The 70,034-nt window shown below is 38.3% G+C and overlaps 1 protein-coding gene and 1 long non-coding RNA gene across 2 annotated transcripts; both read right to left on the reverse strand.

Annotated features, from left to right (window-relative positions):
- Positions 1–40,596: 40,596 nt before the first annotated feature.
- On the reverse strand, positions 40,597–42,883 carry LOC311294396. The gene is made up of 3 exons (XR_014628053.1): positions 42,482–42,883; positions 41,826–41,890; positions 40,597–41,577 (listed from the first exon to the last, which is right to left on the reverse strand). It is a non-coding gene; the product is annotated as an uncharacterized lncRNA (long non-coding RNA).
- Positions 42,884–43,000: 117 nt separating this feature from the next.
- tars1 (threonyl-tRNA synthetase 1) lies at positions 43,001–59,183 on the reverse strand. The gene is made up of 19 exons (XM_084415237.1): positions 59,005–59,183; positions 58,623–58,688; positions 58,015–58,205; positions 55,613–55,736; positions 54,857–54,978; positions 54,071–54,188; positions 53,902–53,966; positions 53,309–53,387; positions 53,019–53,165; positions 51,670–51,768; positions 51,207–51,373; positions 50,876–51,038; positions 48,132–48,269; positions 47,301–47,378; positions 47,110–47,210; positions 46,268–46,372; positions 46,103–46,175; positions 45,882–45,996; positions 43,001–43,493 (listed from the first exon to the last, which is right to left on the reverse strand). Exons 1-19 carry the CDS (start codon positions 59,059–59,061, stop codon positions 43,345–43,347), a joined length of 2,157 nt encoding a protein of 718 aa, XP_084271363.1. The 5' UTR covers positions 59,062–59,183; the 3' UTR covers positions 43,001–43,344.
- Between the last annotated feature and the right edge of the window lie 10,851 nt (positions 59,184–70,034).

Here is a 70,034-nt window from a genome sequence, read left to right on the forward strand (position 1 = left end):
TGAACCGCCCCCGGGAGCACAAGTGTATTTCTTAGTCAACCGACGAGGGAAAAGTCCGCTGTGCGCGGGTGCAAAATAGGAATGATTCATGCGTCGGTGTACAAAGTCAGTTGCGCTGGGTGCACGATAGGGCCCTAGATGTTTTGCTATAAATTACGGACATGGCATCTAAGGACTATTTCTCATTTTTCTCAGTTATTTTGCTTTATTTCCAGATTCAGTCATAGGCTTGTTCTTACGTACTAGAGCACGTACGCACATGCGCACTCTTCAAAAACTGTGCTTTAAAGGTGCTGTATGTAGGATCCAGCGGCCTCTAGCGGTGATGTTTCAGATTGCAACAACAGCGCTCGTGCTCGTGAAAAGCAATAAAGTTACAACTGTAGTCTTTCACATCAGATAACGTTAGCAAATGGTCGGCGTTAGCTGGCGAACTAACGATGTCTAACTTGAGCCAACTAAAGCACAAAATCACAATATATTTTACATGCTTTGAACTTAGTATTGTTAGCTTACCTGTCCAAAAGGATGAAAGCCAACTCAGGGTCTGTTTTTATACCTAAAACAAAGCGGAGGTCTCTCCATAATTCAAACGCTCTGCCAATGTTGATCCGTGTTTTCGTCCTTTTTTTTTTTTTTTTTTTTTTTCCTTTTTTTTTGGAGTTTGTGTTGGAGTCTGTGTTGTGCTGGAGGCAGGTCGTTTTTTGGTGTTATCAGACTCCATGTCGTTAGCTGCAGTGCCGTCGCAATAGACTGTACAGATGGTGGACAACCAGAATGAGACTTTTACCGCCGCCGTTCCCGCGGCGGCAAAATTGGGATGTGTATTTGCTGCCTTTTACCGCTGAGTGGCGCTGTAATCACAGACTTTGAAAAGTGTCAGTTTATTCTCTTTATGACGTAATCTGCCGCGGCAGTAATCTGAGCTGAGAGGCCACAGATAAATTCAAGATAAATATTGTGGTTAAACGAATTCAAATTCATTAAATTTAAACAAAGTAGACACGTTAAAAGTGTGTGCCCAGTTTTTCTATAATTTAGAAAGGCTATGTCAATAGGTTACTTGTCATTTACTTACATAAAATTAAAACATTTTCAGGACTTGCAGTTACTAACCGATGTTAGTCGGTTTAAGCATTCTTTGTTATATTCAGAATTAAATAGGCTTACATGTTGTTATGATTATCAATTGAATTATTTAATAAATAATCAACCACAATGCCTATTACTGCCGCAGCAAAAATAAACCAGTCGAATTTCAAAGTCGAAGCGAAATGACTATACCGGGTGCCGCAAGTGACAGGGCAAAACAGCAGCAACTGCGGCATTTTAAAAGGTAAGTTTCCTATCTGTTTATTTAAAAAAAAAATTTGAAAAAAATAAATAAACATGGCGCAAGATCTTGTAAAAAAAAAAAAAAATTTTCATTATTTGAACAAAAATGAGACTGATTGAATATGTAAAAATATAAGGCTATTTAGACGGTAGCTCTGTGGTCAATGCATTAACAATAGCCTCTCGGAGCTTCAAACGATCTGAGATCGAATCTCAGTGTAGCTGACAGTGTTTATGTTTTTCCGTTCTTGGTGCGTAAAAATGCATCTGTTTATTAAAGTCAATCGTCTTGTTTAATTATCAATTGTACATTACAACATAAATTTGCAACATTCCAGTTGTGCCGCTGCAAAGACGACACATCTGATGAAGGAAGACTGTCAGCCGATTGCACCAGAAAATGAAGATGATGAAGCTCGTCTTTAATCTGCTAAATTATTTTTTTTGTGTGTGTGAATCATTCACGAGATTGAGATGACTGACAGTGATACCCGGCCATAGCAACGGAAGACATTTTTCAAAACAGATCGAACAAATCAGAAAAATACTTTCAATACAGTATTACTTTCAATTAAAAAATAAACAATGAAAATGTCAAAGAAAAAGAAAATTAATTAAGTTTGAAAACCCATCGCACATTTCAAGGTATGAATAAAGTGTCGGGACAGTTTATTTATTTAAACAGGGTTGCATCGATAGAGTTTATTCCCTTTGTGATGCAAAATAAGAAACACAGAATCTTATTCTTGCAACATTTTAAATTTCTATTGTCAAAGAAATTGCAGCTAAATCAAAAAATCAAAACGGTACAAAACGAAAAAAAGTTCAAAGCAACATAAATTAAGAACAGGCGTTTTTCTTTGCCTCTCTCGCGCTGGATATTTTTTTACTAAGTTTGGTCTCCCTCACTGCGCGCGGCGGGTCTTTCTCGAAATTAAGCATTAATAATACAGCTGATAATACTGTATATGTCGCTGTGTGTCATCCACACAAATCACGAAAGAAAAAATCGAAAAAATTTGTTAATTTAATTTGTAGAGGATTTTTTTTTAACTCAAACATTAACACTGAAATAAATGAAACTAAATTATTGTAATTTTTTGGGCACACCACGACGAGTGGCGCTATGCATTGTTCTAAAGCCAGGTTTTATTCTGGCATGTTGAATTAGTGTTGGACAAACGCGGCGGCGCGTTCATTTGAATGAAGAGCGTTTGAGCGAACACACACTGGAACGTTAAGGCCATGTCGCAACGAGTGAATCGTGGCCGAGTGGTTGAACTTACGTTACGATCATATAGATGACACGGGTTCGAATCCCGAACTAACTTGGACTACTGATATTTTTATATTAGCCTATTAATGCGTTTAAACGACAAACAATAAAATCAGAACCAGTATTCTGTTGCGTTCGTGGTTTCAGTGGCAGTAACAAATAGCTTTTGTTCCTTCCAGGGGCGGATCTACTGGGGTGGCACGGGGTGGCAGCTGCCACCCCTAGTAAAGGTCTTGCCACCCCAGCTGCCACCCCATTGATGTCAGCCAGGCCGGCTGAAAATAAGACGGCATTTACGGTAAAAACCTTTGTTTCCTGGGCGCCCCTAAACGCATCATCACTTGAGTAGAAAATACTTAACGTCCCTGATTCAAACGTGCAGAGCGGCGTTCGCTCAGTCTGGCTCACACACAGCGAGTCTGCTGCGGTGCGGTGGCCCTGCAACCCGACTGGAGAGACTGAGCTGCACCAGAGCCTCTGAAGGTGAAGTGAGTTTCCCCAGGTGTAGTTTAAACACACGTTTAACTTAAAGTTACTTTTGTATTGAATGTATTGTATGCTAAAGACGATTCAGCATCAGCAAAAACAGCGAGTCAATTACGTTAGCCAAAATCAGCGGTCAAATCGCTCCCTCGTGATTTGTAAGATAATAATAATAAAAAAAAAAATATAAAATATTGTTTGTGTTTACTGATGGTCGCCGTTACGTTACAACACACCGTGTCAGTTAGGAGATCGATCATTTGATTAGCTAAGCAGTCCTATTAATTTCAGTTCCTCTCAGATATCACAGCAATGAAACCAGGTTACAACTGGGGAAATAACAAATACAATAGGATTAGTCTAAACATAGCCTAACTGGTGTGTGCATGTGATCTGTCTGATTTTATATTTGTTATTGAGGACAGAACTAAACATTTAAATGGTTACACTTTCTGTGATATTAAACAAATTTTATTTTAGATTTAGATTTTGGCTTCCAATGATTATAAAAAATAATATATTTGTGGTATAGCTGCATTCTGTCTAGCGCAACTTCCTTCCCTTCACAGCGGTGCGCTGTCATCTCCCTAAAACCCAAACATAACATCACAATTTGCATGATCGGTGATTGTTGTAAAATGTAGTCTATACTGTTGCCAAACTGCGGGACGCGTTTGATAATAAAAGGCTATTAAAAGTACCAAAATTGACGCAATAGACGCTGTTCCAAATGCGGCGCGCGCTCCAAAACACAGCGCAACGAGAAGTAACGTATATTTTGGGCTTCGTGTGCACATCTAAACGATCAAATATGTCAAAATGGCTGTCTTGGAGATTCACTTAAACAGTTTATTCACTTAAATACAGTTTATGTCTTAAATGGGCGTTAATAGTTGGGAGAAAATATGATGCGTAATAATGATTAGATCTGCATTTGGTCTTAAAGAGGCAGCAGTCTAATAAACCTGCGGACGATTGCTCCATTAATGTGAATCAAACAACAAAAGGCAAAGAGAAAATCAGTCGCAGCTCTTGAATGAATAATTTTGGCTTTTATAACTTTAATCTATCTATGAATGCAGTGCTATTTTAAATCTGACTTTATTAGATGTCTTTTTAGCCCATATTACTCCTGAACAGTAATGTCAGTAGACATTACTGAAATTAAAGCACTGGGTATATAATTTGTATATTTGTTTAATTGTATACTTTTTTTGTTTGACCATATGTTTGTACTTTGTTTTTGGTGTCCTATGTCTTCTGAATATAAAACAGAAAACCCTGCACCCTTCTGCATAACATGCATGTTTTATTTGTTTTGTTAAAGCATTGCTTTTTCTTTTGCTATATATATTTATTTTACATTTCAAAATATAAAGCAATATTAATTGTGTTCTAAATAAGTGGGTGGTCAAAGGCAACAGGTAGGATTTAAAGTGTGACGTCCACGCATGTAGGCTAGATTCCCGGTGGGTCGCGTGCTTTTTGGGCCGATACATCTAATAGACGTTTTTTTTTTTTAAAGGCCCATAAAACTCGTACATCTGTGGCACATTCGTTTTGTTTTGTTTTGCTTAATTGGCGACGCTGGGTTCGTGCCGTTGTTATGCATTGGCCAAAAAAAAAGTCAGCGTTAGGTTTTTTTGACATTATTAATTAAACACGTAGATCAGCGGCCCATTGGTTCTTTTATTGATTGACACTGGGCTTGCCCAATCACATCTTTAATGTGAAGTATAGAAATTAGTACAAAACTAATTATGAAAGTTTTCTTTATTTTTCAGTGCATTTGTTTTGCAATATATGGCGATTACTATCATGGGATTAATATTATAACTATTATTATGTAGGCTAGTAGTGTAATCTAGACTGTTACTGTTACTAAAAAAAGGTTTGAATTTTTCTTTGTTTAATTTGCACACTGAATATGGGTTGGAGCTTTTAATTTTGAACTCTCAAAGTGCACCAGATTGATGAATTCAACATTAAAAAGCACAAAATTTTCTTACGGGGGAGCATGCCCCCGAACCCCCCTAGAGGGGACAGAGGTACACTCAACAGGGAATTCATCACTGTGAAGTATAGTTCACAGATATTATGAAATTACAATTTTGTACTGTCTGTTAACTATCACATTACAAGGCACAGTTATTTATTTCTTTTGTTGTTGTTGTTGTTGTTTTTTTGGGTGGGGGGGAGCAATTCATTTTTGCTGCATACCCCTCTGACACTGGGTGGTTGCGCCACTGAGTATCGGTAAGAGTAGTAATAGGCCTACCGTTAAAACCTTAACGATACCCATACCTATTGGCAGCAATGAATTACAAGTTATGGCCAATTTAACTGTGATTAAATTCAGTATACGTCTGCCATATGTTGCCACCCCTCAAAAATTCCTGCCCCCCTCTCGCCACCCCATAAATATTTTTCTAGATCCGCCCCTGGTTCCTTCAAAGATACAACATGCCTTGCTGAATTCACCTTACAATAAAACGAGGTGGGTCGCGAATTAAAGAGCTCTGTATCTGCTAAATTGAAATTGTGTGTGGAAAACCTTTAAATACAATCAATAAAACTACAATATATAATTTAATAAGATATAGGGCCTACTGTACATAGGCTATGGACTTTTGGAGATTTTGAGATTAATCCTTAAAAGAATTTAGCCTTTGCCTGCTCATCAGGCTGGCTCCGACACTCTCCATATGAAAGACGGAACATTAACACCTCTGTCCTGCACCCCCACGATAAAGCAACTATTGCCTTCTCCAAACCCCCCACAGGCTAGCTGAGTTTGCAAAACAAAACAAAGAGTTTGCAACTCGTTGTGGTGTGCCAAAACACTTAATTATAAACTTAAATATTTCATTCAAAACAATCTCAAAACGCTTTGTGACATTTTGAAAAGCCGTGGATGCATTACTGCCACTGGAACCATGAACGCAACAGAATACTGGTTCTGATTTTATTGTTTGTTGTTTAAACGCATTAATGCATTAATAGGCTAATATAAAAATATCAGTAGTCCAAGTTAGTTCGGGATTCGAACCCGTGTCATCTAAATGATCGTAACGTAAGTTCAACCACTCGGCCACGATTCACTCGTTGCGACATGGCCTAACGTTCCAGTGTGTGTTTGCTCAAACGCTCTTCATTCAAATGAACGCGCCGCCGCGTTTGTCGAACACTAATTCAACATGCCAGAATAAAACCTGGCTTTAGAACAATGCATAGCGCCACTCGTCGTGGTGTGCCAAAAAATTTACAATAATTTAGTTTCATTTATTTCAGTGTTAATGTTTGAGTTAAAAAAATCCTCTACAAATTAAATTAACACAAAGTCGGCTATAAGAGTCCTTTATAGGCTACGTAAAAAAGCAAAGGGCTTACAGTCTTAACATTTAGGCTACTTTGCTTAAATTCGATACATTTATTTTCAGTAGGGCCTAATAAATTTGTAGGGATGTAATTTCAGTATGCTTTACCAACGCTATGTATTCAGTTAAAGTTCCAAGAGGTCTGGTCTCTATATTTCCTTCCCAGCTGACACTAATATGCAAGTGCACAGCAAAATTCTATTCTAAAAAAAAAAAGTCTATAGGCCTACTATACTGTTGTAGCCATTAAATAATCTCATTTAGTATCATATTTGTTAAAATATTATAATGTTATTTTTTTCCATCTATGTTGAATATGAAAAGTGAACAGCACGAGTAAGATAGGATGCATTATATCGAGAGATGGATATGGAGTGGGTCAGACATGATTTTGACCACTTCATTACGTTTTGTTTAGTAGAAAACCTTTCTTTAAAGTGAATTTCGTTTTCTATAAATTGTATCTTAATTTTAATCAATTTTTCATCAACCAATTGCCTGTATTTAAATAAGTAAGAGAAGCAAATATAACAGACACTAATCATGGAGGCGCCCGCGCGGTCACTTGCATTGCACGTCAGCTGGAGCGCATCTCATCCTCCTAACTTAACGAAACTCAGCGTATGCCTCACACAGACATGATAAATACATCACATACACAAAGCTTGAAATGTCTTCAAACGAAATAATTCAAAACGAAAAGAAAAAGGCTACTCTCTGATTATGTCTATATGTGCATTTCTCTCTAGGTGCGTTCACTACAAATATGGCGATCGTCAACTTCATCTTTGCAGTCGACACTGTCAGAAAACACTAGTTTATTGATAAAAATCAATGCACGCATCACCGGATTTACAAATAGGCTACACATCTTGCTTGTTGCACGCACACATTATGTCGAAAAAACGAAATATTATGTTGAAATAACATTATTATTAATAATACATCTTTTAGAATATTTGATTAAATGCTGATTGTTGCGCTTGTTCAATTTAATAAAATTAAAACTTTAATTGTGATAATTAAAATAATTGAAAATTAAATATTTAGTGGCCAAGTTTTGCTAATTTATTATATAGGCTATTTTATGCCTATTGCCTATATTAAGTAGGTCATATTAAGACAAGGCATATATTAGTTATTTTAGCTGTTATGAGAAAAATAAATCTAACGAAATCTAAAATCTAAATCTAATAAATCAAAAAAAAAAAAAAATATATATATATAACGCCAGTTCAACATGCCGGAATAAAACCTGATTTTTGAACAATGCGTAACGCCACTCGGCCTGGTGTGCCAAAACACTACATTTTAAACTTCAATGTTTAATTCAAAACAATCTCAAAACGCGTTGTGACATTTTTTTAAAGCAGTAGCCAAGCCTATATACATTAAGGGCATTGAAACCAGGATCTTAACTAAAACGCGTTCCGAGTAATCTCTCAAAAATTATGCCACACTACTCCATGTATTTTTTTTTTTAAGGACTGCTTTTGAAATCACTATAAATTACTATGCAATTGTATCGCTCACGAGAGCTCTTCATTTATCTAATTCCTCAATAGAATAGTAAAAATATTCCGCGTCATTGCTCCTAATATCGTCTCTATTTTTAACTTTTGATTCTATTTTTTCAGTTCTAAAATTTATTCTATCTTTGGTTCTATTCTGTCGTAGCCTAATAGGCCTATTTATATATATGAAAAATATGCCTATTAGGCTTAGGGTTTTATATTTAACCCACTTACATTTTAAAATGCGGCAATTGCTGCTGTTTTGCACAATGTCCCTTTGCGCCACCTGGCGGTGATTTCGGGAACGACTTTGAAATGCGGCTGGTTTATTTTCGCCGCGGTGATTTCGCCGCGGGGCAGCTGGCGCGGCGGTAATAGGCATTTTGGTTGTCCACCATCTGTAGGTGTGTTCGACATCGGCTGCGGCTGGATGCAACCGATCGGCGAGAGTAGCCGTGTGCAGGCGGGGAGGAGCTGCAAACGGAGACGTGAAGTCGGACACTCTCTGGTTCCCGTAGTGACCGCTCACGTGGTGTTTGCATACTTTGCCACAGCTGCAGTGAAATAAATGAAATATTTGCCAAATAATACACAGATGTTTCAAAGACATTTTCATTCAATACTTTATGTACTGCTTCATACAGTGTCTGTTTGAACAAGAATAAAGTTCAACTATCAATGAAGTGGAGTCTACGTTTTTTAAGCAGTTTTAATTTGATAAACATGACACAATATAACATGACAACGACATAAAAAGAGTGTTTACTGTTATAATAAACTGATTTGAGAGCTTTAGAGGAACTAAAGGTGTTCGAATAAACACGAAACACACGTGATCGTTGTCATGCGGTGAATCCGGCCAATCGTGGAACAGCTGTGTCGTCATCAGCCCACATGCAGCCCAGTGCAGCCGCTCTTGAGAAGCTGCGCTGGCTGAGTTCTCCGGCTACTCTCGAATTGCTCTCGTGGTACTTTGATGGCATACGTCACAGTCACGTGGCGTCGGCGCTGTATCAAGTCGGACAAAATTTCTAACCGGCATGCACTGCTTTAAGTCAGCCGCCGATGGGTCTGCGCAGAGCTGCATGAAGTCGAACAAGCCTTGTATATATAAAACGGAGAGGCTCGGGAGCGCGCATGCACGTCACATCCGGTGGATTTCGCAGAAAATCCGACCCGGAGACTTCACATAAAAATAGGAATACTGGCCTTCAGAGGTAATAGAAAAACGCGAAAAGTGGATCATTGTAATGTGTGATTACAACCCCTTCACAGACGGGCAATAAAAAAAGGATTCATTTTATAAAAAAAGTTACATACAGCACCTTTAAATCTTTTGACAAACTAAAAGAAGTAAATGACATTTATATGTATTCTAAATAAAAGAAATAGATTGTACTGAATGTCAGCTCTAATAGGACAAGGATTTATTGAGGCCACATGTCGTGTAAACAAGAAACTATGCTTCTAACCACAGGTCGAGAGCTTTCGTTCCAACCACACAACTTTGCGATGCTGCATGCGAATGTTCGTTGGAACTATGGTTTCGGGAAACAGACTCGTTGAACTATGCTGATAATGACGAAACTTGCGACCATAGTTGGCTAACAATGCTTTCGGGAAACGCACCCCTGGATGGAAGACCTCTTGGGAAAACTAGGTTGCTGCTGGAAGAGGTGTTAGTGAGACCAGCAGGGGGTGCTCACCCTGTGGCCTGTGTGGGTCCTAATGCCCTAGTGATGTGGACACTATACTGTAACAAGCACTGTTCTTCGGATGAGATGTTAAACTGAGGTCCTGACTCTCTGTGGTCATTAAAAATCCCATGGTAGGGGTGTAACCACGGTGGCCTGACCAAATTCCCTCCATTGGCCCATATCAATCATGGCCTCCTAATAATCCCCATTCTTTTGAATTGGCTCTACCACTCTCTCTCTCTCTCTCTCTCTCTCCTCTCCACCTATAGCTGATGTGTGTTGAGCACACTGTAGATGCTGCACACTGGTGGTGGTTGAGGAGAGACCCCTGACATGATTGTAAAGCGCTTTGTGTGTACAGAAGTACTTTAAAAAAGTGCTATATTAATGCTTCATTCATTCATATAAAAGATTTTCTTGGGGAAAAAAAACCCAGACTAACATTAAATTATGCTGAGAAATTTGCCATTGGCCAAAAATATTTTGTTTTCCTTCACAACAGTTTGCACACTGCAGTTTATATGTTTTTAGCCAAGGAGGTTAATAAAAATGTTTGGTATCTAGCCTTATGAAGCAAGGCATTTATTTTATTAGTTCAATTTCCTCGCTCCCACTTGAATGTGTAACTCTATTTTCAATTTCCGTTACACATTCCAGAGCAGAAGACTCTTCTCATATAGTCTTGGCAAAGTCCCAGGGATCACAGAGAGCAGACACAGTTCTGAGCTTTCCAGACACTGGACTTTTATTAAGGTTTGGGAAAAAGACAGGGAGAAGGAGAGCCATACATGGAACAATGTACAGCAACAATTGATCATGCTGCATTGTTCTGTGAGGGTGAAAGATTACTCCTTTCCCAGACGTGTTACGATGAGGTACTCTGGAATGTGTGTCTTTATCATTTACATTTTGGTATAGACTGGAAGGCTACTGAGGTCAGGTCTTATTTTTACATTTCATTTGATTATTATTGAGGAAGATATGAGGCCTTTCAAAGCTATTGTTGTACAGGTACCCTTTGAAATGAGTAGTCACATCTTCACCAGAGTGATTAAAACCACAACCACTCATTTCCATAAATTCCTCAAGGCAAGCAGCTAGATTTCCATCTACAACGTATAATACAATACATTCCCATGTCCATGTATCATATGCTTGACTCTGCTGTTTAATTTGCTGAGGAACAGACCAGCAGAAATTGCATGTGACGGCCTATTGATGTGTTTTGCTGCGCAACAGAGAAGGTTGCTAGGGCTGATATTACTCAGCAATTCATTTAAAAATGTGCAATGAGTAAAATCAACATCAGACACTGCATGCTTGAGACTGCGCCAGTGCACTGATAGAGAGCATGTTTACAAGAAAATAATATATAAGAGAAGGGGGATGGAGAGAAATCCAGAGTAAAGCATGAGGGGAAAATAAAAAAGAGAGAGGACTGTCTGAGATTGCGCAGCAGAGCAGGGAAGGGCTGTCCCGCTCCACTCCTCTCATTTTTATGGCCAGAAAACCACAGTAAACAAACAGAAAAGCACCATAAACCATTCAGCTAGTAGCATCTCCGCAGTGCCAAACCAGTGGTTTAAAGCGGCTATGCCAAGTAATTCACATGCATACTAGGAGCTGTTATTTAAGCACACTGGGAAACTAGTACTCCTGTCTTCTATACAGGAACTACATACAGCATTGCTCAGACTCCAGTGTTCCAAGCTTCCTCTTTGCTTTTCATCCTCAGTTCATGAACCTCAAAAAAAAAAAAAAAAAAAAAATCCTGTGACTTTTCACGCTCACTGTTATTCTTCTCCAATACCAGCGGAAAATCAAACAAGATTTCTTAATAGGATTAAAATATGTTAAGACATAGTAGAGTTATTGATCTAAATTTGATCTATGCTTAATGTATATCTTAGCTATATTATCCATAATTGAAATAAAATCATTGAATTACAATATTAAGTTAATGTATTGTCACTGGACAAGAAAATGCATTTTCTTCCATATTTTAACATTAAAATGTTTTCAACCACTATGCCTTTCTTTCTAATGTGGAACGCAAATTATATATTTCACAGGATGTGAAAGTGGATGGGGACCAAAAATTGACGCTTTTTTATTCCACGGAAGCAAGTCATATGGGTTTGGAACCACATGAGAGAAATCTGTCCTTTTATTGTTTAAATTTTGCATTTTGGTTTTAGTAGTGTATTATCATCTTTGACAGCAGCTAAATAGCTTGAGTTTTGTGTAGAAATTCATTTATCTTAAAGTATGACCTTAAAATGTCATCCCATGTGAACCATTACAGTTTGTTATAGTCACTAGGACACATTTCAAAATGCTTAGGTTTTCAAAAACTCTTCACACAGATCTCCTAACCAACTTTCAGCTCGACACAGCAGTTAATTTTACATTCAAAATGCAATAAAACTACCAAATCACTTCATACATGTCTCAAATCAACACATTCTTCCATAACACTAGCAAAGGTTGACAGCCAACAAACACACTTTCTCACCCACACCCACAGTGGATATTGCTGCGCACATTGTGATGTTGGCACCCCTCTGGCCCGGGACATCCACTGTGGCTCTCTTCCCAATCCCATTCCTTCCTTGTTGCCGTGTTTTGTCCAGGTTGAAACCCACCTCATCCACAAAGATGAAAATGTGGATGACATTTGCCTGCTTTCCCTGCCTTCAGTCTCCATGACTCTCTAAAATAAATCCACAAGGCAACATAAGAGTATAGGCTATTACAGTAGTATACATTACCTAAAAATTTGTCTTTGTGTGTGTTTGGTTTTGTTCAAAAACAGTTCTGTATTTTATTGTGATCTTACCTGGACATATTGATTCCTGAGTTGCTTGACATCAGAATTCCTCTCAAAAGGCACAGTGTACAACTGCTTCATCCTGACCTGATGATTTTTCAGGACTCTAAAAATAGTTGTAATGCTTACACTGTGAATATTTGCAAAAGTAACGTTGTCTGCCAAGACTCTGTCTCAAATCTCAGTGAGTTTTATGCCATTGTTTCTGACGACCATATCAACAATGGCCGTTTCCTGCACATCAGTGAACAGCCTACCCGTCCACCTGTGTGAGGTAACTGTTGAGTCCTAAGCAGAAATGCAAAACCAATTATACACAAGTGGGTTTGGAGGCTTTGCTCTATTTACTTCTGTAATGTGCAGCTCAGTCAGATGCCCTTGCAGAATACAAGTTACCTGTTGGCTTGCCGGAAAACTCTAACAATAGATGCCACTGTTGAGCGTTGCAGATTTGGCTGCACTCTCAGACCAGCCTCTCTCATTGAGAGACTATGATTTGTTACATGATCAATTACAGTAGCTCTAATCTCATCTGAGACTACAGCTCTTGATCTTCCTCTTATTCTTCTTCCACCTCGCATACGTATTCCTCGCCCCCTCCCAGCCACTCTTCTTCCTCTTTCAGCCACTTCTCTATCTCTGGCTGGGTCCATGTTTACATCACAATACAAAACTATTCTGAAGTTGTCTCCTTTTGTAATGAAATTGAAAATGTAACACCTGTGTAGGTGTTCAGCTACAATATGAATCAGCTGTGATTGTTCCAATTGTCCAATTGTTTTAATTTTTAGATTTGAAATATATTTCATTACAATTCTTACCTTAGAAATGTAGCAAATTGCTGTATTATTCAGTTTTGTATTATTTTATTGTTTTGAAGTTACGTTTAACAGTTTTGAAAACAGTATGGAAGCATGTGCAAACTGGCCTGTAGGTACACAGAGTTTTGGTGGTTGTTGTGTCGAATTATGAAAAGAATTAATGTAATTTGAAAGATGTTGTCATTGAATGCATTTTGTGCCAAAACAATGATAAATGATCCACAGTTTAGCCCACATATACTTCTGTTGTGCTCACTGTGTGAAGAGTTTTGAAAAAGTGACCTAAGTATTGAGAAATGTGTCCTAGCGACTGTAAAAAGCTGTAATAATCTCAATATCCTGGTATTTACAGTTTTTTACGATTGCTATGATAGATTTTTCAATACTTTTAACAATTTTCCAAAACTCTTAACACAGTTAGCACTACATCCGACTGTGTATTTGTATATTTTGTATTTTCACATACACTGTAAAAAAAAATTACATCCCCAAGTCAAAAATTTCAAGTGACCGATAACATCTACATTTTTCAATTAGTCTGACGTATTATTTCTCATTGAGCCAATGTTAACAGACTATTGCAACAAGAATTTCACTTGGGCCAATTGAAAAATTTAGATGTTATCGGTCACTTGAAATTTTTGATTTGGGAGGGTTAGAAATTTTTTACAGTGTACAGTAATACTGTAAATGGCAGCTATATTGCATATTTTTGTTATCTTGCAGAAATGTCCTGTTGCAAATAAAGCCGTTACTGCAGCAATTCTGTCTCTGTCTTCTTTTTTTCATAAACCATACATTCTATAAAGCTACTCTAAGAAGGGTCATTTATTTTGTTAAAATAATTTTGTAAAAACAACAACAAAATGCATGCATTTACATTACAAACAAAACAAAAATGTAGAGAGACTTCAAAAGAAACTGCAGTGCAAACACAATCAATGATCAATACAATATACTGTCTGTTAAGGGCATACCTGACACATATAAAATAATGCAGTTTCTGTAATTCCATCTAGTGTTTTTATAACATTGTGCTATGATTTACTAAATGTTCCTATTGGAAGAGAACATGTGTAAATGTTTTGGTAGACATGGTGTATTTTGTTAGTGTATTATTGTATTTAGAAAATTAGTGTTGGAGTTTAGTTTACAATGTGTGATTTTGAGCATGAAATTAACCGTTTTGCCAATAGGCCTTTTTCACGGAAGTTAGAACGCACATCCGGACATGCACATCGCTTTACACAATGTAAAGGCTAAATGTAAATGGTAAATGTAAAATGTGCGTTCTAACTTCCGTGAAAAAGGCCTATTGTGTGTTGTAGGTGTGTTGGTGCATTAAGAGTTTAGGAAAATTGTTAAAAGTATTGAAAAAAATTGTCATAGCGATCTGTAATGAACTGTAGTGAACTGTAATGCATCCAAGATGTCTGAGGTACTGAATTTTCAAATGTTATTACCATGTACAAAGCAAAACAAAACACAGGCCTGAGAGTTTCGTAGTCTCAAAAAGAAAATCTTCTTTTGGAAGTCAAAGTGCAAATACTTAAGCAATTTTGAGTGGAAATCATGGCCTGAAGCTACATTTGTGAACATATTTTCCATATATGTCAGTGACATGATGATCATGTGAGAAACTCTGCAGGTTTTTTTTCATAACTGTCTCCTCATGGCTGGACTTCAAACAGACCATTGAGGGCCTTGACACATCTCATAATGTCAGTGTAAATTCAGTCTAAGAAATGGAGAACAGGACAGTACATAAACTTAAGCATATATGTGCAAACGCTCTCACCAACCATGATCATTGGGCCAGGCATCACTCCTTCCTGAACAAATCCTGATTTTTTTTTACAGACAGACAGACAGACAGACAGACAGACAGACAGACAGATAGACAGATAGATAGATAGATAGATAGATAGATAGATAGATAGATAGAAAGATAGATAGATAGATAGATAGATAGATAGATAGATAGATAGATAGATAGATAGATAGATAGATAGAGACTGAGATCTCTCTCTTTCTGTTTCCATTCACATATAACATAAACCAGAGACACAAGTAGTGACATTAGAAGAACATCTTGTTATCTCCCCCAAGGCGGTTTTGAGGCCCCGCCAAACTATGACCCATTACCTCAACTATCTGAACCCGTGGTCCTAAAGGAGGATCACATGGAGGAAACATACTCACATATACACACAAATGATTACAATGCACATGTACTGCTACATACACACTGTAACCAGAGCTCTGGCAACAGCAGCTCCTAGCAATGTTTGTTTTGTGAAACAACGCTATCTCACGACCAATTCGTACGAATTCGTACGAATGATAAAAAGTTGGCTAATTCGTACTAATTCGTACGACCTGACTCGTACGAATTTGTACGATTTGTCTAAACCCACGTGATGGGTAGGTTTAGGGGCGGGGTCAGGGGTAGGGCATTCGTATGAATTCATACGAATTGGCCAATTCGTCAAATATGTACGATTTTGCACAAAACGTACTAATTCGTACGAGTCAGGTCGTATGAATTCGTACGAATAAGCCACCTCGTAGAATTTGTACGTTTTCCCGTGAGATCGGGCTCCAAAATCCTTTTGGCATGTATAAGATTGAACGGATCGGTCTCATGATCACTGAGTCCCCCCCCCCCCTCCTATCTCTCTCTCTCTCTCTGTCTCTCTATCTCTCTCTCTCTGTGTGTGTGTGTGTGTGTGTGTGTGTGTGTGTGTGTGTGTGTGTGTGTGTGCGTGCGTGCGTGCGTGTGTGTGTGTGTGTGTGCGTGTGTGTGTGCGTGTGTGAGTGTGTGTGTGTGTGTGTGGAATGTATAATGGTGAAGAAGATAATGATCTGCTCTCATGTCTCACTCATGGCCTCAACAGGGATGTGGGCAAGTATGTTTTTAAGAAGAGAGAGAGAAAAAAACAACAATGTTTGATAATGTACTTATGCGCACAGGTCATACATATTTTGTTGCTTTCCCTTCTTTAAATTCTTTAACTTTGAGCACTTTTTTGTCCCATGGGGTTTATATCCCAGCTTATCTACTTTCTAAATGCATGTTATTGATCATATTGTGAATTAATAATCTGTGCATGTTTAATTTTTGAAAAACGTTATTTTTTTTACAAGTGTATACAACCTTTCATCCAATTATTAACCGATTGATAGAACCAAGTCCTCCATTCACTTTTTTTTTTTTGATAGTCCATTTCACTGGAATGTATGTCGCAAGAAGAAGTCTTTTTTTCTATTTGATTTGAAACTATCTTGCATTCTGAACTGAATTCACCATTCATTTTTACTACTTTTCAGCTGTGTGTAGTTTTATGTAGTTTGTTAAAAAATTTACTTTCCCACAATTCTGGTGTCGTTTCCACAACAACAACATCTGTAGCCTAATTATACCTCAAATTATACAAAAAGTAACATTAGTTTATTCTGTATATTTGGAATATATATAATGCAAGGCAAGATATTAACCTTAGAAAGATAAAAAGCAATTTTATGTTCATGACTTTCGGGGAAGAAATGTTTACTTAGTTGTTAGACATTGCAGGAGAAAAGTGAGAGTGTGAAAAGTGTGATATAAGATAATTTATTTTTGTCTTCTGAAGTTGAAAAGCCCTGAAGAAACTCTCTCTTATGTGTATCACTCAGTGACATTTTATGTCCCTACAAAGTAAACTCTCCTCTTTTCTGAGCTATTTATAAGGGTTCAAATGAAACCACATATGTGCTCTGTTACAAAAGCTGACATTTCTGGTTTTGTCTTGTAATCTTGATAGAACCACAAACACAACTTGCAATATTACTCATATAAAAAGGTGTTTTGTTGAAAGTACATGTTTACTTTTTAGATGTACTATCTCCTTACCTTTACTCTGTCTGCCTTAAGGCTTAGCGAAGTCCAGTGGCCTAACTCTCATCTGGTTTCCATTTTCCCTGCGTAGTCTAATGAAACCTGACCGTTTTTAAAAGATCTAGAGTTATGGGCCCATCAATACATACCATATTCTCCCTTTGAAGTTGCCTGGACTGTGGAAAGTGGTAAGATGTCATGTGTTAAAATTATGACCTGACCTTAAAACGAATCTACTCTGCTTGACATGGCCAGGTTTTAGTACATGTGTGCTTTATTTATCTTGACAACCAGCAGGCAAGGCCTTTTTCAGGTCTGCCTAAGTGTCAAGTCCTTTTTGCATCTTGCTTAATTTTTTTTTCCTATGATCCCATGAGGAACACTAGAAAAAAAAAATGCAGTGGGGGAAAAACACCCGAAGAAAATAAGACAGAAAATATGATGCACATCCATGCAGCTGGATGACTGTTGTTGAGTCATTTATAGGTGCCATTAAAGTGGAGTCCTTCTTTCCTGAGGGTAATCCTTCCCTTCACATTTACAAGCTCCTGTTGTTTTTATTCTAGGCTCAATACAATTTTACCTCAATGTATATCAGATGTTTTGCTACAGGTAAAGTGATTCATTTCCTCTCAGTCGCGGATTTATAAATGCTTTTGCTCGTTGTGCTCATTTTTTTAATGAATAGCTTTACTGAAAAGACTTCTTGAATGAACACATGAGTGTTTAAAGTCACATTTTCCCCATTTATCACTTTCAGAATTGAATCTTCACCATGACCACGTCTTTCTGACAGTTCAGAGTAATAAAGTCCTGTTCCTTGGTTACATGCCTCCCAGCTGTTTTGGATAATGAATGATATAGCCATGTAATATCAAGTGTGAGAAATGCCGACATTTCCATTACAGCTCAAGTGTGAAGTAAACTTTTTCTGCTCTACTCTGTTGGCAGATGAGAGGAAAAGCAAAAAGACTGTTTTCACAGTAAGATTTTTTTTTTTTTTTTTTTTTTTTCACCTACTGAAAATGTAACTAAAAACTTTAAAGAACATGTTAACCATCTGTGGTACATATTATGATGTGATTGGAAAAATCTATATTTTTACTAAAAATGTAAGACTTAAATATAGTATTTTTTCCAAAATATTTAGGGAGTAAGGGATTTTGTAGTTTGTTGACTCAATGCAACATTGTACCACACTGTACACATTTTGTGATGTTTTTATGCAACAAGGGAAAACAACTAATGCTTTTATTATTGTGTGATTCTGTGTTGCCTAAGGGCGATGTTTTCGTGATTTCCTAAATCATGTATAATATATGTATATATCTTATACAAAGTTAATCAAAATACAGTACACCTTTAAATGATGTTTTATAAACAAAGTTCGGGAGGAGCACGTTCAAATAAGCAATCCAATCTACTCGTCATCAAACAATTATGTCTACCCTAATCAGCATGACAAGAAGTATATATATATCCACACTGTCAACTCACCTAATATTCCTTGACAGTTTTTCAGCATCCCTCCACCACCCCGACTCCTCACTCTTGGCTTAATCTTTACAGCCAGGAATACGGGGGGAGTACTCTGGGTTCGGGCCGAATACCGAGCCCGGAGCCCTCTCCTCGGACAGCACGCCAAATACGCATTTATTCTATCTAACTTATTTGTAAGTGTGAACTAGTGAATTTATCAATAAATAAGGATACATTTTCAACTCTCATCTTGATCATTGGTTAAAAGTTCACTTTTCACAGGGAAAATGTGACACTGCAGCACATGTGCGCACATGCTGATAGAAGAACCAAAAATCCTGCAAGTGGATGATATGATCAGTTTGTATTTCTAATAATTAATATTGACTTCTTCACAAAGTCAGCACTCATGAATTGGTTTTGTACTTTGTTACATTGAGCCAAATGTATACATGCTGCCTAGAATCAACCAGTGAGGGTTAAATATAATAGCTTTAACTGGTAATTCTAATGTTCTCTCTGTGCTTCTTAAATGTATGTGCATTTGTGCATTTAAAAAAGTGTACATTTGTGATCCATGAAATGTTAATGTGATGCACAGCAGAAGGTGATATTGCTCTGTGGGACTCTTCCCACCATTGACTCTCTTCATGAGGTGTACTGACACAGAACAAGCACTCCCACAAAAACACACTCCCTAATCCCCACACAGCAAAAAAGGGAAGTGTTAAGACGCTGGCTACGGCATCCATTACGAACGAGTGGATTTCACAATCAAAGCTCTCTATTGTTCTTTAGGATTGAGTCTGAGCCATGTTAAGATGTTTAATACTGTATGCACTGAGGTTTTCGATTCCCAAACACTCACTTCCAGCCAAACCACCTTTTCACCCTGTGTATAACAGAGTAGCAACCTTAAGGTGACATCGTGGTTGCAGACATATCACTGCCATGGGGATCTGTCGAACAATGTATGTCTCAAACCCCTGGAAGGAAGAATGATATAGGATGACAGAAAATATGCAAGGATTTGAGGGATGATCTGTCATTTTGTATGTGTGCCATGTTGCAGAGGCTTGTGAGGAGTAATTTAAGCAGATACAGTTCTGGGAAGCCAACACGCAGCTGACTGAAATGGAATCTGGAATACGGGAGTGTTGCTGAGCAGCGGCGTGGAGATGGAGTTACTCATGACTCCGAGTGGTGTTACTTTTCTGCCATGCCAGCTGGCCCGCCGTGCATTGGGTAGGACTTGGGTTACATTGTTGGAATGCAATCACTGCTTGAGATTACTAGTTTTGTTCAGACATACTTTTCAGGGTATGCCGCATCTCTTGGATTTTAGTGAATTTGGAAAAGTCTTGAGAAATCTGAAATGAAGCGCTTGACTGGCAAAAACTCAGCGCGAGATCCCGATATACACAAATACACAGAATTACAGTATTTCACACCTTATCTGTCTTGGTGAGTATTCACGCAAGCATTATCTGTTATGTTTTAAGTGACCGTTTGATTAACTGTTGGGGAAAAACGTCTGATATATAACATTATATTAGATCAGTGCGGTAGAGTAGGTCTACCTCATTAATGTTAATCAAACAATTGTGGTATAATGGCGGAAAAAGTCGAATAATATTTTTTTCCTAAATATTTGGTTTTGACTTGGTGTGTGCAAAATTTGATGTTACTACCAGGGTTTTTAAGGGATGGTTGCTCTGTGATGTTGGTTTGGAACCTTCAGAAAACATTAGCTCGATTTTTCTCAAAATTGACTTTGCTGACTCTCAAACAGGTGTAGCTCATTAATGTTTTTGTCTGATTCCAACAAGTCATACACCATTTTGAAAGTTTTTTATTAGAGAATGTGAAAATAACTCAGCACGGGTCACACATGTTATTAATCACTATTTGTTTTAAAATGTTCCCGTAATGTTTTCTCTAACGTTTCTTAATAAAATATTAAGAAAAAAATATTTTAAAACATTAAAAAAAACTAATCGTTTTGAAAATTCAGAGAACACTGAAATAACTTACATTAGCACCATTTATTTTTATTTTTTTTGTGAGCTGGATATTGGATGTCAACCCTAAAGTGGGCTTAAGTTTCAATACTCTGACATTCCCATGAATTTCACTGTGAAATGAACTAAATAGCTGCTCCTATTGTCTTCCTCCTGGGTTTCTCAAGCTCCTTGCAGAATCAGTGAAAGAAGCCATCAAGCTGCCTAATTAGAGGGTATAGCCAGTTGCTCACACCCAAATATGTGTCTGTATCACCATCTGAGGGAAGACTGCCTCTGAAGAATGGCCCATCTGTTAAAGACTGTGGCCTGAGGGTCTGGATGAAAGAAGAAGCTTTGAAAAGGCATGGATCGATGGCTTCATCTCGGAATGTCAGAGAGCCACGTAGAGACCCCGCACGACACTATCCCACCTTTATACGAGCGAAGGTTAATGCCGGGCCATATGTCATGGTGGCATGGGTCACAGTGCTGACTGATGTCCAAATGGATTCTGGTTGTGCACATTCTGTGTTGTGGTAGCTCAGGGAAGTTTCTCATTTCAGATTTGATAATAAATGTTATTATTTTTTTATTTTTTTTATCTAACTTGTAGGGCTAGGCTTTTAATAATGTTGAATGATGCTTCTATGTCCGAGAATGGTGCGATATGCTCCTGTGTCATTTTATATTACATTACGCAACGTCGAGTCAAATACGGATTCACTTTTGTTTCTTTAGACATTAATAATTCTGCTGGCTCTGCAACACAGCGGGGAACCCTGTTAATATGGCCTGAACGTATACAATATATATGCTGTAGAAAAAAAAGCTCTTTGATTTAAACTGGAAGCAGACGCCAGTAAACCCCTTCCTGTATAAGGTGAAGTATATGTACTAAATGAAAATAAGTTGGCACCATTTATGCTGAGAGTCACATTTAAAATGTAAAATCTGAGGCTATTAATGCCTTACAAAAGGCAAAGCCTATACTTCATCAAAAAAAGAACCAATGCCTCCAGCATTTAAAGGACGTCCACATGATCCAATCATCATGCATGAAACTCACTGAACACAAATTGTACCAAATTAGCAGAGAATCTAACGGTCCTCGTTAATAACTTTAGTCCGCTCGGATTGGTTGATCTCCCCAATAGGCAGAAGACGGGATTAATGGAGCCAGGTTGTGTACTCAATTACGAGAAATGAATTTGTGAAACAAACTGCTAGTGACTCTAATCTGAGGAATTCTGACTCCCTCCCAAGGTCAGTAATTGGGTCTCTCTCTCTTCTCTCTCTCTCTCTCTCTCTCTCTCTCTCTCACTCTCTCTCTTCTATCTGCCCCTCCAGCAGGCCTAGACATGCACTGAAGCTCTTTGAAATGCATCCTCCTTCAGGCCAGCCAAAAACATGCTTTCTCAGAAACCAAATGCTCTTTCTCACCCTCAGAATCATTTGGGAATTTGAAAATCTGCACAGTACGAACTGAAATCTGGGTTCATGTTGCTATTCGCTTGTCGTTAATGGCTGTTATTGCTCTTGCATCTTCTGCTCAAATCCTACTGAACTAAATTGCCTAAAAACAAAATGAAATTATCATGCTATGTAAAGAGAATAAAGCATTATACAAAACCTCATTGCACATTGCATTCATAAATACATGCTGATTCCAGTTATAATAATCAGATATTTAGAATACTGTCACATTTATAATCTAAATAAATATTCTAAACTGCATGTTTTGAGATTTTGATTACTGCTTGATGTGAGATCATGAGGTGTTTTTTTTGATCATGGTAGATTTTCCACTTCAATTAAGGTTGCCATTGACATCAGAAATAGCTGGGATGCTAAGCAGTTTCAACCCTATAGGAACAAAACAAAGACACCAAACCCATAAATGCCGCAACATGACCTAACAAGCGAGACAAGAACCTTGAGAATGCAGTTTAGCTCAAGGGTACAACTGAGGAAATGTATATCTACTAAGTATGTTGATCAGTGATTTGTTTTGTCAAAGCCACACTGACACACATACTCTAACTAAATAGTTAATTAGTCACAAATTAGTTGATGCCTTTGTTGAGTCCCTGTAATGTCTGAACACATACAACTGCAGGTGAATCGGTTCTGCTGTAATTTGAGCTTTTTGACTGACAAAAGTGTTAAAGAGTGAATTTGTTGGTATGTGTGTTCAAATTTGCTTAGCATTTGTTCACCATTATAGAGGAAGCATAGAGTACCTTAATGGCGATTTTCCCGACAGCTGCATTGAAGGCTAGAACAATCCGGCCTGAGTTTTCTGCAACTTGTGGGAGCCATGCTGCGCTCACAGTTTTTCCCAACAACCCCCTCCGCCACCGCCACCAGTTCCTAATCCCCTCAAAGTTCCCAGCCAAAGAAGAGGGAAGAAGGGGAGGAGAGAGTGAGAACGTTAAAGCTGCTGTGTTAACCAGCTTACTGCAATTAAAATTTATTTAGGGCTTGCAAGGAATCCCTTTCACTATTGAATAAATCTGGGCTTATATGACATGGTTCAGGTGGAAGTGGTGATTTCAGCGCAGATCTGGCAGAGGTCTTGTCTCCCTGTAATTACCCAGTCCCACCTCCAGCGCTCTGGGCTGCAGCATAGAGGAACGCCCCTCTAGGCTTTAACTTCAAGCTTTAAACTTCGTCTGCTGTTCTTATAATCATGTCGTTAAATGAAATGTCAGTACACACCAGTGCTTCCATTTGAAGAGCAGGTGGAGTGTTCGGCAGAATCATCGCTCTCTTAGTTGGTTTAGGGATGCTAATTAGAGTTTGTTAGCATGTTTAATTAAAGGTAAATTTCCATATCATTATCAAAAGAGAATTTAATCTAGATTGATGCTTTTTATCAGCATGAAAAAACACGGCTGCTGAAAAACAAGAGCAGCATGCTACACAGCAAAAAAAATAAAAATACTTTTAAGACATTTTTGATTTGGTCTTTTCTAATAAAAAAAATGTGTGTAAAATAAAGTGCTTTCTATGGTGTTTTTTGGTCACACTTTAGATTATAGTGTCCAATTCTCACTACTAACTATTAACTACAACTTTTGCCTTTATGAACTCCTAATTACTGCTAATTATTATTTAGTAAGGTACTTGTTAAGTTTAGGTATTGGGCAGGATTAAGGGATCTAGAATATGATCAGAATAAGGCAGTAATGCATGCTTTATAAGTACTAATAAACAGCCAATATAATATGCATGCTAATAGGCAACTAGTTAATAGGCAACTAGTTAATAGTGAGAACTGGACCCTAAACTAAAGTGTTACCGGTTGTTGTTTTTTTGTTTAGTTTTTTTTTGTCAGCAAATTGACAGTGTCAAAGTTATTCTCAAATTCAGTCTGCCAACACAAAGCAATTGTAAAACATATACTGTAATATTATTTTAAATATGTCCATTATAAGCTACATGTTAAAGTAAGGCATGATAAACTAGGTCTTTGTCAAAACATTTTTTTATATATATATTAACGTCACTGTTTGGTAAAGGTAACGTAATTCCACTCCTAGGAATAGGCTGTAATTCCATGGCTTCATCCGGCAAAACAAAGGTACTCTTTCTCTCATACACCCACCTGCTCCCCACCTTTGTTTCTATGCAGGTCTGTCTGAAGACTTGACAGCCTATATATTAAACTGTCAAAACTCAACCATTTGTGACAAACTCTGGTATGAGTCACTGCCCTTCGCAGCTGTGAGAAAATAAAAACTTTCCTTCTTGCTCCGTCTATACTTTAACCTCTGGACAGAGAAAATGAAGTCATATTCTTGGGGCGAATTTGTCAACTTGCCACTTCTTTTGAGTTCCAAGTCTAGGCCCATTCTGTCACTAATGCCAATTACGATTCCAGATGTGACAATATAATTTGTCCATCATATTAAGAGTTTGGCGATGGTGAATTACATCATTTTACTCAGTCAACCCAGTGACTTTTTATACAATGTATTTTTAAGCTATTTTAAATTGTCTCCACTGTCTATTTTTGCTCTTTAATCAGCTCACCTGAAAATCTAATTTGTACAGTACAGTTTATGTAACCTGTGTTTAGTTCAACTAAGTTGCAAATTAGTTCCGTTGCCCAAGATAATTTTCTTAACCTTTAGTTCAGGTATGTAAAAGTGCAGCTTAACATAATCATTACCACAAAGCAAATAAGATTATGGTTGCAAATGCTGGGCCTTTCATATCTCTCAGCAACAGTGCAGAGAGATGGCTTCTGTTAAGATTGGCAAAGCACCTAAATAAACCATGATGACAAGACTAAGAGCTGCACAAACAAGGGATTAGGTGAAAGATGAAAGGAAAGGAAAACGGATCGTCGTTTATCTTGAATGAAAAGTGTGCTACTGTATGCAGTCAGGGGATGTAGTGACAAAAGGGTCATACTTTTGTGACAGTGAGGATTTTGCTCACACACTTATATTGTGTTGGATATTTATTGTGTTGAATGTTTTTGACTTTGCAGGTAGGCCCTATTAACTGTTAATGATATTAATTAAATCAGTATTTTATGGTTAAATCAGTCTAAATAATGTGTATATCCCATCTAAATATTGTGTAAGGATTGAAATTAATAATAAAAAATATATATATAAAAAGTATATATATATATATATATATATATATATTTGACATCTTCTACCTGCTTCAGCACACCTGCCTGTGATTTTTTTATTTTATTTATTCTCGTGATGTTATTTCTGTTAGGGGTCATTGATGACACACATAAAAAGACAAATAAATTAAAAGTTTCAGGAATGTAATTCCCTAAACTTTCCCTGAACTATTCACATGCTGTGATATGTCATGTCATGTATTTTACCAGGGACTGATTTTTACACAAAACCTACTGTAACACTTGAGGTTTGCAGCGTGGTCCAAATGAACAGCAGGTTTCTTCAACCTCTGATTCTGAGACGTCCACTGATATATTGATACACAGACAAAGCCACACTTCACTCATGAAACCAGGAGCCTGACACTGCTTGTTGCTACTCAGCAGAGCCTGGCATCTTGCTTCAGGACCTGGCTTTAGGACCCCTGACTGCTCCTGTGAGCTGGCTGTGGCGTGCCCACTGAGAAGTGTGACAGCGAGACCTGACAGCTCTGGGGCCGGACCCAGGGACATGCTGTCACAGCTGAACAATGGAGCTTCGCTGGTGTAGCTCAGACATCAACAACACCCAGCTTCCTGCTGGCGGATTAGAAGGACCACGACTACAAAGAGGCATCTGACAAGAAAGCCCGTGTTAAATTGGGCATTAAATTTAACATTCGGTCACAGTGTCATAAGTATTCAACAGGAGATCATGAAAAACAGACATTAGTGTTGGGAAAGAAAAAAAAAGTTGAGTGAATTTTTCTAAGTGCTTAGAATGGGATAATGTACCCGGTACTAAACATTACAGCACTCGGGGTGCTTCTCAGTCCATAGAAATCCCATTATAACCATTTCAAAAGAACTGCATGGTCCTAATGAAGCAAAACCCAAGGAATGCGGCATTCCCCAAAGGTTCTTGTTTATTCAAAGACAGATTACAAAATTAATTTGGCCTCTCGCCCGCATCACAGAAGTCTAATTAATCCAGGATTCGAGAAAGACGTATACTTGGATCCAGCGCTCGCTGACGACGGGGTCTGAAGCTTTCAAGAAGCAAAGACTGGAATCGCTTCAAAAGGCTCTCCGATGCATATTGGTCACACTGAATACAGACACTGTGCCTCATTAAAAAGAGACAGCAGGTGGGTAAAAGCTGCAAAACCTCTTAACCCTAAGAAGAAAAACTCCCCTAAAATTCAAAACTATTACCACACTTAAGGTTTCATCTGTGGTCACCCTGGTCAGACTTACGTGCTTTCACTGGCCACTTGCAGGAGAGCCCTGTTTTAGTTTCTTTCAAATACTGCTCCGCAACCACAGTAGAATAACACCACAGAACCCTGGCACAACATTGCTGCTGAATTGCTCCTCATGTCCAGCACACTGCTACAGTCATCACTGATCTGGGACTGTACCCTTTAAATGCATGAATGTTTCACCAATCATTATTACATATTCAGGTCTTTAGGCGATCTATATCTAACAACAATTACAGAAGAATAAACTAAAGCAAATTTTGTTACCTTTTGGAGCTTGGAAGGGTTCAGTTTGATCAGATGTTTTATACCATCATAACTATCCTCGTCAGAGCTCATTTCCCAGAACATTAATCATCTGGCTCATATTCAAGATCTCAAACATATTTTCAAAACTATAATTTTCAACATCTTCAAAATCAATATTTTGATCGCTGACAGCTTATTCACCAAATCCAGCATCAAGTGACAGTGACACTAATATTTAGTGTTAGTAAATAGTATGTTTAGTGATATTTAGTGTTAGTGTTCCTTTTTTCCCGGAAGTGCATCAGGAGGTCACCAGGTCGTGGAAGTCCCCTTGACTTCCCGCGGCCCTGCGGCGTCCTCCGCCTTCTCTTCCCTCGATGGCGCGACGGCCAACGGGTACACAAGGGTCCCCCTGGTGGAGTGTGCTGTGGCGATGCAATTGTGTCCCCAGAGCGCCTTTACCTGGCGTGGTGATCCAAAGCACCCCTCCAAGGCCTGTAGGTTTTCGTCTACTCTCTTGGCCAAAACCTATAGAGCTGCAGGGCAGGCCTCCTCCGCTCTAAATGCCATGGCCATCCTTCAATTCCATCAGACGAAGGTGCTCAGGGACATGCACAAGGGAAGGGCTGACCTGGGGCGCATGCAAGAGCTGTGCACTGCCACCGATCTCGCTCTACAGGCGACGAAGGTCACTGCGCGATCCCTGGGTCAGGTGTTGTCCACCTGTGTGGTCCAGGAATGACATCTATGGCTCAACCTGGCTGATATGCAGGAGGCTGAGAGAACTCGTTTTTTTAACTCCCCCATATCCCAGGCTGGGCTCTTCGGCGGTGCGGTTGAGGACTTCGCCCAACAGTTCTCGGTCGCCCAGAAGCAGACTGAGGCGATAAAACATATCCTGCCCCGAGTCTGCTAAAACTGTCTGCTTACCGCCGAGGCCGCCCTCCTGCGGCTCCTGCCCCTCCTGCTCGGCCCAAGCAGCAGCCTTCACCCAGGCCGAAGCAAGGAGGTGGTCGCAGGAAGTCTGCACAGCCCGTCTCTGCCCCTAAGCTTGCCAAACGCCAGGCTAAGCAGTGCTCCTGAGACGGGCAGCTCAGAGCTAGAGCACAGTTCTTTTCAGGAACTGGTAGCAGGACCACTCTTTCCCCCGGTGAAGGGCTGGGGGAGAATCTTTTGTTCTCCTTCCCCGGCCGCTGGCCTCACGGTCGAAGGCACCCTAAATTTGCTAAAGAAAGAACTGTTTTCCCTTCCTCCAAGCCCCAAGAGGCCGCAGATCCCAGTGTGCGATGCTATGCCTCACCACTCTCCTCCCCCACTGTTGCCCCCCCACTGTCGCCAGACCCCTATCAGAGCAGACCGCCGCAGAACGCTCAACCGTCCCTGGCCTCCTCTGTCAGGACGCGTATCTTGACCACGCGCCCACGCGGGGACGCTACATTCCACATCGCTGCCCCATCATGGGTACTCCTGTAGTTCCAATGGTTCCGTTTTTGGGAGCCTGGCTAGAGCTTCCCAGTCTGTACCGCTGGCTCACGCGTACGATCAGGCTCGGCTTTACGAATCAGTTCGCACAGTCTCCTTCTGGCTTGCGGGGAGTCCGCTATACCATGGTGGGTGGCAATGCCCCTGTCATGCGTGCGGAGGTCGCCGCCCTACTGGCGAAGGGTCCGATCGAGACCGTCCCTTCAGCTGAGATGAAGTCCGGCTTCTACAGCCCCTACTTCATTGTACCCAAGAAGAGCGGTGGGTTACGACCAATCCTGGACCTGCGCGTCTTGAACCGAACCCTTCATAGGCTTCCATTCAAGATGTTGACAGCCAAACGCATTTTCAAATGTGTTCGTCTGCTGGATTGGTTTGCAGTGATCGACCTGAAGGATGCGTGTTTTCATGTCTCCATTCTTCCTCGACACAGACCGTTTCTTCGGTTTGCTTTCGAGGGGCAGGCATACCAGTACACAGTTCTCCCATTCGGGTTAGCCCTGTCTCCTCGCGTCTTCACGAAGGTCGTCGAGGCAGCCCTTGTGCCACTCAGGCAACACGGGGTTTGCATCCTGAATTATCTCGACGACTGGCTGATTCTAGCACACTCTCAAGAGCAGATTTGCGAACACAGGGACCTGGTGCTCCGGCACCTCGCCTGTCTGGTCCTTCGTGTCAACTGGAAAAAGAGCAAACTCTCCCCCGTGCAGAGGATCTCTTTTCTCGGTATGGAAATCGACTCGGCCGTCATGTACGCGCAGCTTACGAGCGAGCGCCTGCAGTCACTGCTAAATTGCCTGAGTCAATTCGAGGGCAAGAGTGCGGTCCCACTGAAGTTATTTCAGAAGCTCCTGGGGCATATGGCATCCGCAGCAGCAGTCACGCCACTCGGTCTGCTTCATATGAGACTGCTTCAGCACTGAATTCGCGATTGAGTCCTGAGATGGGCATGGCAACAGGGCACGTTCCGGGTGCTAGTCACTGAGGCCTGCCGTCAAACCTTCACCCCGTGGTCGAACCTCTCTTTTCTACGGGCCGGTGCTCCCTTAGACCGAGTTTCCAGGTATGTTGTTGTGTCAACAGATGCCCCCTAGGGGTGAAGGCACTCTCCACCAGGAGTGTGGCTTCCCCCTGGGCTCTAGCGCATGGCGCCTCGCTAACAGATATCTGTAGATCTGCAGGCTGGGCGACACCTAACACTTTCGCAAGATTCTACAATCTCCGTGTAGAGCCAGTGTCCTCTCGTGTACTTGCTCCCAGTAGCCAGTAAGTAGGACCTGCTCGGTGTCATCGCTTGCTGTGCCATTCGACTCCACGGACTGGATACATGCGCTATTTTACTGCTGGTAGGCGCTGTGTCACATATTCCATCTGGGATTTGCTACCCAGTGTACCTTGATATTCTTGCGTTAGCCTGGCCCTGCTAGCCTCACGACAAGGAGCTGCATTGGCGAGATTAGATTGGAACCCCCATTTGTCAGTCTCTGACGTAATTCATAGTGACTGACTGAAAAGGAACGTCTTGGTTACGTATGTAACCTTCGTTCCCTGAAGCAGGGAACAGAGACGTTACGTCCCCATGCCACTGCCGCTGTACCACTGAAACAGCCGGGGCGCACAGTCTCGGCTCCTCGGCAGGTAACATAATGTGAGACTGCACTCGCGGCTCCTTTTATACCCACGTGGTGGGGCGGAGTTCGCGATGCAAATTCCACAGCCCCATGGTATTTTCATACCATTGGCTCATTTTCTAATAACTCGAAGGTGATTGGGCTCTCTAGCTAACCCCCATTCGTCAGTCTCTGACGTAACGTCTCCGTTCTCTCTTTCAGAGAACGAGGGTTACATTATGTAACCGAGACGTTTTCTGCCTGCAGTAACTATGAGTGAAACGTCACTTCATCATTGTGTATCAGACATTGCCACCTTGTGGAATAAAGGTGAAGTGCACTTATTCTGTCATCAAAGACTCAATAATTGTTGTGCAGAAAAAAAAATACTTACACACCTCACACCACAGCACAAATTGTGCCAAAAATGAATGGGAAAACAGGCATTCTTTTTAAAATGTTATTATTATTTTCTTGTAAAAATATGAATACATCTGTGAAATTTCTGCAGGATATGTGGTTTGGTGAATCATTATTGCTTCACATCTTGGTAGAATCACCTCCAGACATAAAACAATTTGTCATGTGGCTGACCTCAAAAACGAAGCTCCTGAGAAGTAAAAAAGAGCTCCCTTGAAACCGTTTGCTTGACAAGAATTTCTTTTTTTTCTTTTTTTTCTTTATTTACAGCAACGCAGTTCTTTTGGCCCGTCACATTTGCTGATATGTTGTCGCCCTTGAATGTGTTTATGTGTACAGAAGGAGGGAGAGGGTCTCATTTCCCCCTGGAGTGAACACTGTTTGGAACAGTGTTTGTGTTTTCTCTTTTTTCCCTCAAATGTTCTCTCTGGCCTGAGAAATAGAGTGGCTGCGTCAAAGCTTTTACTGTAAATGTCATTAATGAGCTATGGCCTCAAACACTTCAGACTGCAAAACTCACGCAAACTGTGCCTGTAATGGGCCAAATCCAGAGGTCGCCAACGCAATGACCTAAGAGCCTGGTCACAGAATTGAGTGAGTTTATTTATTTTTATTTGGTATTTTTCTGGTTTCAGGCACAAGAGTCATATTGATGGTGTGAAGGGGTGGAGTGGCTTCACTGTAATGGAAGTTGAAGGGACTGCTGAATGCATGCAGATTCTCATTGAAATGCAACTCACCGCTGCACTTTGACAGGCTTTGACATGCATATAGGCAACATTCCTCCCATCAACTCACCAGCATGAAAAATACATGCTGAATTTTGTTTGAATGTGACATTAAAATAACTGAGTCTCTCCTGCTGAGACTCAGTTTTCATATATATATATATATTTTTTTTTTTACATAGTAGATTAATTATATTACAATATTAATATTTTTTTATTCAATACTGCATGTATTAAAGCATAATGAACATTCATATTGTTTCATTATATTACAGTTTTTGTCAATTGTTTACACACAAATACTGGTACTTGAGACACAATGACCACAACATGTAACTCATTCACCAACCCCCTGAACCAATTCTGCTAAACTACAAGCACAATTCCTGCTTTACACTCAAATTGCAGTTCTAAAACACACTTTTTTCAAACCACTACACACAATTCTCTGCTTTTGGCACAATTTTCATGCAGAAAATCTCTTGTTTTCACAAGGAACACACTGCCATTCAAATATGCACACTGACTCATCACATGGGCAAACACCCGTCACACAGTTTTACAATTAGCAATCAGAGCTTTAGCATAAAAGGGCAACAGGTGAGCTCCTCAATGGAGCAATGGATGCCAACATTGGATTTCTTTCTTTTTTTCTTTTTTTTTTTTACTGTAACTGTATACAGTCAATTCTTCTGTTGTTTTGTATGTAGACCACTGTATGTACAACTTTGTGTTGGTTGGGATGTGTAAATTGTTTTTGTGGGAAAAATAAAATATATTTGTAACCGTGTATTTGTGTGTTTTGAGTATAAAAACAATATTATCAAATATTTTACAACACACTTATGTACTATGTACTGTCTGTAGTAAGTGTAACACTGAACCAAAAAAAAAAAGGCCTAAGTCATTATGATGAATGGAGAAGAAGTGTTTTCCATTCATCATATTGTTTTACATTGAGCACATCAGTGTTCAACTGGTTCTTATAAATGTCTATTCATTTGATGGTTTGTGTGTGTCATTTGCAAACAAAATACCATTTTGAGAAGAAATAACATTGTTTTGAATGTAAAGTTTCATTTTGCAGGAGAATTGAGGGGTTTTGCCCATTGTGTGTGTGTTTTTTGACTTGTGTGTAGAGTTCTGAGAATATGAGGCATGCTTTCAGAAAATGTGTGTAAACAATCGAGAAAAACTGTAATATTACAATAATGGCTTTACATATATCATATATTATTTTATCTTGAACCCCATTAAAACATGAGTTGCTGGGTCTCAGGAGGATAGTTTTTTTTTAATTAATATTGTTTATACTATTAAACATTATTAAATAAAAAATGTTGCTAATTTCTAATAACAGTATCCATTTATAGTAATAATAATAGTAATGTGTTTCATGGGCTTTTTAGTGATGAAGTTTTCTAGCTTTGGGCAATGTCTGCAATGCAGCAATGATAAGGTTTCATTTATAGTTTCTTTGTCTCCACTTCACACATTACTAGAGGCAACTTCCGCCATCTCCGGCGGCTTTATAATTTAAGGTTGTTTTAATCAGTTGTACTACTTCAGGATCCCACACACTGTAAAAAGAGCAACTACAAATCATTTTAAGATGATGATGCATCTTGTGAAAAGGCAAGAACAGAGCAATGCTGCCTGTAAGGTAAATAATCGTGTGTGGCGGTGGCAGTGAGTGTGTGTGTGTGTGTGTGTGTGTGCGTGCGTGCGTGTGTGTGTGTGTGTGTGTGTGTGTGTGTGTGTGCATGCGTGTGCGTGTGTGTGTGTGTGTGTGTGTGTGTGGTTGTGTGTGAGTGTGTGTAGTGAAACCCAGGTATCATATGATAAATGTGTATTGAAATGTTCCAAGATCATTCTAAAATCCCCTAACAACCGACTACAAAAACAGTTTACACTGAGGTCACCCTAGGCCAAAACAACAGCTCCAAGTTGTTTAAATGTTTCACACAATCCAACATGAGAGGAAATAAACATGTTGTAGTGTGGTTTATGATTGTGAACTAGTTTTAATAAGGCCTAATTTGCTCACAGTGAACAGTAAGCATACACTGTAGCTATGCACCGTGACAACCGCAAAGTATGTGCTTCAGTCACGGTGTCGTCTTTAAGCAATCATACATCTCCAGTGTAATCTAAATTGATCTTTGAGAGTAGTGCACTGATGAACAGCAGGAGGATTAGAAAGACTGTGCAGGGACAGAAGTGAGTCTGTCAGGTCTGATTTCAGATCCAGCATGACAGGACGTGGGATTCACCCTCTGCATTGGGGAAAACAGAGCTGATCTGAGTCTAGGCCAAGCCACCATGTGGGGGGCCCGCAGGGAAGGTGAGGCCCGGTTTTACACTGCTTGTAGCTGGACAATACAGTAACTATGCAACACAAATCTTCTTTTTTTTTTTTTTTTTTTTTTGGCTGTACTGTGTTGGTTTATTCAAGTAACACAGGTTAAGTTAAAACATTAATTATTTGAGCTGTAAATCTGTTTAAATCATCATACACTGTAAAAAAAAAAAAAAAAAGTTGCTGCCTTACATTTTTAAGTATACAATCAACTTGGATGTTTAAGTCATTTAAACTTTAATTGCATTAAATTGACTTTTGAAAACTTATTTTGATGAGTTAAAGCAATGTAAAAACATTTGTTGTCATAACTTATTGATCATGTCATTTTTTACAGTGCATCATTTTAGAGTTTATAGTGTTATGTTGTCAAAAATGGCACAATTTAATTTTTTTTTTATATAACTTCACATAGAACACTATTTTTTTCACACTAAGAACATCTTAACATCCACATTGTTTACGTCTTGTGGTTATACTTTTGAAACGGTGAAGTTTATGAATTGGCCCCATTCACTTCCATTTTAGGAGCCTTTTTCGCTTTAAAGAAAGAATAGACAAATTTTAGTTGTAATCAACATTTTGCCCCAAGTGCTGTTGATTGATCTTAACTTTGTATTTAATCTGGAATATTCTTTCAAATCCCACACAAATGTCCAAATAAAACTGAGTAGCAGCCACAGCTAAAATATTTGCAGTAGATTACTGTAATATGCTGGTTTTGCACTATAGTGTCTTTAATAAAACTACCAATCGGCTCACAAACATCACAAGTTTTTCTTCAGGGGAAAGCTAACTTCTGTTTGGTTGCTGGCTTAGATTTTTTATAGGTTTTTCCAGAAGACGAGGAATAGAAAGTGAGTGAGAAGGTCTAGGGGCCATAATGGGCCTGAAACTGAAACAGGCCCGAAAAGCCTTTATGGAAGTGCCAAATATGAATCATTGTAGTCCGGATGCCAGACGCGCCTCTCCTGTGTTGCTAAGAGAGAACCTCCCAATAATCCACACGTCGAGGAGCAGCCAGAGGGGAGGCGAGCGGGGGGCTAAGTGCTTCAGATGGCTGTACAGTTTCAGTTGGGTTAGATATGACTGGATGCTCCTATTCCTGTAAAGGCCACCTGGGTGGTCCGAGGCGGGGGGCTGGATTTTAATACTGCCACCTATTAGCTCCAGTGGGCTGTGATTTATGCAGCTGTCAGCTTGAACTTCATCAGGCTTGCAGGCCCCGATGAGTTGTGGGCACCCAAATCGGGACCCGAGCCTCCCGGCCTCTCTCTTAAGGAGCTAAAGTAAACGTTCCTCATAGGGAGGGAGAGAAAGGAGAGCGAGAGAAGGAAGAAAAAATGAGAGGAAAATACTCAGTGCATTCCTCTGTCTTGCTCAGTCTCCCTTCTGAAATATGTCCCCTTTTGAATGTTTGGCCTGTTGAGAGGCACAGAGAGAGGAAGAGGGCAAAAAAAAAAAGAAAAAAAAAAGATGTTTGAAATTGAGCGTAATAATTGTGTTTAGACGCCAAGAAGGTTTATGTATATACTTGATGACATTATACCCGAAGAGAGCTTGAACAATTTTTTTGTTTGTTTTCTGCATGTAGACCATGATGTAGGAAGAAGAAGAAAAAATCCATAAAAATAATTTCATTATAGCTCTATTTATTATTGGCAGTTCTTTCTAAATTAAATGCAAAAAGAATGTATAAAATTCAAATCTCTTAGAAATGGCATGCTGTTGTTCAGCTGTAAGCCATCAGAACTGGACATCACGGGTTGGATTCACTAGCCAAGAAAGACAGTCTTCATATAAAAACCAGGTATCATAATTTGAGCTCTGGCGCCACGCTTATAATCCTAATAGTCAATCAATTATCCTGATCTAGATTCCTGGCTATATCTTTTTCTGGAGCATCTGTTATTAATAATTCAAGACTTTAGTGGTGGAAAGTATGTTTCTTGTTCAACTAAGAATAATAGTAAACCAAAAAAGTTCATGATGCTCATTATATGTTTCACTTTGTAGACATACAGTAAATGCAACAAGCAATCTGAATGTACTACACTTTTCCCTGCAATCTGGCATCCATCTAACAATCACAGCTCATGTTCACTTTTCTGCTATCGGTTTACAAATATCTGCAAATATACACTACTGTTTAAAAGTTTGGGGTCAGTAAGATTTTTTCTGTTAAAGAAATTTGTACTTTTATTCAGTATGCATTCAATTGATCAAAAGTGACACTAAAGGCATTATAATATTACATTTATAAGGTTTTTTTTTTTTTCTATATCAAAGGATACTGATATATATATATACAGACTCTTTCCAAAAAATTTGAATGTCATGGAAAAGTTTATTTCCATTCAAAACGTTAAACTTCCATAGATTATAGATTCAGGGCCCACAACTTAAACAATTTCAAGTATTTAGTTGTTTATTTGTACATAATTTGGGCTTCCAGCTCTTAAAACCCACGAAAACAGGATTTCAAAAAATTTGAATATTACATGAAATCACACAGTAATTACACAGTGATACCATGGTCATTGAACCAGGTTTTGGTTATTTTGGCAGTGTGGGCAGGTGCAAATCCTGCTGGAAAATGAAGTCAGCATGAAGTGCTCTGAAAATGTCCTGGTAGACGGCTGCGTTGACTCTGGATTTAATGGCAAGAGCAAATTTTGCATCTCATTTGGAAACCGAGGTCCCAGAGTCTGGAGGAAGAATGGAGAGGCACACAATCCAAGATGCTTGAAGTCCAGTGTGAAGTTTCCACAGTCTGTGTTGGTTTGGGGAGCCATGTCATCGGCTGGTGTTGGTCCACTGTGCTGTCCACTCAACGCAGCCGTCTACCAGGACATTTTCAGAGCACTTCATGCTTCCTTCAGCAGACAAGCTTTATGGAGATGCTGACTTCATTTTCCAGCAGGATTTGCACCTGCCCACACTGCCAAAAGAACCAAAACCTGGTTCAATGACCATGGTATCACTGTGTAATTACTGTGTGATTTCATGTAATATTCACATTTTTTGAAATCCTGTTTTCGTGGGTTTTATGAGCTGGAAGCCCAAATTATGTACAAATAAACAACTAAATACTTGAAATTGTTTAAGTTGTGGGCCCTGAATCTATAATCTATGGAAGTTTAATGTTTTGAATGGAATTATGGAAATAAATAAACTTTTCCATGATATTCGAATTTTTTGGAAAGGGTCTGTATATATATATTATCATTGTTTCCACAAAAAAAAGCAACAAAAAAAAAAAAGCAGCACAACTGTTTTCAACATTAATAACAAAAAAAGAAATGATCAGCAGAATGATTTCTGAAGGATCATGTGACACTGAAGACTGGAGTAATGCTGCTGAAAATTCAACTTTGCATCACAGGAATAAATTACATTTTACAATATTAAAAGAAAAATCGGTTATTTCAAATTGTAATGATATTTCACAACGTTATTATTTTTACTGTATTTTTTATCAAATAAATGCCGTATTGGTTAGCATAAGAGACTTCTTTTAAAAACATTTTGTCGTGTACAATATAAAGGTTTCATAGACAAGTCTGTTATCTCATATAGGTCTGTCTAAAAGCAGCATTACAGACTTACCTGTCAAGGAACCCTATTTAAAGGGCCCCAAACATTTTGTCAGTCCAAACACTTTGCATTGACAGATGACTTAACTGACTGAGAGATGACTGTAATTTGAGTGAAAGAGCACATTAGAGCCTGAAGTATAAATTCCAGCCAGACATAACCAACGCATATGCCCTATGTTTTTTTTAATCATCATTATTATTATTATTTTGTCGGAGTAGCCCTTAAGCATCAACAAGTGACTATGTCAACAGAAGAAGCGTTTCACATCCCTCCTCCCTTTATTTTACATGTGGGAAAATGCACAACACAAAACTCTCAGTCGCTCAATGCTGCCTTAATCACCAATCAAAATAACACCCTGATCTCACCATGGCTTAATATAAAACATCAGCAACACTATGAAGAACACATGTCTCTTTTCTCTATTCATTATGAAGAAGGTGTTAGCACTAGCATGGGGTCCTCACTAATTGGCCACCAGATGGTCATTATGTGGCATGTTGTGTTAAGGGGGGTTTTGGTGGCTTGTTGCTGAGCACCTGGGGTGTTTTCTGATTGGAGGTTTTCTTGACAAATGATTTATTCGTGTCAAGTCATTGGTCAGACCTCTGTAACCACAAGGCACAAATTAAGGGGTAGTTTCCAAAAACGCCAAGGCCACGGGCTAGAAAGACTTATTTACACAATGGGTCTTTAACAATGTAAGGGGTCAGGCCATTCATTTGATTCGCCCTTTAATAATTCACAGCACATGTTAATGTAATGTTTTGGTAAAGCTATAACTTCAATACATATCTAGAATGTATGCTCTTTCTTTTTATATTTTTTTGTCTGTATATATCCTTAACTCAACATTTAACATTCTCTTTTAATTCTTCAGTCAGGAGCTTTTCAAGGCCAAGTCCCTTTCAATTATATATGCCTAATTTATGATGTGGTGCGCCTCAGTGCAAATATTTGGTTTCACTGTGTCCTATCTGGGGTTAAACCCATGTTATGCACTTCAAAGTTGAAAAATTCTTGCACATGCGCGGAGTGTGACACTCGCCTCTTCAGTCAAGCTGCCTGCATGTAAAGCGGTTTGCTTAATTTACATCGGGTCATGTGCAGAGGTCATACTTGTGATTTAGCAAAAAGGCTTTGCTTGAGGTCACCAGCAAACTTTCCAGATGTGCCAGAATGTCATCAAATGTGCATAAGCACAACTGTGTAATTTTGTGACATGATGATATTAAAGATGGCAGTTTGGATTCCCAAGTAAAAAAAAAATGCATGGGTAACTCACCAAAATGTATAGTTTAATTATGGATGGATGGATAGAGCTCTTGATAATAAGGTTGAATTAGTGAACAATGTTAATGCATTAGGTATTGTGATCAATAAACAATACACTTTTAAAGCATGTCTTTATTTAAAACTTTTTATTTTGTCCCCCTACCTGGGGAAAGACGCCTAATCTATGTTAATCTATGTTAAAGTTAGTTTATAAATAGGCTATATTGTTAATTATAATAATTTATACATGTTAATTCATGTCTGGTCACAACGTGTTAACTAATACTAATGTGTACAACTTGATATGTTAAAAAATGTAGGCTAGAAATGAACATTGCCATGTAAATGCTGTAAAAGTATTGTTGTTGTTCACGCAGGAGATGCATTAAACATCTAACTGTGCGAGCATTATTTAGTTTTATCACTTCTCTAAATGTTTGCTGATGAGCCATGACTCTGTTCATGTGTGTTGGAGGGTCTTGATCCAAAACAACGAACCCATCCCATGCAGCCCTCATTGTCCTCCTAAACTGAGTTTTGAGTGCAGAAGAAGCTCAGTTTGTTCAACTCAATGGAGCATTCTAACCCCAGATGGCCAGGTGCCTGATAGGACATATGGTGAGAATCTATCTACCCCAGGCCGGGAGATGATGGAAGATTCATGGAGTGCTCATCGGCTCTCTGGTACATACCACTTGGGGCCAGGGGTCAAATGAAGAGAAGATTAGACTTCAGTCTGTCTCCGTTTCTCTGACTTCGGCTGTTTTGTCTTTTTTCTTGCGTTGTGGCGTTTGTAGTCTTGGAGAGAAACGCCATCTTGTGGATGTCAGAGTAATAGCAACAAGTAGGGTAACATGGGGGAAGATGCAACCCTTAAAGGGATAGTTCACTTTGAAATTTAATTTTGGTATGTTTTAGCTTACCTCAAGGTTACCATCCAAGATGTAGGTGTCTTTGTTTCCGCAGTAGTTTCAATTTTGATATTTTTAGGTCAAACCGTTCTTGTCTGTCAGTCATATAATGCAGGTCTATGGTCACCACCTCAAAGAGCATGCACAGAGAAGTCCAAATTAAACAATTCCCCATCGTAAGTACACATTGATGGCCTAAGACACGAAATGAGCGGTTTGTGTGAGAAAACGAACAGTATTTATATTGTTTTTACCTCTTGTACACAACCACGTCCAAGTGATCTGAGGGCGCACGCGCTTCCTGGTGTGTGACGTGCGCGCGTTCTGGCTTCAGATCACTTGGATGTGGTTGTGTATGCTCTTTGAGGTGGTGACCATAGACCTGCATTATATGACTGACAGACAAGAACGGTTTGACCTAAAAATATCAAAATTGAAACTACTGCGGAAACAAAGACTCCTACATCTTGGATGCCCTTGAGGTAAGCTAAAACATACCAAAATTTAATTTCAAAGTGAACTATCCCTTTAAGATGTGCCTTTACTTTTAAATTGTTTCATATTTAGATATAAGTTTAGCATACGCAGAATGATGATGCATCAGATGATGATGTGTTATCATACATAGGAAATAAATAGAAACATTTGCTAATTTAGTTGTAATAGGACAAAATGTAAAATTATTCAGAGACACCATCTTACCCCACTACTGAAGTAAGTTGTCCCCCTATCCCCAGCTAAACATTAAAATAATGTATAAATTACTTTTGATATAATTCTTATTAATATTTTGTATATATTTTTTAAGTGTCTTAAATGTAAAATACTAAATCAACTATATGATTTAGTTGAAAATTTATGAAAAAAACGGACAGACAAAGCAGAATCCCAGTAAAAGCGATTCATCTGAAAGTTACAAATATTCTGTGACTTATATAGGCATATCAATATTTATTTAATTGCCCATATTTTAATTAAAGATATGTGCATAGCTTCACTATGATTGCAGATTCAATTATTTCACTCAATTAACCTAGCTTTTAATGAAAGCGAAGATGTCTGAAATGTACTACTAACTCATGGAAATACTGAATAATAACCCTATTAATTACAATAATGATTAACTTTTAAAATAATAACACAAGTAACATGCCACTTGGGGCCTTCTGTGCCAAAACTTTGATAATTCAACTTCATACAACGTCATAGATCACTATTTTCCACAGACACCAAATTTGATCAATTGACCTCAAAACTGGTCATCTTACCCAGACTTACCCTAACTTCCTGTACACAAAAAGCTAGTAGTATTGAAATTGTGAGAATCAACAGATTACGAAATAAAATATACACTGCAATGATTCGTTTTCATTTTTTTATTCATAAAAAAAAAAAAAAAAAATCGTTTTAAAAGGTTAGGTAAAAATGGAAGTAGAATGCACAGACATTTTGGAAATTACATTTCATAAGTTTTGTATACCATGGGTAAAAATCATATAAATGAACCTACTGCAATAAGGCTCCAAGAACCTACATGGCCTGAACCTACTGCAATGACTACATTTGGTTGCAAATGGAAATAGGAGTATTGTGTTGTACTGTTTGTTGTTGTATTTAGATTAGATTGAGGTAGAGATGTTATCATCCCTGCAAGCATGATAAAAGCAAAGCACACTGAGTTTCTGAACTTCACTCGACAAAAAGAGCGGCATTTCAAAAGCTTTAGCATGTACATTAAAAAAGCACCAGTGTCATTTTATCAAAAAAAAAAAAAAAAAAAAAACATAGAATTTTTTTTTTTAAACATGGTTTCTCATGATGTAATAGAACAACAATAACAAAACAACACAGTGTGTGTAACTAACAATAGCCTCATTTCCTCAGAGTTTAACTTTTACTTTGCATATAGCGAAACATCCTGTTGCGCTTAACTGAGAAAACATTCCATAAGCTTTTACAATGAGGTCAATAAAACAATGTTGTCACATTCTCGGATGGTATATGAACTAAACCTGACGCCCACCAATAGATCATTAATGAGGTAAGCATATCCTGCTGAGAAAAAAATCTGCTAATGTTACTTGACTTCACCATTATGTGCAGATGATTTTATTTTTGATGATTTTATTCTGAATATTCAGTTTAATAACCTCTTTGTATCTGGTGATTATCCACATTGTGATGAGACGCTGCTTCTCTGATGGACAGGGTTTTTCAATGCTATGGTTGAGCTTGTTGGATCATTCAGTCCAAATCGTATAGAGGCCATAACCTGGAATAACTGGGCCTGAAATTCAGTCTCTGGTTTTGCTTTCTCACAGAATTGCTTCTCCTTTGGAGTGAGATCATTCCCTTCAGGTATCTAAATAATGAGATAGGACATGAGAAACTGTTCATTCAAACTGATAATTTTACACAGTTCTACACTGCCACCACATGGCACAAAGCTGCATGTTTTTATTAGTAGTATTATGATTATTATTATTAAGCATATATATATATAATGTTATTAAGCATGTATACTTTGACAAGGTACTGTTCCCTGTCGGAATAGTATTAAAAACAAAAACAACAACAAAACATTATGAGGGAGAACAAAAAAATACTTACTTGAGCAGACACTCTTTGCAGCCATATTTTCTCCTCATCTGTAAACTCCATTGCTGAACTGAAACCTGCAAATAATGTCTTAATCAATGATGGCAAACAAATAAGGTTGTTGAAAGAAATTAGACATTTAATTTAACTATTATTTGTCAAATATGATAGGCCTATGCTTTGACGTCAGCCTGTCAGGGTCTTTATGAGCCAATTTGCATTAAATTAAGCTAGTGCCCCAAAACGCAGACGCTTGTATGAATCAGACAACAAAACATCACACCATGAGTCATTTATTTTTAAAGAAAGATCGCACAAGCCAATCTTTTAAAGCTAACTAGGTTTTTGTGTGCAGGCCCAAGGCTACATCAAAATGAAAGTGAAATTAAACAGTATAGCCTATTCGCTTATTTTTCTTTGCAATAAAATAGTTTGCAAGGAGAAATAAACGTCTCAAATTAAAAATTTGATTGATAATTGTGTCCTATAACCACTCTCACCTTTAAATAAGAAGATCTCCATTTTAAAATTGCCTGGCTGATTACATTGCGAATGACTTCATCTCAGTTTTACAGAAGTATACATTTTAGTACAGAATCGACGTGTCGTCTGGCTCTTAATCGGTCATAAAATGTATTTCTATACATACAAAAGTGATTTTGACTTACCTTTTAAGGAAAATCCTTTAACGCAAATAATTTTTTTTTTCTCGCTAAAATCAGCGCCTTGCTCCTTTTAAACGTTAATAAGGTCTGACCAGTAAGACATCATCTCTGTTAAACAGCAGAACTGTTTTTGAGAGAACGGGACAAAAAAGAAAGAAAAAAAACTCTATTTGTGAGTAAACATAATGCAGACAAAAATCAGCTGCTGTCCCAGCCGGCTGCGGAAGGACGTACGCGAGGGAAAGAAATCGATCCTTTCACTATAGCAATGAAAACAAACTGCAATATGTTCGAAATGAATCAAGTGCTAAAATAAAAATATATTAAATCTGCTACTCGTTCACTACTCGTGATCATCCGGTTTGATGAACGATCTGCACTCACGCGATTTCCCCTAAATCATCTAAGTGAAAGTGAAAGTGACGGTTTCTGTTGGTTTCACTATTATTATGATAGATAGGAAATATTTAACAGCAGCCTTCAACATATATTTAAGTCGTTACAGCAAAAGTGAGACATAAAAGAGTGAAAAGATACCGTTTTATTTCATCTGCAACATATCAGCCCTCGTTTACCCATTCACATATATTGATAGAAAAGTCCCTTTCTTATAACAAAGGACAGTGACTATCTGATGAATGAACATTACCAGAATATTTTGAAAAAGTATTGACAGAGCAAATCTACAGACTTTCGGACAATTGACTAATTTGATTTAAAATATTGTCATTTAAAACAGAGCCCCTGAACCACACAGATCAGTTGAGAGGTAATGGATCATCTATACAGAAGAGCAGCACACTGTTGCCCAGTGGCATCTGAACATATGGCATGTTAAGGAAGGTTTGGCAGAAGGTTAAGGGGGTTCAGAATTCCTCTTCTGCGTTTCGGGTTTTAGAGGCCTTCAGCTCCTTGAGTCGCTCCATGCAGTCCGTCAGACTCCTCTCTCCGTGCACTTTGTTGTCCCGAGTCCTAACGTTCACAGTGTCACTGCTCTTCTCCTTCTCACCCACCACTGTCATTGCATAAACCGAAAGTTAGAATCACAGTGAATTCATGACAAATTAATACATTCTGTAAAAATACCTGCAGCTGACATTTCCCAATTAGAAATCAGGGAAACAAATGGAAATGCAATTTTAATTTAAAGTGCCGCTTTAATGCCATTTTTAAGGTCTCCTATAATAAGTTTAGATGCACTCAAGGTAAAAAAAAAACAAAAAACTAACACTTTAATTTTCTCACAATAGTGCAGCATCACCCTTTATCGCACAGTCTCTGAAATGGTTCAATGAAGGAGCTGCTTTCTTGAAACCTCTCCAAGAGCCAACTCTGCTCTAATTGGTCAGATGGCCCAGTTTGTTTTGATTGGTCTATCAGGAATGGCCGAAATGACTTGTATACACAGTGATACGAACAATGGCATACCACAAAAACTGTCTTCTTTGACATATCGACATAGGCGTAATTTGCGGGTGGGACATTTTTGAAACATTTCTCGGCACGGATGTAAGCTACTAAATATAAAAGAATCTCCAGTTGATTAGCAATTTGTTTGTTTGTGTTAAATAAGAGGCTCATTGCCGCTGTTATCAGTGGCGGAAGGCAACAGTGCTCTTTTGGTGCTCGCGCTTTAATCTATAGTCTGGGAATTCTGCATTGCATTCTGGGTAGTCATGATTTAGGACACTCAGGAGTGTACAATGACAACATACAAATCAAAAGAGAATAAAACAACTACATTTACATTAATACTTTTTAAGAACTGCTTGCACTCACTTAGAATAAATTGACTAATATTTGAATCTTTTAAGAACATTAGTGCGGCCAAGACACTGCACATATCCATCACATATACACTCATAGAAATCATACGGCCGCCTTCTATCGGATCACACACAAGGCCAAATTGATTGCCACTTTTTAGTTATTAAAGAATAAACTGCAAAAGAGAACTGATATATCTGCTACATCAAATAATAAATACAATACAGCTTGATCTCAGCCAGTGGATCATTTATTCAATCAACATGCCTGTATATCATAATATCACCCCTAATTTCTTAATGTTAAAGCATTAATGGATAACAATTATTGTGGCCCTCTGAATGCAGCTTTGAAATGATTTGTATTGTGAAAGTGCTATAGCCTACTGCATTTTTTTTTACTGGACTTATATGGAACAAGTATAAGATTCCTTTTACTGAGAGAAGCTGAACAATAACCAAAGAGCGCTATTGTATGAACACGGAGAGTGATCACAATGAGCTATACCAGGTAACATTTCCAGACACACATTATATTTATACAATACATAAATAAATGTTTTTATACATTATTAATCGTGTGAGCACTTATTCATGTGAACGCAAGCAGTTAAGAAATTATGATATGTAATTATTATAATTATAATCATCAAAATTATGTTCAGAATTATTATAATTTGTTATAATAATAAATATATAAAATGCAAATAATAAAGCCACATTTTGGTTATGGTGATTATTTTCATTGAGTTTTACTTTCACTTTCACCACTGTGTTGTTTCCCAGCTGGTAAACTGAAAAATTGCACTTCCTTTGAGCTTTTCCACACCGATCGTGAGAGCGGCTATGGCAGTTAATAACACAGCAACACTGCAGGTAAACTCATTTAGAATTGTGCTCTTGCAAACTATTATAACTTGACCTTTCAGGAAAAATGTTTTTAAACAAAGACTGTAGTCAGAAGCTTAGTGATGATGATGCTGAAGTCATGCGACTGTGGTGTAGTTCGTCTGTAGCCTACATTTTAGCTCTTGACTTCTGTCAGATGAATTTAGGCTCCAAAATACATGGAGAATGTGTTCATTTGCGAAGATTATCACAAGACCTTATTTTCTGCAATAATCCAAAAGCCAATGGAAAAATCCTATTGGGTTTTTGTCAGTGGGACCAGGGTGATGCAAACTTCTGGGTTCGAAAATATGTCATCCCTGCCGCACTTAATGTAGACCTAGACAGGCATTATCCAAATTGGTCAAAAACCTATGTAGGTTTGTGCAGAAAGTAAGACTGGAATTGCTTGAACAGTTAAACTTTTTTTTTTTTTGGGGGGGGGGGGGGGAGTCAGTAACTCCATTTGTTGTGCACTTTGAAACTTTACAGACTATTTACATTCACAAACTGCTATATTATACACTTCCAGACTATTTACATTCACAAACTGCTATATTATACACTTCCCAAAAGGTAATAGCCAAAAAAGCATAAGAGGTGCACTTTAAATTACTGAGAATCAGTCATGGTTTGCTTGTGTTTTTTGTTTGTTTATGAAACACAAGGGCATTTATATATAGCGACCTTTATTTTGGCACCAACTATAAAACCATTTTCGAATGTTAAGGTTATGTTGGATCACTTACCTAAAATGAAATTGTACTGAGCTAACTGTGCATTTCTGATCTTCTTGTTCAGTGTGCAGCCTGGGTCCAGGTCCACATCCGTCATCAACCCTCCCTTGTGGAACTCCTGTTGTACCTGAGATTAACAAGGGCTTTTTAATATTCTAATTATGACCTGGTAGTTTATGCTGGAATCAGAGCTAACAGATATTAATGCATCATACATTTCTAACAGAACTTACTCTCTGGGCGTACTCATCACAAGTAGGTCCTACGGGCACCACCATCACCTGATGTGGGGACAGCCACAGTGGCCTGTGGGACACCAAAGCAGGAGAATTTGTTTTAAGCACATATGGTGTGAGACTAAACTTTATCATGTTAGAGAGTCTCTTCCTTAACTGTACCATTTTCCTCCATAGTTTTCAGTCAGGATGGCGATCATGCGTTCCACTGAGCCTAGGATTGCTCTGTGGATGATTACAGGTCTCTTCTTGTCATCACCATCATGGCTGAAGACAAACAAGATTTGGATCAGCAGATTAGACAGCTGACGATCATGAAGTGAAATGCAGGAGGAGTGTAGTAAACAAATGTAACCACAAAATGTCACTGTTGTACAGGGAACAAAAATACAGGGATTTTCCTTGTTATTTTTATTATATACAGACTAAGGCCCTGATCACACCTGACGCGTTTTTTGCAGTGAGAGGCGCCTGTTTTCAATTGGTTTCCTATGGCAGCGAGCGTTCTGCGCGCTGTTTATGCGCCTGCTGCGCCTCGCGTTTTACCGCCCGCTGCGCCACGCGTTTTTGAAGTTGAAAAAAAAGCAACTCCGAGCGGAAAAAGCGCCCGACGTCATCGCGGTTTTTTCCACTGTCCAATCGAGTGAATGGAGAGGCGGGTCTTCCGTTTTAGTGATGAAAGCTACAGTTGCTTGAACGCCCGGAGAGTGCGATGATGGAGGATAAACTTGTGGTGCTCTCGCGGGTTACCAGGAGCTTAACGACTTCACGAACCGTAACTACCACAATGTTAACAGAAAGTAAATAAAGTTAATAAAAGGCTGATTTGACGTTTACTTGACTGACAGGTCAGCTGTTTCAGTGGTTGCATAGCAACATAAAAAACGCAGCGCACTGCTCGTTCTGTGTGATGGTCACAACTGTACACCTCGCGTTTTCGAACCTGAAAAACGCGTTAGGTGTGATCGGCCCCTAAGATGTAATGTTTTCTTGAGTAAACATACCTTACAAAAGTGAGATTGAAACGAATAGGCAACTGGAAGTCCAGCTGAATGGTGGCACATTGGTGATACCTGCCGATGGCATCCTTTATCTGAATATCAATCTGAGTGACAGAAAAACACAAAATACTTGAGTTGAGTGTAAAGCCATTTTATAAGCGTTCATATATTTTGCTTTCATTATCCGTGTGTACCTTTGGTCCGTAGAAAGCTCCATCACCAGGATTCAGAACCCATTTCTCTCCAAAGTCATTCAGGCTGTTCTCCAGTTGCTAAAACAATTAACAAGGGCTTAATGAATTCAAACTGGAAGAGATATGCACAATTCATCATTCAAATCATAAGAGATTAACTGTATTAAACACTAAAAAATATATTCTTAAAAATTGATTGAGATGTTATGATAGTGGTAAAATTACACCTTATATTATGTACACCATGGTTCAAAAGTATGGCGTCGGTAGGATTTTTCTTTCGAAGAAATTAATAATTTTATTCAGTAAAGATGAATTAAATGTGACAGTAAATGCATAGTGTTTCAAAAGATTTATTTTTTAATTTTTTTATAAGTGCTCCTGTTTTGAACTTTCTATTCATCAAAAAATCTGACTTAATAAATCACGGTTTTCATAAAAATATTAAGCAACACAACGGTTTTCAAAATTGATAATAACATAATTTCTTGATCCAAGTCAATATTAGAATGATTTCTGTCATTCTACGACAGATGAAGGATCATGTGACAGTGAAGACGGGAGTAATGATGCTGAAAATTCTGCTTTGCCATCACAGGAAAAAAATTGTAAATATTAAATTAGAAAACAGTTATTTAAATTGTAATAATATTTCACAATTTTAAGTTTTTTACTGATTTCTGATCAAATAAATGCAGCCTTGGTGTTTTCTTTCAAAAACATTACGTAAATCTTACCAACCCTAAACTTTTGAACAATAGTGTATGTAAATTGGTTTGCTTTCATGCACACAGTTTTCTTTTTGAGTTTATGGTAAGTTTCAAATTCTACCTTTTCAGCCTGGTCCCACACTTCAGGTTCTCCTAGGAACTTCTCTGGCCTGGTAGAGAGGTTCAACTTGAAGGTGAAGCCAAACACCTCATAAACCGTACGTAGGAAGTTGAGACAACCCTTTATCTCAGATTCAATCTAATAGGAGTAAAAGTAAGAAGCCAGGTAAGATGAGGAGAAAAATTACCTCTTATTTTAAATTCAAAAGAACTCCCAGACCTTCAGACCAATAATTTTCCATGGCATACTAAAAATAATAAAATAATTATACAGAGATAAAAAAAAGAGCATAACCAGATACATTTATATTCACAATAGAAATTATGGATATAAGATCTTATTCATTTCAATGACTTCTACAGGTTTGGGAAATACTTTACTTTAGTAGTAATATTTTACTACTATCACACAGAAACCGTTTCACAATTTGTATCAGTCTGCTTGTTTCTGCCTAATCTATAATGGCTGCATTTCTCACAGCAAGCGTCAATGGCGGAGCAGCAAACCCACTATAATTCTAACAAATACTATTGTTATTGTGTCACAGCATGTAGAAAGAGTAGTAGAATGTAGTTGTTTAGACCTCAAATATGCGATTTATATACAAACATAGCACCTGTTAGACCTTTTCGGAGTTGTTTGAATGAGCTCATGTAGCTCATTTCGGAGCTCATGTAGTCTCAGAGAACGAGTCTCGGCCAGTCCTTCGTGAAATTACCGTCTTATGTAGATAGTGGTTAAACATCTAAATCATTCTGGGTATATCAAACTGGCGATCTTTGGTCTTATTAATCTATTATTTGTTCCAAACAAATCGATTTGGCTAAGGGCAAGGTTAAGTTTCATAACTTTAGATTTTTAATTCACTTAAATCCTGTACTAACTAGAGCACTGCTTTTGACTGAATTGTTTGCTTGTGCTTATCTCCTGTTGTACAAACTTCTTATACTTGGCAATTATAATGGCTATAATTGTTCATTTAAATATTGTTCAATAAATAATATTTTATTTTATATAAATAATATCCATGCCATATTTGGTATTGAGAAAGGGCTGTTAAGGATATTGATTTCAAATTCAGTGAAAGTTAAATTATTATGCCTGTAGATGGCAACAAAGACTGTCTTTATAAGTGAGTCAGAAGCAAAGAAAGGGACTGAAACAAGGCTGAGAAAACGGACATTATCTTTTCTTTAAACAACACCTCATAAGATGCAACCGACAAATGCATTGACTAGAGCAGTCATGGGAAATCCCCATAACTGTTAAAAGGACACTAAGACAAAGATATCGCTTTCCTCAGTGGACATTCTAACTGTTTTTATAACGAACATAAGATTGACATGACGGATTAATGCTATAGGCCTATCAGATGTAGGTAATACACTCGCTCTCTCATAATACAATTAGCTTCCATGAAGTAACTCAGTGTTCCTTTGTTGCTAGTTCTAAAATTTAATTTTAGAATTAGTAACGGAGGCTTGGGCTCAACTGTTAAACTGTCAACTTGAGATTTGCATCTGTGGTGGAAGAAAGTAGTTCCACACAAAGACGTTTTTTAAAGGGGTCATGTAATGGTACATGCACTTTTACAAGTTGATTGTACTGAAATGTGTGTTGGCAGTGCCTGTACACAACCATCATAAAATGATAAAAATCCATCCAGTGTTTTTTTTTTTTAAATCTTCTTATATGTTTTCCCCCATCTCAAATCAAGCCGTTCGATTTTGTGATGTCACAAAATCGACGCCCCTCCCACGATTGTTGATTGACAGCAGCGTTTCAACACAGACCCGCCCTCGCTCGTGAGCGAGCTGTCAATCATAGTCCGCGCGTCATTGTTGATACGCTGGAGCACTGTCTATGAGCAGAATGGCGTCTAAGCGATTGTGGTGTTCTGTTCTTGGGTGTATTAAGGAACACAGCAGTCATTTTGATGTTCCTAAATCCGAACCGCTGAAGACGCAGTGGCTGAGTTTTGTTTTCGAAGGGAATATTCCCCACGATCAACGTCAATGCTTTCATGTTTGCGCGAATCATTTCACACACCAGACTGCTTTACAAACGAGGGTCAGTATAAGAAGCTGCTCCTGAAAAAAGGATCGGTACCAACTATTCGTGTTCCTGCTGAACCTCCTGCTGAGAAGAACTGAAGTGAGTGTAACGTTTTATTGACCTTTATATTAATCTTAATATTAATCTTTGCAAATCGCTAGCACGCTTCACGATGAATGCAGCTAAGGTTTACACTCAGGGTACATTACGGCATGTTTTCTATGTACGACGTTCTCAATAGAATTCATAATCCCACGTTTATAATGAACAACGCGTTATGGTTATTGTGTTACAAACGCAGTACGCACAGAATAGAGTGGCGGGGTGAGCAAAGCTCATTATCATTTAAAGACACATGCACTTAAACGGCGTGCTGAAAACAGAGCTGTTTTTGACCAGGTAAAATTAGTGTTTTCTTACAATACTAATGAGAATTTTTAATTAAAGTATATTACAAACTTTTAATTTAGACCCTAAAGAATCATATTAGCTTGTACAAAAATGGCATTATATGACCCCTTTAAAGAAACTCTGTTGTCGTTTCTTATTTATTTAAACACTTGTGCCAACGAACTGTTGTATAAAAGCAAAGATATATGGCTCTATCACACTGCTGTGATTTCCTCCAGCCATGCTGACATAGAGACATATCGCACTCATTCTCGTGTGATATTGCTCATGTAACGTGCCTGGTCCATAGAGCAGAAGATGTGAGCGTCATCTTGTTGGAAGCGTCTGACTCTTGTCAGGCCACTCAGAGCTCCAGACAGCTCATTACGATGCAAGACCCCAAAGTCAGCCAGACGCAGGGGCAGCTCCCTCCATGAACGGGGGCGGTGGTCAAACATCAGACTGGAAAACAAGGAAAACATTTACATAAAGAAAAATCATCCCAAAAAAGATTTTCCTTGCTAAGGTTTTTGCATTCAGGTATACTGTGCTGTCATATTGTCAATGCCTTTTATGATTAACAAACACTTAATGTTGCTTAACGTTCGTGAATTTAGAAAGATTGTGTACCAGTGTCCAGGGCAGTTCATGGGCTTGAGAGCAAAGATCTCCTTCTCCACCTCAAAAGAGAACATGTTTTCGCTGTAGTGCTGCCAGTGTCCTGAGGTTTGCCACAGTTTGCTGTTGTAGATGTTCGGAGTGACCACTTCCTGGAATCCCCTCTTTCTGTATTCACTCTACACGATAAAATATACCACAGTACAACAAAAACGGTCCATGAAAAAATACATAAATATTCAAGTGGTTTGCCCACAATCATTAATGGGGTCCTTGAAGTGGACCAACCTATCCATTACATGGTCTACTGAACCATGACATCCATAAAATGCAATTTAGCATATCCTAATAGACCTCTGCAAACCCGGCTCCACATCACACCCTTGTTCTGTTGGCTATTGTAATTTTTTTTAATGGTTGATATCAGCTCTGTAGTAACAGAATAAACTATGAATTCGAAATGGGGGAAACTCACCCTAATAAACTCGATCAGCGTATTATAGATGTAGGCTCCTTTAGGGAGAAAGAAACAGCTACCCGGGCTCAGGTCGTGGAAGAAAAACAAGTCTTGCTCCTGGAAAGACAAAAGCGAGAGAGTGTGTAAACATTAAAGGTGAGAAAAACAATTATGGCACAGGTCAGAAATCTAATACAGATTACAGGAGGATACATGGGAAAAGAACAAGAGAAGTTCAAACGAGCAAAAGAGACAAAAAAATAGGACAAATGGCTGATTACGCTCTAGCTATTGTTGTGACAAAGTGTTCCCTGCGCACCCATCAGCATGCCCATGAACAGATGGCACATTAAGAAGACAGACATCTGCCTTCTTTATGGGCACAGTCCCCGCTCCCCACACAGCCCACCTATCAGACCAGTCTTTAGTCACCCCAGCAAGACTCCATACATATCAAATGAGGGGCAACTTTCTGCACAAGTCATTAGAACACAGAGGCCTCCACATGTCCTCCATAGTGAGCAGTTTTGTCCACCAACAGGGCTTTTTTTATTTTAACTTGCCCACTGCTGACATCGCTTTATAATTATTCACTTGCAGTAAGGATGAGCATACATGTTACTGCTGGATTTATGATTTAAGTACAAAACTGTTGGGGTCAATTTAAAGGATGCATTAAATTGATCAAAAGGGACGGTAAAAGCGTTTATAATCTTACTCAAGATTTCTATTTCCAATAAATGCTGTTCTTTTGAACTTTCTATTCATCGAAGAATCCTGAAACTGTTTTCAGCATCGGTAAGAAGAAGAAATGTTTCTTGAGGAGCAAATCAGCATATTAGAATGATTTCTGAAGGATAATGTGTTGCTGAAAACTCAGCTCTGCCATCACAAATAACATTTCAAAATATATTAAAATAGAAAACAGTTATAAAAAAAAAAAAAAAAAAATCTAATAAATGCAGCCTTGGTCTTAAAAGCATTATTTCTAAAACATTTTCAAAAATCCTACCGACCCTAAACATCTGAATTGTAGTGTATGAAAGACTTTTTGATTAAGAGTTTTGTATGTACGAGTCAGTACTGTGCACCATTAGTATTTAATTCATGTCACCCAAGTGTTCAAATAAAGCATGATTTACATAATCCATAGGAGGGGATTACCACTGACGCAGCATTTTGTGTGGCCATGCCATGAATAAAAAAAAATTTGTGATGTGCTGCATATTTCATAAATATTTTTGGCTTATCTGTAGACAGTACCTCCGTCTGTTTATTTAAAAAATCCACAACATATTTCATATGAGCGATGGGTTTTTTGATCCTGTATTTATATACATTTTCATTGTTCATACATCTACTCATACCCGTCCCAGTTTGCGATGATCCCTGTTCTTGGCTTCTTCCTGGAATTTCTCCCATTCTTTCAGCATCTTGGGATCAGGGAAAGAAATGCCATAGATCCTTTGCAGGCTCTCCATCTCAGCTTTGCCCTCCCAGTATGTAGAGGAGTTCTGTGATGTACATCATATACGTTATTTGGGATCATATACCTGTACATAACGCTGTAAAGATAATATGCCCAATGTACAGATCAAGACAACAGGACATAGAGGACTGTTCTCAAAACGATTAAGAAAAGGACTGAATTCTGCACCTTGTGGATCTTTAAGGCCTTGATCTTTCCTGTATGTCTTACATGAGGCCCTCTGCACAGATCAATCAAAGGCCCACACCTACAAAAGCAGAAGCAAAAAGAACGTGTAAATAAACTAAGGTATAAATATACTGTACATAGACTACCATTCAAAAGTGTGAAATATTATTACAATTTAAATTAAATATTTTCTATTTTAATATATTTGAATTTATTCCTGTGATGAAAGTGGAACTCTTCAGCAGTGTCACATGATCCTTCAGAAATCATTCTAATATGCCGATTTGCTGCTCAAGGAACTTTTCCATTATCAATGTTGAAAACAGTTGTACTGCTAAATATTTTTTTGTGGAAACCATGATCATTTTCTTTTTTGATGAATAGAAAGTTCAAAAGAACAGCATTTATTTGAAACAGATCTAAAAGTCTTTACTGACATTTTGATCAATTGAATGTGTCCTTGCTGAATTAAAGTATTAATTTCTTTCAAAAACCACAACTTTTAAACAGCAATGTCAGTAGACTTGAAAAAATTGATGAGCACAAAATATACGTTTATATACAGTATACGTTTTTGCAACCAAAAATCAGACCTGTAAACTGTAGTTGTTGGGGTGGTAACCTTTTCATTCAGGATCCTGCACTTGAACTTGTTGTACTAGAAGAACAAGAGAGGCAGATTTCACCAGTCTGAACTTCAACGTTAAGGGTGTATTCATGGCATGATCTTACATTTCTCTCTTTTAGAAAGGAAGTACCTACCTTAAACATCTCCAACAGAGTCTCCTTCTTTACCTCCAGCCTCTCAAAGGGCTGCTTCTCTTTGATGATCTTCTTACATAAGTTCTCCAAAAAGGGGAAATCATTACTCGATACACCTCTGAAAACCGACAGACGAGGAAGGGAGAGGATAAAGTAAAGTACACAAAGCTGCACAGGTTTCATTACAAAATTTAAGCCCTTCTTAAATAAAATAAAAAGAATGCAAAGAATAAGCAAACATCTCACAGACGTCATCAACTAAATAAACTTTTTCTACCAGCAGACATCTATTATGACAAAGCAATGCTTTTTCAGAAAACTACCTGTTCTGGACCTGACAGAGCCACACTAACAAACAAGGCAGAGTTTGACGGTGATATTATCAAAATGAATAACATTTGCATAAATTGACTTCCAACAAGTAAATTGCTGCATTTATTATCGTGGTCAAACAAAAGGTCAAGTAATTGTTGAAAGGATTTTTAAAAAAAAGGACAACAATTTTTTATTTCTTGAACAGCTGCCTGGCATAATTTCTAAACCACAGATGAATTAATGTGACTTTTAAACTCTGACTGGCAGTTCTAAATAATAGATAGTGAATGGACATAACAATGACTTGCATTAAGCATGGATAAGCACAATCATGAGGCATATTGCCATTCAACACTTGTAGTCTACTCCATAATACCACTTCTAAAGAAATTTAGACTTTAGAATTTAGAAATTTAGACCACTTCTAAAGAAAATCTAAAGAAAAAACAAGAGAGAACATATTTGACTTACTCAGTTTCAAGAAACATATCATAGTAAAAGCCATTCTCAATAGGTGGTCCGTAACAAAGGCAGCCTCCATAGACTCTCTCCATGGCCTCTCCCATTATGTGGGCACTGGAGTGCCAATAAACCTAAAAAGAACAAGTATGTTTTCTGAAATAATATGCACTCTTTCAATCACCTATTATATAAAATATTTATAATATAAACATTGTCTCCAAGCCAGCAATTGCACTGCAATGGTGACATTTCATTTGTGGTGTGGTCATTGCTACGGCAGACAAGTGTTCATTAAAGAGGACATATTATGCGCTTTTACAAAGTCTTGATTCTACTGGAATAGATTTTCATGCTTGAATGTTCAAAGATCACTTTTTTTTTTTTACATATTTAACATTGTTGCAGCACCTCTCGTCCCAGTCTGTCAGGAACGCTCCTTTTAGTTGTTGTTTCCATGAAGCCCTTCCTTCCGAAAAGCAATTTTCTCTGATTGGTCAGACCAGTGTGTTATGAGTGGTCAACCGCTTTGAACGCATCTCGTAAATGTCACGCACCCATAACTGCAATTTTCAACACGTAACTTAACCAGGACTCATACACCCCACCCCCCTCCCCTTTTTTTGTGTATGCGGGAATTATGAGTGATAAATAAATGAGCAATTTAAGTAAAGAAACACTAAAGAAAGTTGAAAATGTAAAAAGCATAACAGGGCCTCTTTAAAATTAATAATGCAAATGCAAACTTGTAGAACACTCTAAACTTACTGCTTGTGCTTCTTCGTCATCAAATTTGAGAAACACTAGACTGCAGTCTTCCTCTAAGGGCCTGTCCAGATCCCACACCCCATTGTTCACTTTGGAGATCACAGTATTATCAGCAAGGCCTTGGCTTGTAATAAAAATACATTATAATGTTATACATTTGTGATTAGAGTTGGAAGCACAGTGCAATCAAGCAATTCACTAAGAAAACACAATTTTGTGTGCCTTTCATTGAGACTAACCAGAAGGTGTAACAAGCTATTTTAATAGATGTGCCTTCTTTTTTTTTTTTTTTTTTTTAAACATTTGTATATACAGTGAGGAAAATAAGTATTTGAACACCCTGCTATTTTGCAAGTTCTCCCATTTGGAAATCATGGAGGGGTCTGAAATTGTCGTCGTAGGTGCATGTCCACTGTGAGAGACATAATCTAAAAAAGAAATCCAGAAATCACAATATATGATTTTTTAACTATTTATTTGTATGATACAGCTGCAAATAAGTATTTGAACACCTGTCTATCAGCTAGAATTCTGACCCTCAAAGACCTGTTAGTCTGCCTTTAAAATGTCCACCTCCACTCCATTTATTATCCTACATTAGATGCACCTGTTTGAGGTCGTTAGCTGCATAAAGACACCTGTCCACCCCATACAATCAGTAAGAATCCAACTACTCACATGGCCAAGACCAAAGAGCTGTCCAAAGACACTAGAGACAAAATTGTACACCTCCACAAGGCTGGAAAGGGCTACGGGGAAATTGCCAAGCAGCTTGGTGAAAAAAGGTCCACTGTTGGAGCAATCATTAGAAAATGGAAGAAGCTAAACATGACTGTCAATCTCCCTCGGACTGGGGCTCCATGCAAGATCTCACCTCGTGGGGTCTCAATGATCCTAAGAAAGGTGAGAAATCAGCCCAGAACTACACGGGAGGAGCTGGTCAATGACCTGAAAAGAGCTGGGACCACCGTTTCCAAGGTTACTGTTGGTAATACACTAAGACGTCATGGTTTGAAATCATGCATGGCACGGAAGTTTCCCCTGCTTAAACCAGCACATGTCAAGGCCCGTCTTAAGTTTGCCAATGACCATTTGGATGATCCAGAGGATTCATGGGAGAAAGTCATGTGGTCAGATGAGACCAAAATAGAACTTTTTGGTCATAATTCCACTAAACGTGTTTGGAGGAAGAAGAATGATGAGTACCATCCCAAGAACACCATCCCTACTGTGAAGCATGGGGGTGGTAGCATCATGCTTTGGGGGTGTTTTTCTGCACATGGGACAGGGCGACTGTACTGTATTAAGGAGAGGATGACCAGGGCCATGTATTGCGAGATTTTGGGGAACAACCTCCTTCCCTCAGTTAGAGCATTGAAGATGGGTCGAGGCTGGGTCTTCCAACATGACAATGACCCGAAGGAGTGGCTCTGTAAGAAGCATATCAAGGTTCTGGCGTGGCCTAGCCAGTCTCCAGACCTAAACCCAATAGAGAATCTTTGGAGGGAGCTCAAACTCCGTGTTTCTCAGCGACAGCCCAGAAACCTGACTGATCTAGAGAAGATCTGTGTGGAGGAGTGGGCCAAAATCCCTCCTGCAGTGTGTGCAAACCTGGTGAAAAACTACAGGAAACGTTTGACCTCTGTAATTGCAAACAAAGGCTACTGTACCAAATATTAACATTGATTTTCTCAGGTGTTCAAATACTTATTTGCAGCTGTATCATACAAATAAATAGTTAAAAAATCATACATTGTGATTTCTGGATTTTTTTTTTAGATTATGTCTCTCACAGTGGACATGCACCTACGATGACAATTTCAGACCCCTCCATGATTTCTAAGTGGGAGAACTTGCAAAATAGCAGGGTGTTCAAATACTTATTTTCCTCACTGTAACACAAACACAATATGACATGTTGCAGTCTTCTTTGCATTTCACCTCTGCTCAAGATTGATTCCAGTCTAGCTTACTAACAAACCTGGCATCGTACACTAGTATGAATATGGTTGGCAGTTGGCACTGTGACAAATTGCTTATGTTCCTCTGTTGTAAGTTGCTTTGTATAACAGTGTCTGCTAACTGCATAAATGTAACCCAAATTCAATATTGCTAGTCAATATTGCTATATTATGGTCAATTTTATTAAAAATATATTATTGCAATATTACAGTCAATATTGCTATTCTGAATTGCTCAAACAAACAGGGAATTGTTTTGATGCATCATGAAGCCTGCAGTGTTTATAAGTTGTCTATATTAAATATTTTAAAATTAGAGCTTCAAGTCAAGTTAGCAAATCGTTTACAAGTGCCATTGCTAACTGTGTCATTGTTTCGAACAGCTTGACAACATTAGGGCTGAAAATGCGTGCCTCGTTGACGTTTAGTTTAGTTACTAACCTGATGCCACAGGCAACCTGGTACGGTGTGGTCTTCCAGGACTCCCCATCTATTAATTTTCCATCGGGCAGCATTATCTTGATGGGCTTGCTGTCTTTTGCTGCTTTCTCAGCCAGCAGGGCATCGTGTTCTGCCTTCAGCTTGTTATATACAGACAGACGCCCCTCAATGTACTGTGGTGGAGGACTCAACTATAGATAAGAGAGAGACAAACTCATAACACAAACTCTGTCCATTGTTTTAAAAGCCCTTCACAGTGCATGTATCATAAATAATAAACCATGGCACCATTTAACATTACAGGAAAAGTATTGTGTTTGAAATTATGAAGCAAACCAAGAACATCTTCCTCTGGCAAGGTAGCCTACATATTTAAATGCACATATGCCAAATATTTTCTAGGTACATAATGTATGCATTGCAATACATGTCATATGCTTTTTAATACATTTAGCAAATTATAAAGGTAATTAGAGTCCATTCTGGAACAGCTGGAATGATGCTGGCAGAGGTCAGGGGTACTCTGTTCAAATTTTAGGGATACTACACTCCACCAGTGTTGTAATGAGAATATGCAAGTATTATAATCCAATAATAGAAGCACTAACCTCAGCCTTGCCACCTGCATCTCCACCAGGATTCTTGTTTTTCTTCTTTCCTCCATCTTTGCTATTCTGAAAAAAAGGGTGTGACGTTCATTGGTTGTTACTGTCACCTGTCAATAAGTTGTTCATGTCAACAACAAAAAAGTTCAAACGTGTCACTCACTCCACCCACTGTAAAGTGATACAGAAACCATACCTGACTGCAGACATTTAAATACCATATTAAATGATCTAACGTACAAATAACGAGAGAAACTTGCACCAAAGACCCTTAAACCAATAAAACTAAGGGATTCTGCGTTTTGACAGCAGCATGCAGTGACTGCCTCAGACAGAGGACTTCACTAGCTAGTCAGCTAACTGCATTTAACGTTATATCTGATACCTTCTTCTCGTCCATTTTCAGATCCTTCATCTGCTCGGTCACGCTCTCATCCGCCATAATTAGACGAAAATATCACAAGCACGAACAAGTAACACGAACCAACAGTTTGCAGTTTAGTACAGAGTTTATTCGAGACACCGGCATACACGTTTCCCGGATATTGCAGGGAAGCCAATGCTGATGCAACATTATGATACATTTGGGATGTTGTCCGTGATTGGCGACTCACTGTGATTGACGTGAGTATAAACCAATCATCAGACAGAACATTCCAGTTCTGGCCAGGTTCTGGCGCAGTAAGATGACGCAATCCGAACGGCATCCTTCAAATGGTAAGGCAGCCTGACTTCTGCCATTTGATTGCTACTTATTATATAATACGTAATTTGAATCAGAGTAATAATAACAACACGAAGCTTTATGCAGCAAAAACGCTTTAGCAATAAATATGGGTTTCCTCTCAAACACAATAAGCAATGCACTCTAGTGGTACCTAGTGGTCAGAAATAGGAAGCGCACCTATTAATAATAACAACATAATTGTTTAGTATACAAACAGCACCTTAGAGGCTACTTATACAAAAGGCATTTATTTACATCGGGTATTTATAGCATACCTGCTGGGTATTACACATTATTTACCACAAACTTAGCCTTCTAACTCTAACAGCATATTGTTTCATAGGCAAGGCAAGGCTCTTGAACTGAAAGTCCTTGTGGACTGGACATTTTATATAAGGCTATCAAATGGGGAGCAGAGGTGTTTGTGGAACTGCAGAGGAGTCATGAGTTTCAATATTAGTCAGAAATGGTAAATATATAAAAGCCATGTTGATTGTAGTGTTTAAATTACAGCCTGGTATGGAAACCTGGGAATGAGGAAAAATAATAAAATGCGCAGGATAGTGAGAACGGCTGAAAAATAATGAGACGCCAGAGAACACGATGCCAGTTCAGAAGAGCAACAAGGGTCCCATTCCACACACCCACTTTACTCAGAATTTAATGCTTTCATCTGAAAGAAGGTAGGCTTATAAGGTCCCCAAACTTCTTAAAAATGATTGCAATTTGCAAACACTTATTTATGCCAGTGGCAGTTAGAACATTGAATGTAATTAAGTAAGGGTAAACATCTTTTGTGAGAATGATTACTTTTAATGGTTGGTTTATATTTTTTTTATTTGTTGTATGATCATAATTATCGTCTGTGTCTAATTTGTGTATGTGTAGGCTATAACTTTTGTGTCTTATGAGAAGCCAAAGGAAAATTTCCATGTCAATCAATCAATCAATCAGTAAACTATTTTTTGGGATCAGGATTTACTAGAACACTTTATTTTAAGGTGATTTGTTACAGTGTAATTACACAAATATTGTGCAATATTAATATACTGCATGTACTTACTATAAGGGTATATTTTAGGGTTTGGCTTAGGGTTAATTATTTGTAATTATGCACAATTTACTGTTATTACAATAAGTAGGCCTACTTGTAACATAACTGTGTTGCCTTATTTTGGGGCTTGTGCTAATTTTAAGGGTATCAAAGCTGTTTACAGATATTGATATTTATTTCTTTTCTTTTTTAAGCTTCTGATCAAATGTTTAAGGCAACCAACAGCAACACAGTACTTTAAAACTCCCTATATTATTTATTTATTCATGCTCTTCAGAGCTCCAGTGTCAGTGTTATCGCTGTGTAATAGCAGGGCATGTAAATTTGCTTCATACTCCATTGAGGAGGATTTACATATTTATTTAGAATTGTTAATTGTTAAGCATGCCCAAACAAAGCCTATAAACTCAAGGGTGTTTTGGACTTTGAATGCCAGTGTAAATAAGCCCAGTGGACTCTTGCAGTTGCACTCTTGGTGCAATGGTTGGGAATCGTATAAGCATGTCATATGCGGACTTTGCTTGCTTGAATGCACAGCCGTATCTTTTTTTTTCAGCTCTTAAAATGTTATGCTCCTTACATTTTAAAAGCTTTTTTGAGGACATTTGTCACGTCCACCTACTCTCATGCATTTTTGAAGCATGAACCAAGATAACATAAAACAAAGTAAGACAGAACAGATGACTGATTGTACTGAAAGCAATAAGCACATTTTGCAAGGGTTTCTTTTGTTTAGAGCTCAGGGAAAGACAGATTTGCTTTTGATGCATAGCATCCAGTAAGCCCATTGAACTGCATATAACTGCAAGGCAAGTGAGGTGAAATTTGGGTCAGGTTTCATGCCCTTACACTTGTTTAAGAAGATGAGTCTAGTGTCAGACTGACCTGAGGGTCTCTATTATTAGATATCTTGTAATTTCATGGTCCAGAAAGTGCATTTTAACACTGTAGAGTTCTCAGTTCACTTCAAATAAATGAACTTACGCTTCCTGTTTCTCAGATGAAAGGGTTAGAAAATAATTATTTTCCTTGAAATTACTCTGGAAAATCTGTGATTTTACCAGATGTTATCAATGCTTGGTTTTATATACTGTCTGACACTATATTGGATCAACGCAAACATCTCCATTCTGGTTGCTAATATAATAATGACACTCAGATGGAAATACGGAGGGAATATTTTTGATAGAATATTTTTGTAATGATAATAAAAGAAACATGGTTAAAATCATACATACTGTAAGGAATGATAAAAAAAAAAAAAAACATTTAAAAAACATTAAAGGTCAAGGACGTCTCTGTCCTACACTTTGAAGTCTAGAAAAGAAATGTTTTCTTCAGGAAACATGAGCATTGTGTGGTTTATCCTCCTCTTGTTTGTTTAATTCCACCCATTTACCATTCATGAGCAGACCTAGTGGAACAGGTGACTCCAATGAATTTTGGAAGGGGACAAAGGGTCTGTATCTTCGTATTAAAACCGCTTCTCTCAAAGGATAGGCCAATGGCTTATGCAAATCCACCCTGTGCATGTCAGTAATTTATTCTAGGGAAGGCACACAGGCTTCAAACCAAAACCATCCACTGGCCTTAGAGGATATGCTTCTAAGACATACGGGAGAAAGAAAAAAACAACAACAACAACAAATTGTGTGCAGATGATCAGTGATGTGATGTCTTTATGGTGATGGTTTCAGTCTGGCTCTTTATTGGTAATAGTCTTTTTCGGTTGTGCGGGGAGCTCGTGTGATTGTCACCTCAAGTTGGACCCCAAAGTAACTTAAAATGAACATGGATTCTAACTCAAGAAACAAATCTTAATGAGTTTAGATAGTTTCTTTTTTTTTTACAAAGGAGACTTGGTCTAAAGAGAATCTCTATTGAGGTTAAATTGTACATTTTAAAAGAAATGTTTAGTCCCATCATATTATCCATCAAAGACTGGCCTCTCCTAAATTTCTTCTGATAATCTACAAAGAAGACATGGCTCCCTTAAATGTCCCCTAATCGATCAGTCACCATGCATTCCATTAGTTTGTACGACACAGAAGAGGGCTGTCAGTCTTTGTGAGATGTCGGGTGGAAAGGATTTATTCCCACAGAATCTCGCCTCGCATATCCAGCCCACAGGGTCTTTCCTCGAGAGCCAGCATAATTCTCCTGGCTGCCTCTTTCTCGGCATAGCTTTGGTTTGAGTGTACACCCTTTAAAGATGTCTCCATAATCACAGGTCACTGGTTTCTTATCCGCACGCTTACCATATTTCTTTGGATGCACGTCTCACACTGTCTGCACTCTCTGCAGACTGTGCCACTGACAGCTGTAATGACAGTGACAGTTTCATGTGAGAACTGGTGCAGTGAGCTCAGTAGCTGTCAGAACAGCCGACTCTCCCAGCCCTATCAGAACCGCAAGATGCACCTCAGCAACACTTCACAATAACTTTAATGTGTACTTACTGTGTACACTACCGTTCAAAAGTTAAAGAATTGAACGATTTTAGTCAGCAAGGATGCATTAGATTGATCAAAATGGACAAAATTTATACTTTTACATTGTTACAAAACATTTTTTTTATTTAAAATAAATGTTGTTCTTTTGAACTTTCTCTATTCATAGAACCCTGAAAAAATGTATCACAGTTTCCACAAAAATATTAAGCAACACAACTGTTGACAACATTAATAATAAGAATAAGAAGAAACGTTTCTTGAACATGAAATCCAGCATATTAGAATGATTTCTGAAGGATCATGTGACACTGAAGCCTAGAGTATTTGCTGTAATGGAGTAATGGCAAATAAAAGTCTTCTTTGTAACAAAATATGAGTCATGAAATGTCATTGCTCTTTGATGTTGAAAGTTTTTTGTATACCATATATTAGGACAGTTTCATTTACTAAATGCTGAGTGAATACAATAGGAAATGAGTTTTGTCATTGATTTATGATCTATATTGCTTGGGTGGGAAATTTGTTACATCTGAATGTTGCCCTGTGATTTATCATGTCAGTTCAGTTTGACCCGCAGAAACTGCTATGGTGCGTCTTCCTCACTATAGAAAGGGTTAATCATACAAACAATGACACATTCTCATGTTTAGTTTTTCGACGCACTCACTAAACATTCCCTGTGCAGGGTGGCACTTTTGTCACACACTTCTTTCTGCAGCGGTATTTAGCATTCTGGCTGTATATTGGCTTAATAGTGACATGATTAGAAGTTCATTGAATTTGCTATAACAACAGGCTTTGCCTTGTTGTTTCGGGCCTACCAGCTACCTGTCCTTGTAATTGGCTATAATGGGATTTGTGTACATTATTGTAGGCTGCAATGTAGTGCAAAGTACAAATAACTGGCTCATGGCTTGTCTAAGCATAGAATAGTGTTTGTTTTTAAACGTATTTAATGTCTCACTATGAATATTAATTTCTTCATCTGTCCCAACAGGTCTAAAGGTTAATAAGTGCAAATATTCGTGAAAGCGTGACAGTCAGAGAATCACTCTGTCACACATATAAACTCAATTAACCAGATGAAAGAGAGGTTCTGAAAGTCTGGTCAGGTTCGGAAGAGTGTGACATTCAATTTCATGTACCAATACTCATTTAAAAATGCTAACAGTGGCTTTCCAGTGAGGGTCAACATCGACAATGTTTAACAAAATCATTATGCATTCTCCAAACACGCATAGGCAGCGCAGTTCTCATTACTCTCCTGAGCAATAACAAGAATGAACTCCACACCTTCGCAGAGGGAATAAGGGGGGCTAAGACATAGAGTATTAAAGCAAGGATGAATGCAAGTGAGAAAAGCCCCTGGCAATCCCTGGCCCCCCTGCTGCTCCTGACATGAAAACTCTTCACTGAATAATGAGCTTCACCATTCCGGTAAATTCCTGCAGTTGAGATTGGTGCTGCAGTGTTTTTTTTGTGCACTGCTGTTCTATGCGATCGCTTCTCCGAGCCGAACCATTTATGCATATTTTGCTTGGTGTTGCCATCGCTGGTTAGGATTAACTGCCTGTGATAAATGTGCCATCTGCACAGTCTAGAGAGCACTGTTTTATTTTAGTTTGCTGGGTGTTCTCTAGAATGCTGTATATTAATAGCAGCAGCATTTTCAAGTCATCTGTGTAAAATCAATATATATTGGTGTTTCTTAAGTTTTACTTGAGTTAGTTAAACAATCACCCAAAATGACATAAAATTAAAATGTAAAAAACCAATTGACACATGACGTCACGTAACCCGTTTAACACATCGGCTCCAACATGGCATTAAAACTGTGCGTTATTAGCCATAAATATAATTTAGTAGGAGAATCTATAAAACTACTTTGTAATCTACATGGGTACTCTTTTGGTGTCTGATTTGAAATGATAAAAAAAATCACTTAAAAACCCAATGAGTTAAGTTCACTCTTTTCATTTGAGGAAACGGTTTGCCTTATTAAAGCACAGCAAAAAAGGCCTACAATTTTCTCAAACTTTCCTTTTGCAAGTATTTGCACTCAGATTTTTCAAGTGAATTTCACATACATAATTACTGTGAGTATATGTGAATAAGCACACACTTTTTGATTTAAAAAAAAAAAATTAAGGCAAGTGTTTACATAAAAAAAGCCCTTAAATGCGAATGTTTCACCAATCATACATATTCAGGCCTTTAGCGACCCGGACCTATATCTAACATGGATCTCTACCTGTCGTGATAATATAAAACTCTCCTGATATTAGAGTAACAATGAATAAAATAAAGGATAGTTTGTTCCCTTTTGGAGCTTGGAAGGGTTCAGTTCGAGCAGATGTTTTACAACATCATCACTGTCCTCATCAGAGCTCATTTCCCAGTGCATTCAGCATCTGGCTCATATTCGCGATCTCAAACTTGTTCTCAAAATGATAATTTTCGACATCTTCAAAATCAAAATTTTGAATTTTGAGCTTCTTCACCAGATCCACCATCAAGTGACAGTGACACTAATATTTGAATTGCAGTCAGTACTACAAGTTTTGCTGATGAAATGGAGTTAAACATTTTTTTTATCAATCCTCAACCTATACTGTAACCACAGGCTCTTCTCCTCAGCACAGTGATATCCCCCCAAAACTCTAGCATAAGAGTTCCCAACATAAATCCCAACATAACAGAGTTTTACTTATTTTCAACATTTTCTCTCCCAAGCAAAGCATTCTGTAACTCATACAGTTTGAGTTCTGTTTAACATGATTAGTTATTAAGTTCACTCAACTTATTTTCCATTAAGTGCAATAACCTTTTATTTGAGTAAAATTAACTTGTTTCATTTAGTAAATTTCACTGTTGGGTTGTACAGTGTGGCTTTACGGTGTATTTATTCTCAATCATGACGATATTTATATTAATACATGTATTTTAAATCACATATTACATTATATTACTGAAGCTAAAATTGGTCAAATTACACATTTCCCATTCTTTGTGTTTTCAGTCAGCCTTACTTATAGCACTAAATGGTAAATAAGAGCTTTTTAGATTAGAACAAGATATCACAATAACAGAAAGGATTTGTGGTCTGTTCACACAGACTTCTCACCACAAAAAAATGCTATTAAATTTACTGAAAGGGCTGTATGTGTGAGATCGCCTACGTATTCCTTGTGTCTGGGTGACTTAGTGTCATGCTTTCAGGTATAGCACTGATATATGGCATGCTTGTCTATAAGGGCCATATATGTTTTGTCATTTTCTCCTTGCTTCTTCCCTTTGCTGTTTCCCCTGTGTTTGTTTTCATCTGTATTTCTCTCCAGAGAGTGTCACAATCAGCAGCAGATGATGGGATATGAGGCCCTGAAGCAACTAAAGCATTCCAAACACCTGCCAACCACACACACACACACACACTGTCCAACTTCTTCCTCATTCTCCAGCACACTCTTGCAGAGGTAGCCCTGAATCCCCAATGCGCTTGTTTTGTATTTGTCAGCAGAAACAGGTCTGCTGCTGCCCTCTGTTCAGGTCCAGCCGTACATGCTCAGCCTTTAAATATCTTACACAAGGACCGAGGGTGCTGTGCACTTTAGATGCAAATTAACGAATTACAGTGACAGGATGGGATTGTGTAGGGCTGGCAACCTTGTGTCTCACCTTGTGGTGAGAGCAGACACTGTATCTGTAACTGTCATCACAGCAGGACAGATCAATCCATATACCTCAGCATGTGCTGTTCTGGTGACAGGCCTGATGAACCTGCGACCTTCCTTTAAGCAGAGAGGGGAGGAGGAGACAAACGGGAGGGTGGATGTGGGACTACAGTGGAGGAGGGCTGTCAGGCGTAAAGAGAAACGAATGCGACACCTGCTGTGAAATGTCATTTTCAGAGTTGATTGTCAAAAACTGGAGTTTCAATATTGGCCAAAAAGACATTCTCTCTCAATAGTATCTCAGTTCATCATTTAAGATTTGTCATTGCAAACCCCCACCATCAAAGGCTGCCTTTATTCTTTTGTCTAAAGTTGTCTCAAGCGCATAACTTGCAGTTGAGAAATAAAGATTATTTATTTTCCCCTAAAAAGCATAGTTCCCCAAAAAGGAAAGTTCTGTTATCATTTACTTGCGGGTTCAACCCTGACTTAGACTTACTTCTGTTTTTTCATATACATAGAAGCTGGCGCGGATTAATGCACAGGCTTGCCTAGGCTGCAGCCTAGGGGCCCCACGTGTGCAGGGGGCCTCGGATTGGCCAGACATTTTTTTTTATATATATATATTTTTATATTTATATATTTACTTAAGCGCGAACCAGGCAGGGAACGGTGCTAGGATTCCAGTTTGGATGGGCCAGACCAATTGTGAACGTTAAATTAAAAACGTTACCCAATCACTGTTTAACCTAATAAAAATTACTGACTAATATACTGTTAAATTATCTGTGAGTATACAAAATAGCTTGATGCTCTTTAAATATTTTGTTGCATTGTAAAAAAGTTCGGTGCATAGGACGGACCTATCCGCGATCGCTCTCCATGGTTCTGACCAAAGAAGAGCGCTTTGGCATCTCCATTACGCATTATACCTGGGCTGCGTTTCCTGATAATGTTGTCTCTTAGCGCACTACGAAGACTCTTAACTAAAGGTATACTACCACTAAAGGTACACCATTGCTAGGCGTCTTCAGGGCTATCATCCACTCGCGAGGCAGAGGCGCTGGCGCCCTCCTAGCAACGGCGCTGGTCGCGCTAGCTGCACTTGCCGCGCTAGCACCCTGGGGTGGCAGAGACGAAGATGTGCTAGGTGATGTGGATCTCAGCTCTCCTTCATCTCCTGGTTGCAGCGATGACTCCGAGACTGTACGTGCGCTTTTAAGTTAGCCTACCTAATTACCTAAACAACGACTGTTGCAACAGGGGTGAGGGCTGGGTTGGAAAATATGTGACGTCATTGTTTTTTAATTTAATTAATGTTGATTATGAAAGTACGGAAGAGTATTAGGGCCAAGCAATAATAAAAAAATAAAACCATCTCGAGATTAAAGTCATTATAATGCGAGATTAAACTCGTTAAATTTCGAGAAAAAAGTCGAAATACAATCTTGAGAATAAACTCATTACATTTCGAGATTAAAGTCGTTGTGTTTCGAGAAAAAAAGTCGAAATGAAATGTAGAGAATAACGCATTCGACCAGAGTTCATTGCATACGAGGCTGAATCCAGTTACTTGTTCGTTTGTTAGGCTATTGAAGCGCGGACCTCCCCTTTAAATGACGCGACGCTTCCTTAAGCACCCTGTGTGTATGGCATTGCTCGCACCAAGCTCTGTTAGAAATGAATGAAGAAATTCTGCATTTCTCAGCCATATGTAAGGGCGCGTTAAATCCGACTAAAGGGAGTAATAGAGCATATATTGATCTAGTGGAAACCGAAATATTGGCACAAATTTCTGTAGGCTATCGTTTTTTTTTATTTGTTTTTTTTATGGACCGTTAAAGTTTTAAATGGGACAAACAAATTCAGAGTCGCCTTATTGCGCCATCATTCCTATAGTTGAGCATTTTCTAGGCCGCAGAGGGTGCGTTAAAGTGGACATTATCCCATTATAGAAGAGCTGTTGTCTAACGAAATCCAAATTTTAAGCAGTTTTTACTGTGGAATTATTGTTTTATGAAGCTTTGAACTTGACACATTACACAATGCGCAAAGAGCAGTCTTGCATTTTCTGCATAATTCATGGCGCTGTTTCTCACCCGCCTATAGGGTGCATTAAAGTGGACATTATTCCATGAAAGTACAGCTCCTCCTCTAGCCGACCTAGACGGCTTTGTTACTGAAAGAAAGTCTAAAATATAGCTTGACTAAGTGATCCAACTCTGCCATGTCCTCTATCAGTAGGCTATGCAATGAACACTGATCGAATGCGTTATTCTCTACATTTCATTTCGACTTTACTCTCGAAATTTAATGAGTTTATTCTCACGATTATTTCGACTTTTTTTCTCGATATTTAACGAGTTTTTTTCTCGAAACACAACCACTTTATTCTCGAAATTTAATGAGTTTATTCTCAAGATTGTATTTCGAGTTTTTTTTTTCTCTCTCGAAATTTAAAGATTTTTTTTTCGAAACACAACGACTTTATTCTCGATATTTAATGAGTTTATTCTAAAGATTGTATTTCGACTTTTTTTCTCGAAATTTAACGAGTTTAATCTCGCATTATAATGACTTTAATCTCGAGATGGTTTTATTTTTTTATTATTGCTTGGCCCTAATCCTCTTCTGTATGAAAGTGAGCATGCAGCATGAGAGAGATATGATACATCATGAGATGCGCAATATGTCTGGAGACATGGGTAAAACATTTTGACCACTTCATTAAGTTTTGTTTTGTAGTCTCTTTTTAAAAAGATTTTCGTTTTGTATAAATTGTAGCTTAATTTTGATCAATGTTTTATCATCCAATTGCCTGTATTTAATAAATAAGAAGCAAATATATAACAGACAATGTAATAAGGGGCTGACACGATCACTTGCATTGCACGTGAACTGAGGCGCCGAAACTCAGCTTGTGCCTCACAGATTTGAGAAATATAGGCTATCTATTATAGAAAGCTTGAAATGTCTACTTCTGAACGAAAATATTCAAAACAAATAGGCTACTCTCTGAATATGTAATCCATATGAAATGTGCATTTCTCTCTGGCATTCATGGCGAGACCGCATCGTCAACTTCATCTTTGCAGCGACACAGAAAACACCAGTTTATTAATAAATAATTAAATGTCTCCTTGCTATTTTAGACACATTCATAATCATTACTTTTACCGGTTCTTTGTGGCAAGCTTTATGCATGCGGTCGTGCGCTTGAGTGCAGCTATATTAGGCCTACGTAGCTAACAAATTTCAATATCTCCAATATCTTCCAGACCACCGAGCCAACAGATGTTAGGTCCCTTTGCCTTCGTGGACTGCCGGTCATTTTGGGGGATGACCCCTCTGCATTCTTTAAGACCTGCTCTGTAAGTTATTAATAGGTTTTAAATGTTACTGGTACCAATAATGAGGCCTGTCTGCTATTAATTTTCAGAATCATTTAATCAGTATCTCCCAGACTTTTATTTTCAGTATTTTTAACATTTTTGAATATCTGTAATACTG

The sequence above is a fragment of the Rutilus rutilus genome (assembly GCF_951802725.1).
Source record: "Rutilus rutilus genome assembly, chromosome: 7".
In the NCBI taxonomy this organism is placed as follows: Eukaryota; Metazoa; Chordata; class Actinopteri; order Cypriniformes; family Leuciscidae; genus Rutilus; species Rutilus rutilus.

Bases quoted from the DNA above. Each gene is read 5' to 3' on its own strand.
- tars1 (XM_084415237.1), bottom strand. From the start codon at position 59,061: ATGGCGGATGAGAGCGTGACCGAGCAGATGAAGGATCTGAAAATGGAC. The intron at 55,737-58,014 runs GTTAGTAACTAA...TTTTATTACAAG, and splicing joins CAGGTTGCCTGTGGCATCAG to CCAAGGCCTTGCTGATAATA. The intron at 53,166-53,308 runs GTGCAGAATTCA...TGTACATCACAG, and splicing joins AGGCCTTAAAGATCCACAAG to AACTCCTCTACATACTGGGA.